This window comes from Heteronotia binoei, chromosome 7 (assembly GCF_032191835.1).
Source record: "Heteronotia binoei isolate CCM8104 ecotype False Entrance Well chromosome 7, APGP_CSIRO_Hbin_v1, whole genome shotgun sequence".
Lineage (NCBI taxonomy): Eukaryota > Metazoa > Chordata > Lepidosauria > Squamata > Gekkonidae > Heteronotia > Heteronotia binoei.
The window spans coordinates 43,168,316-43,240,404 of record NC_083229.1 but is presented as its reverse complement, the minus strand read 5'-3'; positions in this window follow the sequence as shown (position 1 = coordinate 43,240,404).

Genomic DNA, 72,089 nt, shown 5'->3' with positions numbered 1-72,089 from the left:
TGCTGTAAACAAAAGTGTTTAGGGAAGTCCTTCATTTTCACAGTTCTATGTCTTCCCCCTAACAATCTTTATCTAAAAGTATTAGTGTGCAGAAGTACTTGAAACAGTTCTACAACTGAGAAGAAAGCAGTTCAGGCCCTTCTCACATGTCTGGATGAAGACTGCTTGAGAACCAAATCTATGCTCTTTGGAGACTAATGAATACATGACTTTAATAATTTGATGTTGTTTTTCAGATGTTGATGGCCTGTTTGTTTAAACATTTTAATCTGATCATGCATATGGGATGCTTCATGGTGATGGTCCCACTTGAAGGCCTAAATTGAGGAAAGATGGCTTCAGGGCCAGGGATAGGCACAAACTGAATGACAAAGCAAAATTCATAATAAATTTTGCCCTGTTTGTGGTTTGCAAACTAAAGTTCTTCCACAACCTTTTAAAGCAGTTCATGAGGTTTGTGGATAGAGCAGAAAACAGCAATTTAAAGGGACCCCAAGTCCCTTTAAAACCTTCTTTTTATTTCCCATAAAAGCCACAAAAACAGCTGAGTGGTAGGGAGTAGCCTGTTTCTCACCACTCGACTATTTTCCAGGCTTTCTGCAAAACCCATTTAAAGGGACTGTTGTCCCTTTTAACAGAGTTTGTGGGACCATTTTGATTCATGGTTTGGTTCACAGTTCAGACATGAACTGCATTTTTCCAGTTCATGACCATTTCTATCCAGGACAGCTTCAGATTCCCCCAAATAGTTCAGTTCTATGAAAATATTCAGCACTAACATTCAAGGGCTGTTGCCTTTGCAGTGTAAGCGGTGCCAGCACAACTCAGCTTAGCTTCATGGTTCTCGCACCTCCACCACTCATGAGACAACACTTTTATTTCACCAGATGTAACCCAGATGGTACATATTAATTTATAGATGGAGACTGGAAAATACATATATATTTTCCATTTGAAGTCTTTTAAGTATGATTTTTATGTTCATTTGAAAATTGTTCATTTGCTTTACTTCAGCCATAAGGCTGCCACAATATGGCTCCCAGGTGAATGCACATTTATTCTGAATGGTGCCAAATGTCTGGAAGTCCATTTTGCAAGGTGTGTGCTTGTTTCATGCTGGAGAGGATCATGACTGAGACTGGTGCATCAACAATGTGTTATTGACAAGTGTCTATTATCATGCTGAATGGAAATGTTGATGAGATAAATTTAGAACATCTTTCATCTCATTCTCAGTATTAGCAACTGTTCGATAGACTTGCCATCAGATACAAATGAATTGCACAGTTGAGTGCCTTGAATCAAGAATTTCAAGGTTGTTGCTTTCTTGTTTCAAGCTGTAATCAATATTGGAGTTGCACTAAAAAAGCATATTTTTCTTTTAATTTCCAACATCTGAGCTTGATTATATTAGGTTATATGTAAAAATAAAATATTTTGGTTTGGAATCACAGAAGCTTTTCACAGAATCTCCCCCACATTTCTCTGTGAAGGGAAAAATGTTGTTCAAAGAAATTATAAAGATGAACTGACTGCAATGGTAATAAGAAAAAATAATTTACAAAAACAGAAGCACATCATACATGACATACTGATTTAGGTATATTTAACTTATTGTGAACAAATTAACTTTTGAAACGCTTAAGTTGCTACAGCTCCAAGCCCAGGTAATAGAGGTCCTATATAAGAATGAAACAGGAGGCAATTAACAGCCAAAACGGCTCAACATTTAACCAATGAGAGGGTGGGGCCAACTGTCAAGTGTACTTAAGTGAGAGAATTCTGTTGACCCTTTCCCTCCCAGATCCTCTAGCACAGGGGTCTCCAACCTCTGGGTCGCTGACCGGTACTGGTCCACGGCCTACTAGCAACCAGGCCATGGAGCCCCACTGTCCTGCCCGCTGTGGTGCCATGCAGCCTTGCCGCCGCCCCCCATGGTGCCTCCTCCCTCCGTTTTCACAAGTTTAAGGAGAGGGAAGAGGTGGTGAAGCACCTCCCCAGCTCTTTAACGGCTGACCCCCACCCCCACCAATCAGCAGGGGAAACCACAGCAGCAGCGGGAGTGACCCACTGAAAAAGCCACACTGCCCTTGCCTCCTTCCCACTTCCTCCTTGGTGTGGGAAGAAAATGGGGAGGAGACAAGGGCAGCGTGGCTTTTTCAGTGGGTTGCTGCCGCTGCTGCTGTGGTTTTCCCCATCGATCAGCTGATCGGTGGAGGGGGGTCGGCCTTTAAAGAGCCGGGGAGGCACTTCACTGCCCCTTCCCCGGCCTTAAACTTGTGAAAATGAAGGGGGGAAGATGCATCTTGGGGGGAGGCGGGGAGGTGGAAGTGCCATGGGGGGTGAGGGGAGGCCAAATTCAGTGCCCCTACCCTGCCGGCCCTGGGGCCACGGTGGGCAGGCCAGCCCTGGGACTGGTTCCCAGGGCCAAAAAGGTTGGTGACCACTGCTATAGCATGTCAAATTACAATATCCAACAGATTATTTACTGGATCTGGCAGTTCTGTTCCACTAATGGCAGCACATTTCTCTGGCACAAAAACCACCTTCTAATCCACAGCACTGTCAGTGGCATCCAACCCCATATATGTAGAAATGCGCTGAACACTTTTTTTCTTGTGCAGCTGACCTGATTTAAGCTAAATTCACATAAAAGAGACTGTTGCCATCAATTCTCTGTTCTGTCCATCTGTCTGTCTATCTTGGTGAATGAAATTAACTCTTCTCTGCCAGTCACATGAGGCCCAGATAATAAGTTGGGGGCCACATGCAATATAAAGGCTGACAACCAGTAGAGAAAGAATAAGGTTGGGTATATTTCTGTATACTCTCATCATACTGGAAACAATGGCAACCTAAGAGAAAAACAAGGTTCTCCTTTTACCATTAATCAGGATCTTACAGTAATGCATCAAGAGTACTTAAGTACAAAGAATATGGCTACCTGACCACTCAGACCTTAGAAAGCCCAGTCTCTAGTCCAGAGTAATCTACAGTGCAATCCTAAACAGAATTACATCCTTTTGAATACTTTTATCCAATCATGGAGCACACATGTCAGCTCACTTAGATTTCTCTCTCTTTTCTCTATGTCCAGGGAGGGGGGGGGAGCAATGTTTTGCTTTCATTCAAACTTCTAGCCCTATATCTAAACCAGAATCTGGCTCAAAATCTAGCATTTTCCTTTCCAAGACTGCCACTCCCTTGTGAAAGGGGAAGTTCTATTTTTGGCATTTTTGACTGTCTGCTTGCTTCTCTTTCCCTCTGGATCCTTTGTTAGATCACTGCTTGAGTCACCATCATGGACTATGACAGCATGTGTTTCTGATCTTCTTCAAACTATTTATGTTTGTGGAGTGTCCTCTACAATCTGCTGTGACATCATATGGAACTTAATCTATATGGGATTAAGTTGGATATGCTCTTTTGCATTACTGGCTGCCCAAACACAAACTTGAAATTGTCTGTCCAGGATGGACTGATGTTTAGAAAATACATCTATAGGTAGCTCTAAGTCCCCATAGCATCTTCTGATTCTGCCATTTTAGCTTCTTACCTTCACTTCTTGAATAGAACATATAGAACAGACAGAATGAGACTTTTTGCACAAATATATTGTGCACACAGGTATAACATTTGTCTCTTAACATCAATATTCTTGTCAATTTATGCTACATGCTTCATATTCTCTTGACTGCTTGACTGTTATTGGTTTTCCTCAATAAAGTCATTTCTGATTTCAGCATCCCACTTCTCCTTCCAAGCTCATACATGGAGCCTTGCCATCTTCTGAAAAATTACTTAGTTGCCATTTGTGTGGACTCTGCTCACTTTGGGTACATTCTTGTAGCTCAGTTTAAAACCTAACCCAGCTCAAGTGTGAGGCAGAAGTAGCAAGGTGTTCACCCTTCTGCTAAAGTTAACATTGTGAGAAATTGGGTCCCTATGAATGCTCACAATGATAAGATTCATACCATATTTCTGCCTACAGCCAGATCAGTGATTTCAATTGACTAATCATCTCTCATTAGTGCTGAATAGGGATGCTCAATTCAAAGAATGCATTGGAACAGTAGACACACAGCAATCCACAATACAATTCTTAGCAGAGTTACATCCATCTAAATCTCAAGGGTCTTAGTTAGAACTATGTATATCTGCTTTGGGCATTCCTGTTCATAATGTAGATCTATGCTGGGTACATTACCAATGAAAACAGTAGCCTGAAAGGCATTATCACAGATTCACTCTCCCATATTTTATTTAATATACACAAACACTGTAACAATTGCACTGTTATTTATTTGTTTGCTCGATAAATGCCTTGGCATTTATCTAGCAGCAGAGACTACCTGCCTGTGCCAAAGTTTTGTTCCATTGACAATGTCTCTTAATTATCTTGTTCCTTAACTGAACAAGAAAAGACAATTAAGTGATAGCATCAATGAAAAAGAATGGTTGTGGAACATATGGCTGATTCTGTTACCATCTTGACCTCACTTTCCTTGGATTTATAAACTGGGCTTAACTAGAATTCATCTCACAACTGAAATTGTGAGCAAAATCCCCTACTGTTGGAGTGAAGAATTTGGCTTTACTGTTTTATTCTTAATAATATCCAATGGTGTTCTTAAACATAGATTTTATTAAATGAAATAATCCATTAACTCTCTTTGTTTTTTAATGTGTATGAACCTCAGAGCAATAGCTCAGGACTGGAACACTGAAGACTACAAGTGGTAAATGGACTCTGGTATGCAAAAGAAAAGTGATCATTTCAAATATTATATTTTCCAAAGTCTGCATACACTGCAATGAGAGATTTCTTACATACTGGGCTTTGCAAAGGAATGAGCTAAACCTACCATCACTTCCTTTTATTTCATGTCCCTTTGAGCCCTCTGTAAAGAATTATGGTTCTCTACAAGTTTTGCTCAATGAGAAAATCCTAGTTCAGCCTTATGGCCTACAAAATACTTTTTCAATAGGTACCATAGAGTTTTTCCCTCCCAAAGTGCTAGAGCATCCGGGAAAACCATAGAGTTTTCCCAGAAATGCTTAGAGCAGCTAGCGTGCGATGTCACCAGTGTGATGACATCATATCCAGATGACATCATCGCAAAGCGCACATGAAGCAAGTCCCCCCCCCCGGAGCCCGCAGGGGTCTTGGCTTCAGCAGGAGCTCACAGGAGCACAACTCCTGAACCTTTCTGACGCCCCCCTCCTTCTCCCCACCTACCTTGTTTAGTTAATAGTAGGTGCAGCTGCATAACAATCCCTGGATTAGGAGAGCAGCCAGCCAGCCAGCCACCAGGAGCTTTGACACACCCCCAGCAGCCCTCATTAACCCCTGGAGAAGCCCATACCACCCTTTCTCCACTTCTTATGTGATTTTGGATAGTGGGTGGCTTGCTGGCCTTTTGACTGTGGGTGGGGGGCAGCCACAGAGAGCCCCAGGTGAGCAAGGCCTGCTTGGGCTGGCTGGATCTCTCTAGCCAGCCCAAGCAGGCCTTGCTCGCCCAGGACACTCCTTTCTTGTGTCGGTTTGCTTTTGGCAGGGGGGTGGGGCATATGCTAACAAGTTATGCCAATGAGCTCCACCACCTATTTTCCCACAAAACAACCCCTGTTTATACCCCACCATTCACTCGGAGTCTCAGAGTGGCTTACAAATCTCTTTTCCTTTCCTCTCCCCACAACACACACCCAGTGGGGTAGGTGGCGCTGACAAAGTTCTTTTAAGAAATGCTTTTTGAGTAAGCAGTTCTTTCAAGAACTGTGACTGACTCAAGGTCACTCAGCAGGTACAGATTAGTGTCCATGCTGTTAACCATTACACCATACTGGTTCTCACTATGCCTCCAAGAACTGCTGCAATAGTTAATCTCTATAGTGAGAAAGAAATTCAAAATCCCTGTTCAGTTGAGGGAAGGGGAGAGTGCAAAGCTTCAAAGAACAACTACATCTTAAAAGTGTCCAGCAGAGCACCTCTCCCCCACAGAAATCTTAACAATGTACCAGAAAGCTCTGGAGTCACTCCATTGCCATTCTATGCATTCACTGGTAATAATGGCTGTAAATCCATTGTCATGGCCTCATTCTTATCTAATTTCAGAGGATAGCCATGTTAGTCTGCAGTAGAAATGCTAGATTTGAGTCCAGTGGCATCTTAGAGATCAACAAGTTTTTACAAGCATGACCTTTTGAGAGTCAAAGCTGGCAGATCTGCTCATTCTTATCTACTGTGTCTGAAGAAGTGGTGTCTACTAGTCCAGGAAAGTTTATGCTAATTAAAAATTTGTTTAGGGTGCAACAAAATTCATTATGGCCGGCTCTCACCAGTCAGCAGTCTTTATATCCCTTGGTGGACTAGGAGCAGTATATTTCCCCTCATTCTCTTTATTACTAGCTTTATATATACTCTCTCTTTTCCTTTTCCCTTGTCTTGTTTCCTTTTGTCAAACTGTAACATCTCTGAAGGATTTGCTAATGTGACATGTACAGGTTGTAGGGTACAAGTTCTGCTACTGCTGAAAATGCTTCCCAAATGTTTGAAAACACTAAATGTGTAGATAAATTCTGCCACATGCTAACTTGTACAGGATGCAAATAATGTCGAGCTTGTACCTGTACAACTGAGAAAGTAGTCCTAAGCAGGTCAACTCAGAATCCTACTCAGGTCTGTTCATTGGGGCTTAGTCTCAGGAAAGTGTTTTTAGAATTTTACTCTGAGCCACCTTGCTACCATGGAGAAGATACTTCTAGACAAATCAGTGGACACCCTAATCATTTCTTGATTCTTACTTTGCAGTTTTCAGTCTTTCACACTGAAAGAAATAGGATTGTTTTGTTCTCATGAACTTGCCATTCTTTTCTCTCACAGGAAATCACCTTGAATAATGGAAAAACTGAGCTTTAAAAGGTAGTATGGTATACATGATCAATTACTTCTGCTGCTATTAGAAACAAAGAACAGACAAATAAGGAGGAGTCCATTTGCATCTGATTTGCATTCTCCTTGTGAATGCCGACTCCATTGCTATTTAATTCTTTCTGAAGACTATTCACATGGCAAACTGCAACCTTGCTGAATACTTACAGCTGTGTTTCTTTGTCTAATTATTATCTCAGGTGCTGACATGATTTAATGGATAGTGCTGCTCTTTCTGAATGGCAAGAGTAAGTGACTCCAGAAAAGTAAAACCTGTTCTCTGCATCAGCGATATGCAGTATAGGGAATAATTCCCATCAGTAAAACATTCTCACAAAAACATCCATAGCTAATCCTTGCATTTATTTATTTATTATTATTTTGCAATAATCATACTCGACTTATGGCAACCCCATAAGATTTTCAAGATGACATTCAGAAGTGGTTTGCTAATTCCTACCTCTGTATAGCATTGCCTCCCCAGTCGGAATAATGAGACAGACACAAGAATGGATTAAAGGGCCACTTTATTAACTTAACTCAACGGCAAGGGCAAACCATGGGGACAGGTCAAGCCAGGGGTCAAGATCAGACCACCTCCTTAACCTGAAAAATGGGTGAGCCCCCAAAGCCCCGGGTGTGAGTCAACCTGACGGCTCAGACCATGCCGGCCCAGCAACTTGATCGCTGCTCACCTGAGCTCCACCATCCCCAAAGCCATACAGCCTGGGATGTGGACACTCTCCATGTGATGGGATCCCCAGGCTCCATGGAGCTGATCTTGGGCCGTACAGCTTAACTGTCACCCCAGGAAGGCCATTCACCACAAATGGTGCAGTGCCACGGGAGCTCACCAATACCCCACAGACATATTCCCAACAGTAAACAGCCAGTGACCAACCTATTTAACGGCACCACCAAATCCAATTGCCAGCACCCATTACCAACAGTACAGGGTAGGCAAAAACACTCCCTAACCAGCCAATTTGTCAGGGGCGAAAAATTCCTACCCGGCCCCTAACTAGGCGACCAGCCTTTGCCTGTACTGCATGACGGGCGGGCTGAGAGCTGCTTCAAACTGCGTAGTTGAGGGCGGGGCTGGCCTTTTAAGGCCGCGCCTCACCCTCCCCTGGATGTAGTTGAGTCCACTGCCTCTGATCCTTTCAGGGAGGCAATGGACGGCCCCCAGCCTTAGCGACTGTACGACCGCTCGGCTGGGTGGGGGACGAATTGCCTCCCCAGTTGGAATAATGAAACAGACACAAGTATGAATTAAAGGCCACTTTATTAACTTAACTCAAGAGCAAGGGCAAAACCGTGGGGACAAGTCAAGCCAGGGGTAAAGACCAGATCACCTCCTTAACCTGAAAAATGGGCGAGTCCCCAAAGCCCCGGGTGTGAGCCAACCCAACGGCTCAGACCCGGCCGGCCCAGCAACATGATTGCTGTTCACCTGAGCTCCACCATCCCCAAAGCCGTACAGCCTGGGATGTGGACACTCTCCATGTAATGGGATCCCCAGGCTCCTTGGAGCCAACCTTGGGTCATACAGCTTAACGGCCACCCCAGGGAGGCCATTCACCACAAATGGTGCGGTGCCACCAGAGCTCACCAATATCCCACAAACATATTCCCAACAGTAAACAGCCACTGACAGTGCCAAGCCTCAGCTTAGGCCACTGTACCCAAACCAACCCCTAAAGCCTGCACCAGCCCTTGCTGCAAGTTGGCCAAAAAGGCCTCATTGCCCTTTACAGAAAGATGGACCCCATTCTGCCTATACAAGTCCATAAGACTAGCCCGAATGGAAGGATGCGGCACATAAACTCCTAACCCCCTACCAAGGGCTTTTTGCAAGGCCCTGTTGGCCTTTATCTGAGCATGCTCCAAACCTGCTGGATCCCAAGCTGCCCACCATTCCCAGCGCGGCAGCATGGCCAACTACAGGATGAGGACGCCCGACCACCTTTTGCCAATCAAGGTGTTGTCAGCCTGGGCCTGAATCGAAAGAGCCTTCCCCTTCATCAGGCCGAAATCATTCTCTCCCAGATGTATCACCAAAATCTGCAGAGGAGGGCCCCTCACACCCCCAAACAGAAGTGGCAGGAGCCCCGACCACCTCATGCCCCGGCGTCCCTGCCATTCAATGACGGCTCTGTCGCTCAGGCCCAGCTGCGAACCAACCAGCGTCCGTCGGGCCTGATGTGTTGCCCAAAACACGATACTGTGGCCACATATAAGGATCCTTTTCCTTTCAATGCCAGTCACAGCACCTAAAAGAGAAAAGCCGTTAGAACTATTGAACAACAACACCAAACATTAACCTAACAACTGGGCGGTAAGGGCATCTAAACAAGGAGGGGCCTAAGCCTCAAGGCGGCAACGGCCGAACATATGCTCAATAGGCCCCAGACTTCCAACGTCCCACATGACGAATGTCCTCGCCCTCATAACCCATTGCGGCAGCTGTAGATGCGGCTCCAATCCTAAAGGAATGGGTGCCGAATTTCACCCCCCTAGACCTAACTTTTCCAATGCCCGGCTCATGACAGTCCAAAATTGATACTTAGTCAAGGGTGACGTGTCCACATGGCGAAAAAGAGGACCTTCAGACCCTCCTCGCAATTCCACATAATGCGCCAGGGCAGCAACTGGGCATAACTCTCTCGCCGAGCAAGGCCCTAGTGTGACCGTGCAACCTTGCTGCTTCTGCTCCATCTTTGACTGACTACGCGTAATGCCACCTGGTCACCAGATAATTTAAAGTCCCCCACCTGCAGAGCCCTTGCTGAAGCATCATTGCGGGAAAGCACCACCAGCTCAGACACCCTAAAAGCCCCCCCAAAAGCTGTCAATGCGGCTGCATGGAACAGCGCCTCCTCGTAAGCGGAGACACAAACAAGCACCCATGTGGCATGTAACCCCTAAAGGATCAATGGGGAAATAGGTTGCCTGCAATCAGCCCGATGACCCGTCTCCCGAGACCAACCCTCCAACATTTTCAAAATACGAAAATCCTTAGTCACATCCTGATACCCCCACGCCTTACTAAGGAAGAACAATGCAGCCATCTGCCCCCTGATGGATTTCACTGCGAGGCCCCGCCCCCTCTGCCAAACACAAAATTGCAACAGCTGGTCAACAGGAACAGGCCAGGCCTCCGGTAACCCAGCCCCTTCCCTAAAGGCTAAAAACTGGCTAGCCGCCCGGTCATACAACCTTTTAGTGCTGGGCGCTATGCCGAGGTGGATTGCCCAGCTAACTTCATCCCTCCAATCTGCCGCAATTTCGCTGGGGTGCACACGGGAAACAGGTCGGCCTCCAGAGCTAACTGACAAAAGTGCTCCATCTGTTGGCGAGACAGGGCATCCACCACACCATTACAAATGCCAGGGACATGCTTTGCCAAGAACAAAATATTTAACTTCAGGCAGTGCAAAATGAATGTCCTAACTAGCCTCATCACCGTGGGGGACTTAGATGTCAAACTGTTAACCATATGTACCACTGTCATATTGTCACATCAGAAATGCACCGTGTGATTGGCAAGAGTATCTCCCCAAAGGAAAATAGCAACCGCAATGGGAAAAAAACTCCAAAAAAGTCAAGTTACGGCATAACTCGGAGTCCAGCCTCTCCCTTGGCCACTGCTAGATCTATCTCCCGTATTTGGCTTCGCGGACGCCATAAGCTGCAGCCAAAGCTGCTGGTTGATCTGGTCCCAGGGGAAGCCAGGATTAACCGCCGCCCGTATGCAGAATTCCACGTCATACTGAAGCCATGCCCCTCCAGTAAAGTCATTATACGCCCTATATATAATATCACAGCACTGGAAGAGGGGGGCAGCCCGCCATGGCTGGGCCCTGGCTATGGCCCCCGCGTATATAAGGAATCAAGGCAGCCAATTCGACCACGTCCTATCCACCTTCCTTTGCTTCAGCTTCTTTTTATCCTTCTCGTCCAGCTCATCCTTGGACTTCTTTTCCAATTCCCTATACAAAAGGCTGAATACATCCACATATTCACCTTTTAAGATCTTATTCCTGGTAGCAACAGTAAGATGATCACCAAGAAGCATGGCCGGTCTCCAAACAGCAATGCGTGAAAAGCCACCATGCTATAAGGGACTGGTGGATGTGATGGAAATCCCCAACTCCCACTCTGCTGTGGAGACCAGGTTGGCGGCAGAGTGGCGGCCTGCTGCCAGCCCCACGGTAACCCCCCCACCGTCGCGTGCCCACCTGGCCCCATACTTCCAACTTGACCTCCTCTCACTGGAGCAGAGTACCACAGCACCCAAACCCCCTCCATAGTAGAAACCATAGCTGAACTGCCCGCCTGAGGGGTCGGCGTACCCGAAATTGCTTGCCGAATTATGGGCGGCCCCGCCCCCACATAAGTTGACCCCATAGCCTGGGACGCCACTGCCGGCCCCGGACAGGACACCACATTGGGACCCCATGGCCATACCACCCCCTGCTGCTGGGCAAGTAACTTACCATTGACCTTGGGCAACACTATCACCACTGCATCACGCTCCTCCCTCTACTCCTCCTCCAGCGGCACCACCACACTCGCGCTGCTGCCGCCTTCCTTGGCACCTTGCAAAACAGAAAGCCAAGCGAGCACCTCCTTTTGAAAGATATGGTGTCCGCTCTCCCGGAACCCTTGAGCTCCGCAAATCTCCGCGAAGTGCCACCCACCCCTCTTGCCTCCTCCATAGCAGCCAGCTGCTCCATGATGGTGTGCCTGGTCCAGACATCGTCCCTATCATCAAGCGGGGGCTGGTCAGGAAGAGACCTCTTGAGGGGCCTCTTAGCAGGCTGCTTCCCCTTGGATGTGCCCTGGCCCTTTTTAGGCCCCATGCTAAAGGATGCTATGGGCCCACCGACCAACACCTGCCTTAGTGAAAAGCCCTGGATCTTGTGAGGAGGGTTCCCTCTCACCCTCCTAAGCCAGCCGGCCTCGCTTATTTGCTGTGATATGAAGTGGCCAGACCCAGCCGGGCTCCCAACAACACCCCTAATGCAGCCAGAAGTGCCAACTGTCCCCCTGGCCTGAGCCTGCACGCTTCCAGCCCACGCCCCCAAAACCAGACGTCCGTGGAGCTCTCCGTTTGAGGCTTGTCCCTGCAAGAAGACCCCGCCGCCGGCAAGACCCGCAGGCTCCCAACGCGCCCAGGCCGCTCTTCTGCACCGCTCCGGACTGCAGCAGACCGCTCCTCTGCTTCCTGTCTGAGAGCGGCTTCAAACTGCGTAGCTGAGGGTGGGGCCAGCCTTTTAAGGCCGCGCCTTGCCCTCCCCCGGATGTAGGCAAGTCCACTGCCTCCGATCCTTCCAGGGAGGCAATGGTCGGCCCCCAGTCTTAGCAGCCTTTCGACCGCTCGGCTGGGTGGGGGCCGAAATCCTAATATTCTTTGGTGGTCTGCCATTCAAATAGTTATCAGGGCCAACCCTGCTTAGCTTCTGAGATCTGATGAGGTCAGAGCATTTCTATTATTAGCTGAAATAAATCTTATTTTGTGTCATCTTGTCCTATAAACATTCGATAAGTACATATAGGTAGGTCACTGCTAATCTTTCAAATTATAATGCTTCCATAACTATATTTCTGGCAAGACTAAAGGTTAGTGATCTTTGAAAATTGCCTCTTGAATGTTACTCCATCACACACAAAGACCCTTAGTCTTTCTGAGTAAGACATCATCTCCCTGTACTTAGTTGAAGAAAAGAAAGGCATTTAAATGGAAAGGGCTCTATCTATTAATCTTTCAATATATTTTTATCCTGCCTTTCCTCCAAGGAACTTAGGTTGGCCTACATAGTTCTCCCAGATTCTCCTTACAGTAACCTTGAGAAGTAGGTTAGGCTGAAAGCAAGAATAGATTGGATCTGAGCTCTTCTGTTGATGGAGGAGAAAGTCACTTCTTTGATCACCCAAATGGACAAAAGGCTCAGGCAAGAAGGGCTGAGGTAAGTAAGGGTGGGAGACTGAGTGAAAAAGTTGGCTGGATCCAACATAGTGACTGGCCAGATTACATATTAAGCTTCTTGCCTGAGGAGATATTTGGACCAATGCACCCTTATTTTGACCAATTATTATATGTTATAATGGTATAGATTAATCATTATACCACACTGACTTCCTGTGTTAGAAACTGTTTCTAATGCTGCATTCAGAAAACACATGACCAATATGTTTTGTACCAGATTGTAGCAGGGAAAGTCCTGTATTGCCAATTAATAGTAAATCACACTTACAAACGAGGTCTGAGGCAAGATCAGGAAAACAGCTTCTTTATTTAACGTGCACCTAGACCATTGTACACGGGCTTCAGAGAAAATCTGAGCAATCGTTGCAGTTGACCGCTGTCTTTTATAGTCTTTTTCAACCCATATGCCCACTAGTACATTTATACTCTTCAGGTTCCCAGTCCGCTAACCAGCTTCCCAGGTCCCTGGGCCACTGACACAAAACCCATAAAACATGAATCGCAATACACATTTTTGCACCTGACCTGCCTGTGGTCAGGTCCAGGCCTGTTTGTCTATCACTCCTTTACCTTATATGGGCTTCTCCTTGCCGCTTGCTGCAACTTCTGCTTCTCTAAATAGCATCATGCTTGTCACTGATACACACTCTATTTCTCATACATTTCTTATGCTTAAAACACTCTAAAATCTACCTAAAGCTTTTCTAATCATGTTATTTCTCTCATAACTACTGTTTCTTCAGATTATATATTCTGCCAGCCTGCATACATTTGTTTCTACTGTCTTATAGAAAAAGAGGAAGTTTCTTGGCCGCACGCCGGCTGCCTGCATCTCCTAGCAACCTTTCCTTCTGCGGTTTGCTGAGGAAGTTACAAATTTTACTTTGTGTCTTCTCCGCTTGTCAACTAGTTGATTCCCCTTGCGCCCAGGTAGAGCCACACAAAGATTCCTGAAAGCATTGCTATTTTGCCCTATTCATTCCAAGCATTGCTGAGCCATATATATTGATTAGATATTGATATAAATTTGTTCTTTTTGATCTACTGCTATAAGATCACATGAACATTACTCTCCAGAAAAGATGATGTTGCTGTGCTTTACAGATTTTTCTTCTTTAAGAAAGCAAATTGTTCAAAGTGTCTCACCCACATGCCTAGCTGCTTGTACATGAAGAGAGAGAGAGAGAGAATGAGGCTTGAGTTCAGGGCCTCTGCACTCCACGCATGTCCTGAGAGCCTTTTACTAGTGCCCCAATCCACTAGTAAATGTGGAAGGCTAAAGATCGGGGGGGAGGGGGAAGGGTTAGGGGTACATCTGAAGACTGTTTGGGCCAGGGGAAAGAAGTGGGACTATGCCTTGTCAGATGCATATGTGCACATGCAAGTCTTGCCCTATCATGACAGAGCATACTTCATCTCATCTTTCACAGGCCACCAGCTTTCTTTTTGTTGTTGTTCAGTTGAGTTGCCAGTAGGATTTTTTTATTGTCCTATGTAATTTCCACTAATAGGGTTCTTCTATCTTCAGAGGCGTACTGTAATTGTGGGTTAAATTTATCCTTAATATATATTGCCACTCCCCTTTTCTTTTTATTCATATCTGTTGCTGTAAATAAACTACCAAGTTTCTTATTTTTCAAAAGGTGTTGGCCTTTAGTTAAAATATGGGTTTCTTATAAGCAAATTATATCCATTTCCAATTTTGTCAGATATCTGAAAGTCTTCCTCCTTTTAACAGGAGAATTGAGTCCATTCACATTAATAGAAATTATTGATGCCATTATGGATTTTTTTATCACTATCTTTTTACTTTTTTTAGTCTACTGTCTTGTTGAGTATTTCCATGGTTCATTTGGATTCTCTTCACCAGAGCTTTTTTCTTCCTCTTCATTGTCCTTCTTTTCCTTCCCCTCTTTTTCCTTCACTCTATCCAGAAAGTTCTGGGCTTTGAAAATTGAGTTTATCCTATACCTATTCTCTTGGTAAGGAAAAAGGAGGCCTTCCGGCATTAGCCATGTATAGGGTATTTCTCTTTCTCTCAGGAAGCCTGTTAAAGCTTGGTATTCTCTCATCTTTTGTCTCACTGGCCATGGTACCTCTCTCAAAATTTTCACCATATTTCCAGCTATCATCATAGGTTTGTCTCTTGCTTGCTTCAAAATATCATCTCTGGTTCTCTTTCTTGTAAGTTTCAAATGAACTTCACTGGGTAGTTTATTCCATCGCATAAAGCTTGATGGCACTTGTCTGACTTGATCAAACTCTTCTTCCATCCTTTGATGAGTCACCTGTAGAATTTCAGCCAAGGCTTCACTTAATATTTTCTGTAAATCTTCAGTTTTCTCTTCGGGTATGTTTTGGAACTTCAGCATATATGGTCGTAAATTTCCCTTGCCCAGATGAGGAGCTGGGTGAAGATATTGGTGGTTTACCTTCTTGGTTTTCTTTTTCTTTTTAATTGATTCTTTAAAGCCAATCGCAGCTTTATTTTCCATCCTTATTAAAGTAAATGCACTCACAGCCACAAGGTCCATATGCTTCCTCTTTGGGGTTTGTTTCGGAACTCAATATTCCTGTTTATAATAGATAAACTAATCTCTGCCAGGCAGTGTCAGTATTGTGGAATGATTTTAAAAGAAAAACAATCTTCTAGTTTCTGTCAACAATTTGCCATACCAAAAACAATGATAAGACTAATAATAAACAGAGTCTTTTTAGTACAACACCCTTAGTACCACTTAGCCAAAACAGTTCAACTCACTAAAGCAGAAATAATTCACTATAACAGGTCTTCTACCAATGATAGTTCAATTAAAATCCAAGTCACAACAGGAACATCCAACTGCTTCAAGGCATAAATTTGTAATCCAGGGCTGAATGCTCTATTTATAATCCACAAGTGAGATCAAAAATTAAACAAACAACCCAAGAGAAAAGTAAAAACACAAATTAGACTAGACACTCCCCCCCCCCAAAGTAGCAAAAATAAGAAAGACTCCAAATATAGTAAATGAAAAAGAGGAAAAGTGGAAAAATGAATCAAAAGCCAAAAATATTCAAACCATATAAAAAATAAAAACAAAATTAAAAGGTTATATCCATAACATCCACCATCAGAGAATTGTAATCCACTTTATGGCACAGGCATTCTACCTTCAACCAACAATCAGGTTATGTTTTATAATCCAGTATACAATGCCCACCAGGATTTAAGAGTCTAGTTGGAGCTCACATAAATTTGTTCAGAGCACTTCAGCCTAAGCTTCAAAATACTTCTTAAGCCAGCTGTCCTTCTCATCCATATATGCTTGCAAACAACTTTCCCAAAGTCAAATCTTTCTCCAGAAAGAAGTTTCAAACAAATCAGTTAAATTCAGCCATCAAGTCTCTTATACGTTTAGAAATTAGTGTGATTCTTCTCATACAGGGATTATAAGCATCACCAGGTTAGTCAGAAACTTTTAGAAGCCTTGAAAGAGAAGGAAAGAGAGTCCCCTCCCCGCTCTACCTTTGCCTCTGTCTGAATTCTGCTTCAGCCCCAGTTCTCCATTTTTCCTGCTTGTCAAAGACAATGCCTCAGGAATCAGTAGTAAGAAGAAAGAAAACTTACAGTCTTAATAGTAGAGATGCAGCTTGTCCCGCTAGTGCAGAGTCACTTAGAAGAAGAAAAGGAAAAATCCGGCAGTCGACCCTCAAACCATTTAAAAACGGCGATTGAGACAGCGAGGCTTGAAGCGAGCTGGGATCGGGGGGCAGGCGCCTCCGCTGTCACCCCTGCTCAACCGCTAGAGATCCCTGCCTTCCAGGACCCTTCCTGCATCCCAGAGTTGAGTCGCCCCTTGGGGGGGACCCCTTGCAGTCCGATTTAGAAGTGGCTCTGGACCCGCCGGCCCGAGCCGCTCCTAACAGCACGTGGCCAAAATCAGAAATTGTAAACTGACCATTTCTAATCCTATGGCCACTGTTGCATTTTCCAAATTTGTTGACATAACGTGTGCATCACTTTAACAGCATCGTCTTTTAGGACTTTGAATAGCTCAGCTGGGATACCATCATCTCTGCTCGCTTTGTTGTTAGTAAGCTTTCTAAAGTCAATTTGACTTCACACTCCTGGATGTCTGGCTCAGCAATTTCACCATCATGGTTGTCAAGGACATTGAGATCCTTCATGTATAATTCTTCTGTGTATTCTTGCCACCTTTTCCTAATCTCTTCTGCTTCGGTTAGGTCCCTACCATTTTTGTCCTTTATCTTGGCTATCTTTGCACGAAACGTTCTTTTGATTTCTCCAATTTTCTTGAATAGATCTCTTGTCTTTCCCATTCTATTATTTTCCTCTATTGCTTTGCATCATTCCTTCAGGAAGGCCTCCTTATCTCTCCTTGCTGTTCTCTGGTAATCTGCATTCATTTGGGTGAATCTTTCCTTTTCACCTTTGCCTTTCACTTTCCTTCTTTCCTCAGCTATTTGCAAAGCCTCATCAGACAGCCACTTTGCTTTCTTGCATTTCTTTTTCTTTGGGATGATGCTGATTGCTGCCTTCTGTACAATACCATGAGCCTCTATCCATAGTTCTTCAGGCACTCTATCAACTCTAGTTACTTAAACCTATTCTTCACCTCCACTGTATATTCATAAGGGATGTGACCAAGGACAAACCTGAATGGCCTAATGGCTTCCCCATTTTTTTTCAATTTAAGCCTGAATTTTGCAATGAGTAGCTCATGATCTGAGCCGCAGTCAGCCACAGGTCTTGTTTTTGCTGACTGTAAAGAGCTTCTCCATCTTTGACTGCAGAGTATATAACCACTTTGATTTCTGTGTTGTCCATCAGGTGATGTCCATGTGTAGAGTCACCTTTTAGGCTGTTGGAAGAGGGTGTTCACTATAACCATCTTGTTCTCTTGACAAAACTCTATTAGCCTTTGCCTGGTTTCATTTTGTTCTCCAAGACCAAACTTGTCAGTTGTTCCAGTTACCTTTTGACTTCCAACTTTGGCATTCCAGTCCCCTATGTTGAGGACATTTTTTTTTTGTGTTAGTTCTAGAAAGTGTTGTAGATTTTCATAGAAATGGTCCACTTCAGCTTCTTCTGTGTCAGTGGATGGAGCATAGACTTGGATTACTGTGATATTGAATGGTTTGCCTTGGATACAGACCGAAATCATTCTGCCATTTTTGAGATTGTATCCCATTACTGCCTTCCTCACTCTCTTGTTAACTATAAAGACCACACCATTTCTCCTACGGGACTCTTGCCCACAGTAATAGATGTAGTTATCCTCTGAGTTAAATTCGCCCATTTCCATCCATTTTAGTTCACTGATTCCCAAGATGTCAATGTTCAGCCTTGCCATCTCTTGTTTGACTACATCCAGCTTACCTCGATTCATAGTTCTCACATTCCATGTTCTAATGCAGTATTGTTTTTTGCAGCATCGGACTTTCCTTCACCATCAGACACATTCACAGCTGAGAGTCCTTTTGGCTTTGGCCTAGCCGTTTCACTCTTTCTGTGGCTACTTGTACTTGCCCTCTGCTCTTCCCCAGTAGCATATTGAGCACCTTCTGACTCTGCTCATCTTCCAGCACCATATTTTTCATGGGGTTTACTTGGCAAGGATACTGGAGTGGGTTGCCATTTCCTTCTCCACTGGATCACATTTTGTCTGGGTTCTCAGCTACTGCCTGTCCATCTTGAGTGGCCCTGCATGGCATAGCACACAGCTTCACTGAACCGTGCAAGCCTTCTCACCATGTCAAGGCAGCAATCCATGAGAGAGAGCAGCAATCCATGAGAGAGCTTTCTAACAGCTTGCTAAACAGCTTTCTAACAGGCAGCAATTTGATTAATAGCAGGATCAAAAGACAGTATCCCGGGAAGCTCCCTTCACCCTTGAGGTGTCCCTTCCTGTTTAAAGCTATCAGAGAGTGCAAGCCAACATGTAAAACCTTCTAATCAGGAAGTTCACTCATTCCAATAATTTTATTTACACACACACACTGTGTGTGTGAATCTGCTCACCTTTCTTGAGATATATCGTGTAGCAAAGTAATGCATTAAATATTTCTGTGTCTTATGTGCTTTTTTTCCTGTCAAGTCACAGCTGACTTATGGCAACCCTGCAGAGTTTCAAGGAAAGAGACATATGGGGGTGGTTTGCCATTGCATGCCTCCACATCACTACCCTTGGAAGCTTCCCATCCAAGTACTAGCCAGGGCCAACCCTGCTTAGATTCTAAGACCTGATGAGATCCAATCTAGGTCAGAGCCCATTTCTTATACAGAATTACAAAATGCTGCTGAAATTGGCTTGGATCCTGTAGATTCATTTCCAGAGTGTGGAGCTTTGCTGTAGTGTAAAGAGTCTTCCCTTGAACTGCAAGAAGATCAAATCAGTCAATCTTAAGGGAAATCAACCCAGACTGTACCCTGGAAGGTCAGATGCTGAAGCTCAAATACTTTGGTCAACAAATGAGAAGGGAGCACTCCCTGGAGAAGACCCTGATGCTGGGAAAGACAGAAGGCAAAAGAAGAAGGAGAAGGCAAAAGATGAGATGGCTGGACAGCGTGACTGAGGTAACAAACATGAATCTGAGCAGACTTCAGAGGATGATGGAAGAAGGAAGGCCTGGTGTAAGCTTGTCCATGGTGTTGCAAAGAGTCGGACTCAACTGTGCGACTGAACAACAACAACAAAAAAGAGCCTTTTCTTCATATGAGAAGCCTTATTTCAAGCAAATGCTCTTTACACCATAGGAAAGAGTCAATTCTAGTGGAATGGGTCTGCAGGATCCAACCTATTATGTTCTTCAGAAAAAATACTGGCAATGCACAGGTTTAATAAAACACATATGAATAGCTATGAGAGAATAACAATGGACAGATTGTTCATAGTCACTCTGCTATAGAAAGATTCACAATACTTATAGTAAATCCGTCACATGCTTCTTCCCTTCCCTAGTCTTCATGATAAGGACTGGTATCTAGGGACACATGTTGGGGGGATGAAATCAATTACCTTAATGACATCAACAACACGGAGACACATATTATATTTCTCTTTCCTGATTAGAGTAAGTCTAAAGCCAGACACAGAGTGAATGCTCAGGTTTAAGACCTGAAATTTGTTTTTAAAAGGGTTGTAAGCATTAAACAAATAACCCATATGCCTAATCAGTTAATGGATTAATCTTTGTAGATTATAAATCTGACTTTAATCAGTGTTTTCCATTGAGAAAGGGTAACCAGAGGTAATGGGATGGTTGTAAACAGGCTATAGACATCTTGTGTTTCAGTCAACATATTTGAGATGTTATTCATTAGGAAGGAATGATGATCTATGTTCTGTGTCACCACAATACCACATGGATTACTGTAACAACTATTTTAATCATCCAATAAGCTTTTGTTGCATCTTGTTTTTGGAGAAGAACCAAAGTGTCCCAGACAATCATACTCCTTAAGTAAATTTGGAGGGGCCATTTCACCCATTTACTAACCTCTTACCGTACATTGCCTCTCCCAATGGAGGTAATTACCTGTAGCTCTAGTTTCTGTAGTTGCTACTTGCCATCAGCCTGCTTAATATTGCACTGCACATGCCAGATGTATATATGGATATCATTTTGACACCCATCCATGCAACCAAGCCCATGGTTCAATTTCCAAGATGGTAGTAGTACAAAATGACAACAGCCCTGAAACCACAGATTGATCTATAAGGACAATTGAGGATAGTGAAAAGGGGCTGGACAGTGAGGGGAGATTCAGTATACAGAGATGAGAGCCAGCATGGCATAGTGATTAGAGGGTAGCACCAAAATCTGAGACAACCAGGTTCAAATCCCCACTCTGCCATGGAAGCTTTCTGGGTGACCCTGAGCTCATCACAATCTCTCAGTCTAACCTGCATCATAAGGTTGTTGATGTGGGGATAACATGGAGGAGAGAGAAATGATGTGATGAACCACTTAGGGTCCTGATCAGAGAGAAAAGTGGAAGAGAAATTTTTAAAAAGTAAGGTGATATGGGATTGAATGCCTGAACATTCTAATATACAAATCCGCCCAGTGCTACATGCAAAGTGGAACCATGTTTTCATAAGATATCTTGAAAATTGCCAGAAATTGCCTAGAAACTCTACCTCAAATCCTAGGTATGTAGAGAATGGCTGTGATGACTTCATGGTTGTGGTGGTGTGTGTGTGTGTGGGGAAGGCACAGACTGAATGCACAGAATATTTACTTTCCCTGCATGGGTTTAAGGAAATTCCCAATTTTACCATATCCTATGAGAGCTGGATGTGCTGAAAAAGGGTCGGGTGGCCGAGCCCTGGATAAGATTCCAAGGGACTTATCAATTAAACAGAAAGAACACCCCTCCAGCTGTGAATGGCACAGAAAAACCATAATTACGGGAAAGAATCCCCCACACTGATATTTGATGTTTGGAGTGCTTTTTAAACAGTGAGAGTGAGACCCAAATTCAATCTGGGGACTGCAGTGGCTGTACCTAGCAAAGAGAACATCTCATTTTGATCAACAGCAAAATATTTGCTTTGGAATCTGGAGACTTTGGTCCCAGCTGGAACAGCAACCTTTCCCCTATAATTAATTTTTGTGTGCTGCAGTCCATTAGAAAAGAGAGTGACAGCCTCTGGATGCAGATTACCAGCTTCCGTATGGCCCAGAGGAATGTTACGGTCTTAATTAAAGGTGGAGCAATGTGTCAGCATTGCTGATGATTTCGGCATCTTTCACAAAGTTAGCATCTTACCACCTTAAAAGAATTCCAGGAGCAGAGAAACTGAGCAATTGAAAGGCAGCTCATGTTCTCTGTAAGTTTTTCAGGCCTGCTATTGGGAATACTCGATAATTTATGAAGGCTTACACTACCAAATTAATTACATTTTCCTGATGCCACATATCTTTTTTTTTTTTTTTACACAGGCTGGCTTTGAATTATAAGTAACAATATTGTCCTTTTTTGTGCTTTCAGATCAGGCAATGGATTGCTAATAACACCAGAGGAATTCCCTTGCTGTGTTTTAAAGGCATCATTTATCATTGCATCACTATGCCTCAGATTGTGGCTAATAGAAAACTTACTCAAGTTTCCAAAGTTTGATATTCAAAACCAGTTGTGTGAACATGCTAAATCTTATTTTCTCTGAGTTGCCAGAACTCATGGGGTCTTTATTTCTCCCCTTCTGCAGTCCAGGTGACTTAATCTCCTACTGGCAGACAAAAATAACAGTTACTGCTCCAAACTCCCAACTGTCAACACTGAGCTGTCTGCTTCTTTATATATTTCTTGATAGACTAAAGCAAATGAGCAAAAAATGGCCAAAGGCATGAGTGTCCACACCATTGGAATAGTTAGACACAGTGATGAGTGAAACCAACCTGACAAACTTTGTCAGGAAGAACACACATTGTTGTGCACAGTTGCTATAACTATAGATTCACAGCATGAAGCTCCTCCAAGACACACTGAGCAGGCTAGATGCATCTTTTGATGCAGACTGGAGTGCACATAGCTAGAACTCGTCATCAGTTATGTTGTTATGACTGTTGACCCCCATGCAAAGGTTCCAGTGCTGGAAATGATGTTGCATGTTGGTGAGTCATCACTGAAATTGCAGCGCTGTTCAAGTGTTCCAAAGTACCAAACCCAGTTAAGGCCCATCCAGCCCTTCAAAATTTATTGTCTTTTCAAAGAGCTTGCAAGGCATTTGGTTGAAGACAGCAATGGTCTGTCACTCTCATACCCCTACCTCTCCCCCTTCTTTTCTCTATATCCCCTCCACTCAGGGGGCTTGCAAATACTGAAATGACCATCATCTTGAATACAGGATTTAATACTGTTTGTTTGGAGGAGTTATTGTAATGTATTTTAATATTATCTTAATTTTATTTGTATGTATTTGGTTTTGATGTAAGCCACCCTGAGCCCTTCTTGCAGGGAAAGGCAGCCAAGCAAATTGAAATAAATAAATAATAAGTCCATAACACATACAAATCTTGCTGCTGTGGGAGCCAGGTTTTCTGGCCTGCCCCTCCCTTCATTCTCTGCTGCCACCAGACAGGCCAGCAGGGAAAGGGCAGGGCTCTTAGACATCATGCCAACATCACTTCTGGTTTAGCACATTATCCCAAACGGTATGGTATGAGCCCTATAGCATCACCACGTTGTGACAATGTCGCTTCCGGTTTTGTGCTGGAAGTGATGTCGCATGTCAATGTGACATTGCAGAAACTGCAGCACCGTCCAAGTGTTCCAGACTGCCAAACCCAGCTAAGGCCTCTCCAGCCCTTCAGAATCAGGCCTATTTGTATAAGCCACCCCTGCAGCAGCACTTGTGGATCAGAACAACAAAAAAAGTCCATTATTCTGGTCAATTAGGCAGGGGCCTTAAAAGGTTCTGCTGAGCTCAAATTTTTTTTTTTTTTTATTTATTTAAGATTTATACCCCGCCCTTCCCACAAGTGGCTCAGGGCGGCTTCCAATAGTAGATCCATCAAAATTACACATATAAAGGGATCCATATTTAAAACAGATAAAACAGATAAAACCCTAGTTATTAATACACATAAATGACCAACTTATTCAAGATGGTTACCACAAGGAGGCGCAGAACTCTTCTTGAGGTTTTCAAGGTCCAAACGTGGCTACCCACTTGGAACTATTTCCTATCCCTGTTTTCCACTGCTACCCCTATGGCCAGTTGGGCAAAAATACCTTGGTGACGGCATGATGTCACTTCTGGGGAAAACCAGGATTGACATTAGTCTACTATAGAAATTGCCAGAAACCCTCTAGTTTTTTTCATAGAATTAATGGCAATTCTTAAAGAGATGTGGCATCATCTGGATTTTCCCCCAAAGTAACATCACACCGTCTCTGATTATGTGCCTTATGTCCACCAGCCCTGGATTCCTGCCAATTGCCAGGTTCTATTTGGTAGCCTTAATCTCATATGAATGATCTTGAGAGTTTCATGCAAAAAATCCTAATGGATGATGGCCAGCATTTGGAGGCTTCTTTACATGGTTTACTATGGAGCTTATATCTATTCAATAGACCAGGGTTCCCAAACTTGTTCAGCCTTAGAGAATGTTTAGAATTTTTATAAATTGTAGTGGGTACCATCACAAAATGGTGATCATGGCCTGGGGAAGCAGGAGCAATTGCAATATTTGTAAGCAATGTTCCCTGTAAGCTGAGTCAGCATGAGCTAGCACACAGATTTTTAGCCACCAGCTCACACATTTTTGTCTTAGCTCAGGAAGGATGACCCAGAGCACACTAATTTATGCAGTAGCTGACCACTTTAATTCCAGTTGCTGACCACTTTAATGCCAGTAGCTCACCAAGTAGAATTGCTCACAAGACTCTGAAGCTTAGAGGGAACATTGTTTGTAAGTGCAACGTTTTAAGAACTTAAGAACATAAGAGAAGCCATGTTAGATCAGGCCAATGGCCCATCCAGTCCAACATTCTGTGTCACACAGCGGCCAAATATATATATACACACACACATACACACTGTGGCTAATAGCCACTGATGGACCTCTGCTCCATATTTTTATCTAACCCCCTCTTGAAGGTGGCCATGCTTGTGGCCGCCACCACCTCCTGTGGCAGTGAATTCCACATGTTAATCACCCTTTGGGTGAAGAAGTACTTCCTTTTATCCGTTTTAACCTGTCTGCTCAGCAATTTCATCGAATGCCCACGAGTTCTCGTATTGTGAGAAAGGGAGAAAAGTACTTCTTTCTCTACTTTCTCCATCCTATGCATTATCTTGTAAACCTCTATCATGTCACCCATCAGTCGACGTTTCTCCAAGCTAAAGAGCCCTACGCGTTTCAAGCTTTCTTCATAAGGAAGGTGTTCCAGCCCTTTAATCATTCTAGTTGCCCTTTTCTGAACTTTCTCCAATGCTATAATATCATTTTTGAGGTGCGGCGACCAGAATTGCACACAGTACTCCAAATGAGACCGCACCATCGATTTATACAGGGGCATTATGATACTGGCTGATTTGTTTTCAATTCCCTTCCTAATAATTCCCAGCATGGCGTTGGCCTTTTTTATTGCAAACGCACACTGCCTTGACATTTTCAGTGAATTATCTACCACGACCCCAAGATCTCTCTCTTGGTCAGTCTCTGCCAGTTCACACCCCATCAACTTGTATTTGTAGCTGGGATTCTTGGCCCCAATGTGCATTACTTTGCACTTGGCCACATTGAACTGCATCTGCCACGTTGACGCCCACTCACCCAGCCTCAACAGATCCCTTTGGAGTTCCTCACAATCCTCTCTGGTTCTCACCACCCTGAACAATTTAGTGTCATCCGCAAATTTGGCCACTTCACTGCTCACTCCCAACTCTAAATCATTTATGAACAAGTTAAAGAGCATGGGACCCAGTACCGAGCCCTGCGGCACCCCACTGCTTACCGTCCTCCACTGCGAAGACTGCCCATTTATACTCACTCTCTGCTTCCTATTACTCAGCCAGTTTTTGATCCACAAGAGGACCTGTCCTTTTACTCCATGACTCTCAAGCTTTCTAAGGAGCCTTTGATGAGGAACTTTATCAAAAGCTTTCTGGAAGTTTAAACTCTGACTGGCAGCAGCTCTTCTAGGATTTAAACAGACTTTGTGCCAAGCTCCTTATCTGGAATTGGAAGGTGATTTAACTGCATTTAAAAATGCATGTGGGCATATTTTCTACCCCTTTGCTGGTGGTGAAAAGTGCCATTAAGTTGCAGCCAACTAATGGTTACTCCATACGGTTTTCAAGGCAAGAGATGAACAGAGGTGGTTTGTTATGACTTGCCTTTGTGTAGAGACTTCCTTGGAGGTCTCTCATCCAAGTATTAACCAGAGTTGATCCTGCCTAGTTTCTGAGAATTGATTAAATTTGGCTACTCAGGCCATTCAAGTCAGGCCACCTCCCTTCTAGCTTCCCTAAAACTGAACGAAGGACAAACATAAAAAAGACTGAGTGACTTCCTGTCCACCATCCTGTAAGAATAAGTATATACAAGACTATGCTTGCTACAGTAAAAAAAAATTAAAAATCCAAATTTTGCACTAAGAAGAGCAGAATTCTGATACTATGAATGTTGAACAAATTCTGCCATATAAATACATTGACCTTTTTTTATCATTTTATATGCAACTTATTCTGCTTCTTGCAAAGAAAGCCAAGGAACTATGCAAAACTCCTGGGAAATCTTGTTGAGTCACTTCATTGGCTTCTGATATTAACCATGCACAGTTTCAAGAATATCCATAAGTTTTAGGAACTTGCATTAAAAAAGAGAATCTCAGTTAGTCAAATATCCACTACTATATTCTACAGTCTTATTGCATACCCCTATGTGCAACGATGACCATGCTTTTAGATTCTTTGCTTGAAACTGTCTGGCAAGAATGCCACACAAATTAAAATGGTAGTAATAAGGGGTCATTTTGTAGAAAAATAGGTTCTGGAGCTCATTCAGGGATTGTTATGCAGCTCCACCTACTATTCAATGGACAAGGTAGATAGGTGGGGAGGAGGAGGGGGAACCCTCAGAAAGGTTTGGGAGCTGCATTCCTGTGAGCTCCTGCTGAATTCAAGGCCTGGTAGTAATCAGTAAGTTGTTGCACCAGTAAGCAGTTTTAAATGACATCTCTAAGTGGCCATGTGCCAGATGTCCAAGGTGAAATGCCAATCAAGGGCATTGGACTAGATTACCATTGAGATTCCCTCCAAAAGAAAGGTGGTTGGAATTATCCAATTCAATCCAAAATCCTTTTTTGGCATAACTGAATTATAAGAACTGTGTCATTGCTGGTGGCATAAGTAACTGTTCAGATTTCAGCTGTCTGCCGTAACAGTTCATAAAATCTAGGACCAGCTCAAATAATTCTTCTATGCTTAATTGTTTGTATATTACTAAACTGGAACTTCAGTACATAACAGTTTTCACATGTTGAAACACAGATTTAATACGGTACTGATGATGATAATTAAATCCACATCACAACACATAATGAAACAAATACCACATGCATGTTTAATTATGATTCCACTTTCCAGGCATGTAGTTAGGGAATGGAGTAACTCAGTCTCTCCCAAGAGGAATTCATAGTGCTCACAAATCTCAGGAGAAAGAAATAGTTTGTGGTAAATTAGATGGAATGAGCATAATTGTTCTAAGCAGAATTATTATTTTGGAATCTCTCATTTGTCCATCTGAAACAGTTAAAAAACCACCAATGAAATTAAGCAGTATTCTGAAAACGGATTTTAGGAAAAACTTGTTTTATGCTTAGATATCTGAAATACATTAACAATTTGGTTACTAGTATGATAGACCTCTGTATCTTCCCAACTCTGAGGCAGATTTTCCCCACCAAAACTTCAGTTCCTGTCAGTGACTGAGTCGCCCTACAGTAATATATATCTTCTTTAGTGAAATAAATTTAAACTATCCCACCCCTAGATATTGGTTTAATCTTTAATTTAGCAGAGGAACTCAAGGGAAAATATAGGACCTGTCTTGTCATATATTTAAACCCTTTTGAAAATGGCAATTGAGGCAGTTAAACTTTCCAAAACAGAATAAAGATTTTATTAAACAGGCAGGGAATATATATAACTTCCTGATATATACAGATCTGAATTCTTAGAACATTAAAGAGACTGTATTTGTTCTTTTTAGTTCTTTTCTTCAAGAGGTACTTTGTTTTGTATAGTTCAGCTCTAATACAGTTCTTAATAATGTTTCTTCTGGAGAACAGTGTGTACTTTTTGTTTCTAGATTTCTCCCTTTAGAAATCTGGGTTTCCCCCCCTTAGATATTACGGTTTTTTAGTAACTCCTGAGGTTGTTCAAAGTTTAATCTCTCTTTACAACAGACCTACTCCAAGTCTCTTCAAAGCAACCTCTATTCACTGGCAGGAATTCTTCTTTTCCCTACGAAGCAGTAATAATCCTTCCTATTAGGGAGCTTCCACCTATCTGGCCAGTCAACTCTTTCCAAATCGATTTCCAGTAATATTGTCTGAGTAAAGCAGTTTTGTAGCTTTCTTGACTGAGAAACTAAATTCTCCCTCTGAGTAGTTAAAATATAGTAAAGGCAAAGGAGTCCCTCCTCTCTCTACAGAATTCGGCCCCACCCTGGCCGGCGGCAAAGCAGCTACATGCCGCAGGGCCGTCCTTTGCCTCCACGGAAGTATCGGGAGGCTGTAACACTTCCCGGGCATCTGGGGAATGGTAGGGCAGAGCGTCGGGGCTATATATAGCCCCGACCCCACCCAAGAAGACGCAGTTTCTTGAAGCTCTCAGCCAGGTTGGAGCACAGCATGCGTCCAAGGCCAGGAGCTCTGGGCGTGGCGGTGGTTTTTTGCTTCTCCGTGAGACGAGGCATGGTGGCGTTTGTGTGGTGGCAAGGGCAGTAGACCGTGGAGCGTGGTGCTGAGCAGCTGACACAAGCAGTTTGGCCGTGGGAAGATGGGTGGCATTGGTGCAAGGGGCAGCTGGTAGCGGACAGTCGAGCAGCAGGCCCTCTGGAGAGGGCGGGCAGTACTTTAGGGTGTCGGCCTTTTCCCTGGTGCATGGGGGCAGTCAAGGGTAGGATTTGGAGCAGGGAGACGTGGTGGGTTGTTCAGGGAGGGGTGAGGGAGTTTGACCACCCTCCATTCATCCCAACCCACTTTTAATGGGGGCAGGTTGCCTGATTTAGAGGGTGATGGGACCTAAGAAGGGGCAAGGACCTTCTAAGGGCAAACAGTCTGCTAAAGGTCCCAAGAAGCGGGCCCGCCCAGTAGCTTCCAGGGACGAGATGGAGGACGAGGGCTGTATGCGGCAGGCTATAATCAATCGCTTGGGTGCCTTGGAACAGGAGAGGGGTGCGGCTGGGGCACCTTCAGTTTGGGCTGGGCGCCACAGAGCTTCAGGGTGGTCGAAAACCCTCACTTTTGAGAGGGAGGTACTGGCAAGACTCTCTGCATTACAGGAGGCCAGTGGATCAGGGGCTGTGCCTGACCAAAGCCTGGAGGCCGGGATGAGTAAGGACAGGATGCCGAGCGACGATAGCAAAGAGCAGGAAGTGGCTGGCGAACATCATCAACCAGTTCAGCCAGTGGCAGTGGCGGTTACACCATTGGCCGATGCAGGTAAAATGTCCATGTCACAACACTATCAGGAATGGCCATAAGGTCCATTGGGCCACGACGTATTGCCCGGGACCTCTGGAATTGCTCAGGTTATGACACCAGCAGATCAAGGGGGGCAATGGGTTTTCCTGGTCCAACCCAGTCAGGCGTGGGCTACGAGGTGTTCCACTATGAGGCGGGCCCAGGTAACCCAGTCAGCTGGGGGCAGTCACCCGCCATCCTGGGGGTTGCTGAGTCCTCCCAGGGGACTTCCGCACCTTCTGCATCGGTAGGGGTTCTCCCGTGGGGAGGGCACATGTGGACATCCCAGCCTGGTGGGTGGCCTAGTGTACAATGGAATGTGTGGGGCTACCCCCCGAATTCCTATGGTTCAGTTCCTTTTCAGGCCCTCCCTTTTGGGGACACTGCACTGCCTTTAGGGGACCATTTGACTCCCGCGACGAGGGACAAAATTTTGAGATGGGAATACGTTGATGTATTCAGCCTCCTATATAGAGAGGTAGAGAAGAAGAATAAGGAAGAAATGGATGAAAAAGAGAAGGAGAAGCTTAAGCTTAGAAGGGTGGATCAGACCTGGGCCAACTGGCTGCCTGGTTTCCTTATATATGCGGGTGTCAACACCAGGGCGCAGCCGTATAGGGCTGTGCCATTGTTCCAGTATTGTGACATTGTTTACAGGGCATATACTGACTTTGTAGGTGCTGCCTGGTTACAATACAATGAGGCCTTTTGGATGAGGGCAGCTATTAACCCTGTGCTGCCATGGGATCAGATCAACCAGCAGCTGTGGCTGCAGCTGATGTCACCAGCAAAACCCAATCCGAGAGATAGGGCCGACAGCGATCACTTAGTACATAAGCAGGCAGGTACCTCTGTAACCCGCTCGCTAGCAGCAAAGCCACTACACCAAACTGGATCTCAGTTTGGGGAGATCTTCAGGAAGGGCTGCATGATCAACCTGTTTGCCAGGGCTTTTGAGAGGGTTTGAACAACCGGCATCTTTTAGGGGGGAGAGAGGGTAGAGAGTTGGGATTTGCTGTTTCAGTTCTGGTTAACATAAAAACAAAATGTTTTTAAGCCACCTTGAACCATAAGTACAGATGGGTTATATTGTAAAGTGAGTTCAGCCAGCTCTGAATCAACTAAGAACACTTTATTGCAAGAAGAAACAGTCACTAACTCAGCCAATTCACTCATTATGTACACTCTGGCCTGATTAACCACACACCCCTAGCAGGCAATAGTTACTTCTATTGGCTTACTCCAGAACCCTTCATTTGCATTTCTTTGTTATAAGTGGTTACATGCCTAGTATCCTGATTGGCTTACTCCAGAATCCTTAATTTACATTGTTTGTTACAAGTTGTTACATGCATAGCCTCCTGACTGGTGTTAGAACTATTTCTGTTTGAAATTCAATTTATATGACTCAAACAGTTCGATGGATCTTTGGATCAAATAAGATTGCAAGAGCCTTTTGTGTGAAAACAAAATCATACAATTATTACTACAGGGAGGGGGAACTGCGCTAGAAAGCAATAACACCTAAGACCTACATCCTAGCAGATTGAGACACATGCTTAATGGAGAATACTTCCCCTCTCCACCTGGACAAAGGAAGTCACCTGACTAACTAGCCAATTAACACAGATAAACAGTCTTTTCCCGCATTTTATTTCAACTGGCAGAGAGCCAAGTTCTTCTTCCTGGATCAGGCAGACATTAGGGAAACAGGTCAACAGTATTAACCCTATAATGACTGGAACTTAGAACATTGCAAATTCCAGCAACTGGCCAGTTCTTCCAGGCTTCAGGATTCTGGTTCGCAAGGAGTGCCTGTCTCAAGCTCAGGCAACAAGACCACAGTACAACAAAATATGTAACACGTTATAAATGTTTTAGTTAGTAAACAAAATAAACAAGTAAGTAAATAAATCAATCAGAGAAATTAAACACCATTGCCCTACCCCAATGAACGTGTGAATGGGGAATTCTGGAGATTGTCAGGATAGACAATGAGGTGCTAAAATTGCACTGGCTATACTCAGTATACAGAACTGTAGAAGAAATTTAAAATGGTAATCAGTTAACATGACACTATACAAGTGGGGGGCCTACATGAATTTATGGGAGTAATCTCATCTACTCCTGTAGCCCCTTACTTCACTAATTCCTCTTCCCCTTCTCTGGCAGCTCTCATAATCTTTCCCCTATTCCTGCTTCCTTCTCTCCTTCCCACTGACAGGCCAGTCTCCCTCCTATCTTCAGCTTTCCTTCCTTCCCTTCCTCCTTCTGGCAGCCTCTATTTGGGGAAAGTCCAACTGAGTTGTGCTGTAGCTGCAGTAGTATAGTAGCCACGAGTGCCAGGACAAGTTGCATGGTAATCACTGATACCAGGCCAAGTTGCACAGTGGCCACACATCTGGATCAAGTTGCTCAGTGGCCAGCGGCGTCACTAGGGCGGGGCCAAGGGGGCCATCGGCCCTCCCCCAGAGCATTCTCATTGGCCCCAGGCACTGACCCATGCCCCCCCCCAACAGGAAGGGGCTGGTCCTGGGACTAGAACGCTGCTGCTGTGTGGACTGGCCGGGATTCTGAAACCGGGGCCGCGCTGCCGCCTCTACCACAAGGGGATCAGCATTCTGTTCAGCGGGGGTGAGTGGGTGGGCTGGCTGAGCTTCCCAGCTCACGCTGCCGCCGAGTTGCTTGCTTTCTGTGCATGGGGGGGGGGCTGGGCTTCCAAAACTCCAATGGTGCCTCTGCTGAGTGAGTCCTGCCTGTTTTCTGTGTGCCTGGGGGGTGGGGGGGCAGAAGGGCTTCCCAAACCGGTGCCGTGTTGCTGAGTTGCTTGCTTTCTGTGCATAGGGGGGGGGGTGGGCTTCCAAAACTCAAATGGGGTTGGATTACGGGGGCTGGTCACGTGACCAGAGGGGGCTGGTCATGTGACCAGAGGGGGCTGGTCATGTGACCAGAGGGTGGATGAGGGAGGGGCCATGTAAAGTGGGCGGGGTTGTGTGCGGAGGGGGTGATGCAGCCCTCCAAAAGGGGTGATGCCCAATGGGGGGGAGGTGACTTGAATCAGTTACACCCCAGGGTGAAACCCACCCTAGTGACGCCTCTGTCAGTGGCTGCTGGTGCCAGGCTGGCTTGGTTACGATGGTGATGCCATCTTTGGAAGGCTGTTTTTTACCTTACTGTCGCTTTAGATACCAAGCTAAAACAAAACGTCTGGCTTGCTTTTGTTGTATGTTTTAGTTTTGATCCTCCTACCTAGAGTATCCCTCTGGAGAGGCAACATATGTGTTTTCTAGGCATATGTGTGAAAAGGATCACAAACTGAACCAATGACTACAAAAAAAAAAAAAGCTAATGGACTGACCAGATTAAATGCATTCCACTCTAAAGTTCTACAGGGTACCTCTGCATGAGTACCTCTGCGTGAAAGACTCTGTTCCTGTGGAGTGAATACCCCCAACTCAATTTAACATATACAGTTTGACTGCTGTAAGGAATTATTTGGAAAGCTCTCTTTGTCTCCTGATTACTGGACAAATCTGCCCTTCCGTCAACATTTATTGAATGATACTAAATTGGAGATTACTAAAGCTGTAGCAAACGTTTTGGTGGATATTCTTAAATTTAAATCTGACCATGTATGACTGTATTTTATGTATATATTTTGGTTTTATATCAAATGTTTAAACCTTCTCTTTTTTTTACTCTGTGTGTGTCTTTATGCCATTAAAAGTTTGGATAGATGGTAGGTAACCTTGGACAGAATTAAGAGAAGCAGATAATGGGAAGTAATTGCTCCATTGTATTCTAAGCTAATCAGGCCTCATCTGGAGTATTGTATTTATTTCTAGACATCACACTTTAAAAATACTGGCCAACTAGAGTATGACCAGGATGGTGAGGGTTGAAAGAGCTGAGCATGTTTAGCCTGAAAAACAGAATGTTAGGAGAGCTGTTACATATCAGATCAAGCAGACTTGTTCTTCCTTGTTTCCAAGGGTGGGACTAGAATTAATGAATGGAAATTTAAAGGAAATTAGATATCAGTTAAATGTTAGAAGTAACTCTCTGTTCTGCAGCAGAACAGGCTGCCTTAGAAGAGTGGTGAACCTTTTGTAAGTGACATGTTTAGGCAGAAGCTGGATGGCCATCTTTTGGAAATACTCCAGAGGAATACTTTGGGGGTGGAGTTTGGGAAGGGAACTCAGCAGGGGTGTAATTCCAAGTCCATTCTCTGAAACTGCCATATTATACAGAGGAACTGATGTCTATAGACTGAGACCAGTCATAATTCCAGGAGAACTCCAGGACCCACCTGGAGATTGGAAACCCTGGGCCCACACTTCCAACTCTAGAACTCTATTAGTCTATAAAATCAAGGGAGAAACAGACAGAGACAGAAACCAGATGCTGGGAATTTGTAACCAGAGCTCCCAACAGTTTTTAAAAATGCAATTATTTGAAGGCAAAATTCTGGTCAAAACTGCATCATGAAGGGACAGAGAGTCAACCATTCCCAGCATCAGGGACTATACCAATCTAACAATTGCCATTTTTTTTTCAAAAAAAGGCTCCCCTCCAAAAGTCTACTGGTGTTGAAGGGAAATGGCAGCCATAGGATATGAGGCAGAGAATGGTGAGATGGAACCTTCAAAAATGCACACCTCATATACATGGGTGCAAAGGCACTTTGAACTGGGATCCAAGAAAGTCACAATAAACCAAGTTTAGGAAAACGTGATACAAAGAAAGGCAGAGAACTTGAAAAGTTCGTAATTAGAGGATGATCTCGAATGGATGCACCCTCCCACAACAACTGCTATAGTGCTGCCCTGACTTGGATAGCCCAGTCAAGCCGGATCTTGTCAGATCTTGGAAGCTAAGCCTGTGGTTAGTACTTGGATGGGAGACTTCCTTGAAATACCCAATTGAAAGGATAGAGGCCAGCCTCTGAATATCATCCAGGCCCCCAGTAGGGGTCAGTCACCAGAGGTCAACATCCAGGTGCAAAAACAAAGACACACACACTCCCACAATATACAAGGCACCTCAAAAATGCTACAGTGCTAAACTGAAGTGAATTTTTTATGTGGAAGCAGCCCGTGCAATAAGATGATGATGGTGGTGGTGATGATGAAGAAGATATTGGATTTATATCCTATCCTATACTCTGAATCTCAGGCTGTGACCAACAGACTAAATAATGCACTTTCTATCCACTTTCAATGCACTTTCTAACTGGATTTTATTTATTTTATTTATTTATTTATCTGGGATCTATATCCCGCCCTTCCCACCGAGTGGCTCAGGGCGGCTTACAACATATATAAAACTAACATAAAAGTATAAAATTACACTTTAAATTAACATTTCACAATATATAATTAAAATCAAACATTTGTTATAAGTATACATCATTAAAACAGCCAGCAGTCGTGGAGCTACACTCTATTCAGCTTCAGATAAAAATTCAGTATACAATATACAGCATTCAGTAGTCGGTATACAGGGCCGTTAGTTGTGGGCCAGCCGGAAGAGGACTGTCTTACAGGCCCTGCGGAATTGGGTGAGATCCCGCAGGGCCCTTACCTCCTCCGGCAGCTGGTTCCACCAAAATGGAGCCATTACAGAGAAGGCCCGGTCTCTTGTGATCTTCAAGCGGGCCTCCTTTGGCCCGGGGACAACCAAAAGATTTTGAGATCCCGATCTCAGTGCTCTCTGGGGAACATGCGGGGAGAGACGGTCCCTCAGGTAGGCAGGTCCTAGACCATATAGGGCTTTAAAGGTAATAACCAGCACCTTGTATCGAACTCGGTAGGATATTGGCAGCCAGTGCAGCCACAGTACAATGTGAACTGGCAAAATCCAGTTGGAAAGTGCATTGAAAGTGGATTGAAAGTGCAGTATTGTTAGTATTAAGTCTGCCTTTACACAGTTTGACAGCTATAACATGACAGCAAGTGATCTAGCTGGCAGGCTAGGTCACAGTGACCTTATCTAAAAGCCGGTTCTAGCCGGTAAAGGACAGGTGGAAAGTACCTGCTGAGTCAGCATGACTATGGACTGCCAGGATTGGCTGATGGAACTATATATGGACTGCACTACCAGAGCACAGGTCTCTCTTTGAGGAGTCACATGCTGGCAGAGCACTTTGATCCTAAGGTTGATGTATATTACTGCACTAGTGAACACGTTGTATATATTCTGTAAATACACTGTTTTAGCACTAGCTGCAGGTGTCTGGCTCACTTCTTTACTGGGGCTCACTGTTGTATATATCACACCGCTCACTCTGCACACACCCGCACTGACAGTATTTAGTGTGTGTGATTGCAGCCTCAGAGCGGTCACAATCTCCTTTTACCTTCCCCTGCCCTACAACAGACACCCTGTGAGGTAGGTGGGGCTGAGAGAGCTCTTACAGCAGCTGCCCTTTCAAGGACAACTCCTGCAAGAGCTATGGCTGACCCAAGGCCATTCCAGCAGCTGTAAGTGGAGAAGTGGGGAATCAAATCTGGTTCTCCCAGATAAGAGTCCATGCGCTTAACTATTACACCAAACATGGGGAAGAGGTCTTGCATTTGAAGAAAGATTATTTATCCTACTTCAGGCATTATGAAGAAAAAGGGAAGGTTGTGTACAAATCCAAGACCCACTTCCAATGTCACTGAAGGTGGAGGTTCAGTTTGGGGAGGGCAATATCACCTGAAAGTCTCTTTTAGGCATGCAGCAACCATTGACAGCAGTTCCTATTTGTTGTGCATATTGGTGATACCACCCAGAAGCTGCAGATGATCTCTTCTAAGGGATTCACATACAGACTAAAGGACACAGGGGGATAGAACCTCACAATTCTGTGCCAGATCCCACATTGGCAGGGCCGGTCATGCCACTAGGCAAAATAGGCAACCGTCCAGGGCACCAGCCTTTGGATGCCTCCCCCATGGCTCAATGATGTTATGCCATTGCTGCTGGCCCATTTCCTTCCCAGGCTTCCCCGTAAACTGGGCAGTGCAGCATGGGCTGTGCCTCTGCAACAGCAGCAGAGAGAGCTGATGGCAGCAGCACACATGGTCACCTGACTGCAGGAAAGTGTGTGCACAGACCAGCCACTATGGCAAGGAAGGGGTCTTGCAGGTTGGTGGCAGCACAGCAGATGCCAGCGGGGGAGGTGGGCAGGGAAGAAAAGCTGCCAAGGGACAGGAGAAAGCCAGACCTTGGGAACAGAGAGGTGAGGAAGGAGTTGCGCTGGCCACTGTGGGAGTGGCAGGTAAGTGATCCTGTCCTTGCTCTGCCACAGGCAGCATCATTTCCTGGCTTCACAGAGATCAAGGCATGAGGAAGAGGTGGCAGCTGCACTTCTTGACCCCTAAGGGCACAAGACACCCCTCAAAGAAGAGGGGAGGGGGGATGAAAGCATTTTATTTTTAAAAAAAATTCTGTGCCATCTTTCCATCTAAATAGGGCGCCCCAGGGATGTATGCTTAGTCTGGGCAATCAGAGGCTGACTAGTGGATGCTTTCTAGGCTGAATGCTGTGGCTGCACTTCCCCCAGTTGTGGGGCAGATGCACCCATGGGCACATTTGGGTGTGTGGAGTTCCTGATTGCTCGCGTTGCCATGGAGGCAACTTTGGGTCACCTTTTTGCAGGAGTTTTGATGACCACTTGTGTGTTTGGGTGGGTAGGTGTGCCAGGGGAAGCTTGGGGGCCATGCAGGTATGTTGAGAGAGACCCAGCATAAGCACAGTACATGGTTATCAGTGGGGGGCGGGCACCAGAAGTTAGCCTTGCCTAGGGTGTTGGACAGTCTAGGGTTGGCCCTGCACACTAGTGATTCCAAACCTTGAACTTCTGTACACAATCAGCATCAAAATATTTAAACCATTCTAATCCAATTGTTCTAACTCCAATTTTAACTTCCAAACATGTCAAGCCAATGGCAACGGCACTATTGTAGAAGGCTGCTGATTCATTAATTTCAGCAGTTACATACATAAACAGAGACCGTTCTGTTTCTGTCTCTGTTCCATAACGAGTTCTGAATTCCAGATAAAAAGGCTTGTGGGCTATCTTGTTGCTATAGTAAGCATCACTACATATATATGCACATTGTCATTTATTTAAAAAAAAACATTTCACCTTCTAATATCTATTCATTGGGGAGGGGTGTTTGGTAATAAAGCCATATCTGGATTACTGTATATACTTCCATCTTACAATGTGTATTTCTGCTGCTGGTTCCTGGACCTTTTCATTATGGAACAAGTTCCCAGAAGAGGCTCTTAGAAGTGGTACATAACATGGCAGCCCATGATTATTTTTTGAACATATAAAACTGGATTATTGCAACAGACCTTTGCTTTGGTGTTGTATGAGCAATTCATTCTTAGAATGGACTATTCTCTGAGTGTTTGAGAAGAAGAAGAAAACATTGGATTTATACCCTTCACTCTGAATCTCAGAGTGACTTACAATCTCCTTTACCTTCCTCCCCCCGCAACAGACACCCTGTGAGGTACGTGGGGCTAAGAAAACTCTCAGAGAAGCAACCTTTTCAAGGGTAGCTCTGTGAGAGCTATAGCTGACCTAAGGGCATTCCAGCAGCTGCAAGTGGAGGAGTGGGGAATCAAACCAGGTTCTTCCAGATAAGAGTCCGCGCACTTAACCACTACACCAAACTGGCATATAAACCCATGCTTTCTGCTCCCCACATTCAGCTGTTCAGTTTAAATGGCTCAGAGTCATTTCATTCCCTGTTTTCTGCTTACCACTGCTTTTGGAGGGGAGCAGAAAGCGAGAGGTAAAATGGCTCAAAATTAAAAGTGGTGGTGAACAAAAAGCAGGGGTCATAAACTGATACAAACCATTTCAGTTTGCAAACCAATGTACCCATCCATGGTTCAGCCATGAACAACAAACTGAACCAAACCACAAAAATGTGGTTCATACCCATCCTTATTAAGCACCACTGAATCAAGTATCAATGTTAGCTAAGGTGTAGGCAAGGAGACCTATTGCTGGCCATTCTTCTGATAGCTGGACCCCAAGGTTCATATGTCCCAATACAAAGCCAAAAAAGACCACAATGATTGAATGGTTATGGCACTTGGCATAGTTTATGTGGCTATCAAAGATTATGAGAAGAAATGTGCCATATTCCAGAAATCAACTAATAAAGACAGCAATAGTTTCTAGGCAAACATCCTCTATAGAAGTTTTACCACAAAATGATTCATGAACATACTCCCCAAAGAGAAAATATCACTTTATTTCCTAAAGATCTTATGTAGTAGCTTTATTTTATTTTTGTTTCTTTGCACGGGTTTAGTAAATTGCTGAATGCACGTGAATGGCATTTTATATGCAGCATGTGATTTATAGCACACTCTGTATCTCCTTAATGCTTACAAGGAGAACAACAGCAACACATAAAACCTTCTGCTATAGAGCATTTCTTCCAAATAAATTCCGCTCAGATGCCTGGTGCAGATAGGGAATTCCGTCTGAAAACTGACAATTTATAAATCACCCACTTTATTTAACAATGAGGGAGCACATCTGCAATCCATATTTATTTCACATTAATAATCGTAAGGGTGCTGCTGTATTAATTGCTGGTGGCACATGTACTTAATCTTCCTGAAATAACCCCACACTATGGTCCAAAGACAGTGTTTAATACAGATTCAGAATATAGTCCAAAAAGGCACTCATTTGTATGTTGGACAGTATTACAAACAAGTCCAGTAATTCAGTAATTCTGACACTGCTTACAAAGCTATACTGTCATTTTTTTTTTTTTAATTGCATTTTACATGATCTGGTAAAGCTGGCAGCAACTTCACCAATTTTGACAAAATTTATGTGCACCTTGGAGTACGTATGTGTGACAGAATAAACCTATTCATCAAATTGCAGAATACTGTAAGAAAAAGAAGAAAAGGAAATAGTTTGGTCATTTAAAAGGGGCTCCAGATGACAAATTCATTAATAGCAGCTCGCTCAGTAGTTCAGTAATGTGCAAGCCAATATAAAATAAATAATATGACTGAAATTTAAGATCTTGATTTTGAATTTATACTTCTGAGCAGGCTGATCATATTGCCCCACAACACTCGTTGCTGTGAGGTTAGAGTTATTGTCATAATAGACACTCTAGTCAGGATCTTACATTCCTTCTACAGCAAAACCTAAAACATGATAATTGCCATAGGGGGGAAAATCTAGCACAGTAAATCTATCAGCTACTCCAGTCAGGGACAACCATGATGTTCAAAAGCTTTCAACCAATTAGGGTGTTCAGGGGAATGGAAGGAAGAGGTTCAGGAGCCCTGTTCTGAGAGATTGTTGGGGGGCGGGGGGAGAATCTTGCACCAAACAGGCATGAAACTGCTTAAGAACATAAGCGAAGCCATGTTGGATCAGGCCAATGGCCCATCCAATCCAACACTCTGTGTCACACAGTGGCCAAAAAAATTATATATATGCACACACACATATATACACACTGTGGCTAACAGCCACTGATGGACCTCTGCTCCATATTTTTATCTAACCCCCTCTTGAAGCTGTCTATGCTTGTAGCCGCCACCACCTCCTGTGGCAGTGAATTCCACATGTTAATCACCCTTTGGGTGAAGAGGTACTTCTTTTTATCTGTTTTAACCTGACTGCTCAGCAATTTCATCGAACACCCACGAGTTCTTGTATTGTGAGAAAGGGAGAAAAGTACTTCTTTCTCTACTTTCTCCATCCCATGCATAATCTTGTAAACTTCTATCATGTCACCCCGCAGACGACATTTCTCCAAGCTAAAGAGCCCCAAGCGTTTTAACCTTTCTTCATAGGAAAAGTGTTCCAAACCTTTAATCATTCTAGTTGCCCTTTTCTGCCCTTTTTTCAATGCTATAATATCCTTTTTGAGGTGCGGTGACCAGAATTGCACACAGTATTCCAAATGAGACCACACCATCGATTTATACAGGGGCATTATAATACTGGCTGATTTGTTTTCAATTCCCTTCCTAATAATTTCCAGCATGGTGTTGGCCTTTTTTATTGCAATCGCACACTGTCTTGACATTTTCAGTGAGTTATCTACCACAACCCCAAGATCTCTCTCTTGGTCAGTCTCTGCCAGTTCACACCCCATCAACTTGTATTTGTAGCTGGGATTCTTGGCCCCAATGTGCATTACTTTGCACTTGGCTACACTGAATCTCATCTGCCGTGTTGACGCCCACACATCCAGATCCCTTAACAGATCCCTTTGGAGTGCCTCACAATACTCTCTGGTTCTCACCACCCTGAACAATTTAATGTCATCTGCCACTTGGCCACTTCATTGCTCACTCCCAACTCCAAATCATTTATGAACAAGTTAGAGCATGGGACCCAGTACTGAGCCCTATGGCACCCGACTGCTTACCATCCTCCACTGCGAAGACTGCCCATTTATACTCACTCTCTGCTTCCTATTAATTAGCCAGTTTTTGATCCACAAGAGGACCTGTCCTTTTACTCCATGACTCTCGAGCTTTCTAAGGAGACTTTGATGAGGAACTTTATCAAAAGCTTTCTGGAAGTCAAGGTAAACAACATCTATTGGGTCTCCTTTGTTCACATGTTTGTTCACCCCCTCAAAGAAATGCAACAGGTTAGTGAGGCAAGATCATCCCTTACAGAACCCATGCTGAGTCTTCCTCAATAACCCATGTTCATCAATGTGCCTACTCATTCTGTCCTTGATAATGGTTTCTACCAACTTTCCTGGTATTGAAGTCAGACTGACTGGCCTGTAATTTCCTGGATCTCCTCTGGAACCCTTTTTAAAGATGGGGGTGACATTTGCTACCTTCCAGTCCTCAGGAACGGAGACAGATTTCAATGAAAGATTACATATTTTTGTCAGAAGATCCACAAGTTCAACTTTGAGTTCTTTCAGAACTCTTGGATGTATGCCATCCAGACCTGGTGACTTATTAGTTTTTAATTCGTCTATCAGTTGTAGGACCTCCTCTCTTGTCACCTCAATCTGACTCAGGTCTTTCAACACCCTGTGACGGTAAGGTATGGGTTAAACAGCAAACCAAGGACGCATGGAGCCTGCGTCAGGTGACCTAAGGGTGGGGGCCAGAGTGCTCAGAACTCTCAGTGTGTGAGATTGTCAACTAACGGCTGAGGAGAGTCAGTTAGTGTCCGACAGAGGCTGAAGTCAGTTAGTGCCTGACAGAGCCGGAGAGAGTTGGTCTTTGAGAAGGAGCTGGGGCAGTAGCAGTGGAGAGCCTTCATGAGAAGCAAAGCTGACTGCTAGCTCTATAAAATCAGCCAGGGGCTGTGTGTGTGACCACAGAAGAGTCACCGTGAAGACGTGAAAGGTCACAGACATATATACATCTCTTAAGATCTAGGGAGGTGGTTGAGGGAACAGATGTGGGTCTAAGAGTCTGAAGGGCTGGAAGTAGAAGCTCCAGTCGACTGGAGAGACTTGGCACATCATACCCAAGAGGCCAGCCTATACTAGTAGTGGAGAGTGTATTATTTAGGAACTGTGAACCTAAGAGACCTAAGAAAGAAAAGATATTATAAAGCCTGAAGTGACTGAGCAACTTGTTAACTACATGAGATACTTTATAGCCCGTGTATATATCACTCATATCCCCAGTTGAAGACTTTGTGTTTAAATAAATATCTGTGGTTTATTTGAAGAAATTTTTATTGTTGGTCTTTATGTTTTTTGCAATATGCTCCTCATAGTCCCTTTTTGCCTGCCTGATCACAGTTTTGCATTTGATTTGCCACTACCTGTGTTCCCTTTTATTAATCTCACTTGGACCAACTTTCCACCGCTTAAAGGAGTCCTTCTTACCTTTTACAGCCTCCATTACTTTGTTTGTTAACCATGCAGGCCTTTTCTTATACCCCTTTGTGCCTTTCCTAACTTGTGGTATATATTTTATCTGAGCTTCTAGGATTGTAGTTTTAAATAGCCTCCAAGGTTCCCCAAGGGTTTTGACTGTATTGACCTTTCCTTTCAGTTTCCTCTTCACATGCCTCCTTGTCTCAGAGAATTTACCCCTTTTAAAGTTAAACGTGGTTGTGGCGGTCTTTTGGGGCAACTCTCTATTTATACAAATGTGGAAATTAATAATGTTATGGTCACTGCTCCCAAGTGGTGTGATCACTTTTACATCTCTCACCAAGTCTTGGGCATTACTTAGGACCAAATCCAGGATCGCCCCACCCCTGGTAGGTTCTGAGACCATCTGCTCCATAGCACAGTCATTGAGAGCATCAAGAAACTCCATCTCTTTCTCTTGACCAGAACACATATTGACCCAATCAATCTGCGGGTAGTTAAAATCACCTATTACGACACAGTTTTTACGTTTAGCCGCTATCTTTAATCCTTCCATCATATTATAATCATCCTCTATCTTTTGATTTGGTGGGCAATAACAAACTCCCATAGTTAAATTTCCTTTTGGGCCCTCTGTTTCAACCCAAAGCGTTTCTAGAAAGGAATCTAATTCTCTGACCTCAGTCTTACTGGACCTTATACCCTCTCTGACATACAGAGCCACCCCACCTCCAACCCTTCCCTCTCTATCCTTCTGATATAACTTATATCCAAGAATCACCGTGTCCCACTGATTCTTCTCATTCCACCAAGTTTCTGAAATCCCCACAATGTCTATGTTTTCTCCCAACACTAAACATTCCAACTCCCCAATTTTACTTTGAACACTTCTAGCATTTGTATACAAACATCTATAATTTCCCAGGCAAGCTAGGCCCACAACCTTCCTTTTGCCGCCTCGAGACTTTGGCAGACAGTCCATACTGTTTGTCACCATCTCAGTGGACAACTCTGATCCATTACCCGGTAGAAAAGTAACAGCTAACCCTTCATCGCTTTGAGATGAGTCCTCCCAAATCAGAGACATTTCATCTCCTGTCGGCTTTCCCCCAAGATTTAGTTTAAAAACTACTCTGCCACCTTTTTGATTTTAAGTGCCTGCAGCCTGGTTCCATCTGGGGACAAGTGGAGACCGTCTCTTTTGTACAGCTCCCGCTTGTTCCAGAAAGCACCCCAGTGCCTAACAAACTTAAACCCTTCCTCCCTACACCACCGTCTCATCCACACATTGAGACTTCTAATTTGTGCCTGTCTCTCCTGCCCTGCACGTGGAACAGGTAGTACTTCTGAGAAGGCTAACTTGGAGGTCCTGGCCTTAAGTCTCCCACCTAGCAGCCTAATTTTTTCCTCCAGGACTGAATTTCCCCACATCGTTGGTGCCAACATGCACCATGACCACTGGCTCCTCCCCAGCACTGTCTATCAGCCTATCTACTACACGCGTAATGTCCGCTACCTTCGCACCACGCAGGCAAGTCACCATATGGTCAGTATGTGGTTTTGCCACCCAGCTGTCTACTTGCCTAAGGATCGAATCACCAACTACAAAGACCCCGCCCCCCCTCTCCCTGTACAGGGATGGTTCCTTGGCACGAAAGGATTCCCGCTCACCAACTGAAGAAGAGGTCCCTTCTGAGGCCGCATTCCCCTTATCCTCAGCACGGTGCCCTGTTCCCTCTTGACCCTCATGCTCCCTGGCAGCAATGAGGCTGCCATGTTCAGAGTGGGGCTCATCTAATACATCCCCGAGAGTCTTCTCCGAGTGCCTAACTGACTGTCTCTGCTTCTCCAGGTAAGTCACCTCGGCCTCAAGGGTATGAACTCGTTCCCTGAGGACCAGGAGCTCCTTTCATCAAGCACACACCCAAGACTTCTGTCCTGTGGGCAGATAGTCATACTTGTGACACTCAGTGCAAAACACTGGAAAGCCCCCACCCCCTGCTGGCATTCTACCTTCATTATAGCTTTTTTTTTTAAAAAAAATATGCTGTCCCCTTTAAATCCTGTTTGTTTATGTGGCTCCCCTTCTGGAGGGTCAACTTACCTTATTAGGAACACAAGGAAAATAGGGATCTGGATTCCTGGTCCTTACACAGCCCCCAGGCGAAGAGCCACAGGCCAAGAGCCCTTTAGCTCTCTGGCAAGGTGCAGCTTAACAATGCAAAGAGGGTGGGGAACACAGCCACTCCTATTCAATCAGCAACAATCACCTTCACCTTTAGCCCACTCAACCAAACCAGCAGCAGTTCCCCAGCAAACCACAAACTCAGAATTTTCAGCAGTCACACAAACTCAGAAATTCTCAGCAACTTCCCCAGCTGCTCACCCTTATATCAGTTATTCTCTGCTCTATCTCAGAGCTTCTCTGCTCTCTCTCAGAGTTCTCTGAAATGTTCATACCAAGTCAGGCCACTTAAGGTCTCCATGGCTTATATTGTTCCACAGTGTCTGTAAAATGGAATCAGAAAAGATGTTTTAATAAAGGCAAGTAGTTTTAATGTCTAAAAATTTATGGCAGTTTTTATTGCACTGCTTATGGTAAGTTGTAATGGCATTGTTTGCTAATTTTGTATTCCACTTCCATAGCAGTGTTCATTGTATGTATTACATTGTTCATTATTGCCAATTTCACAAGCCTGAACTATTGCATTGTTCCTTGTATTAATTTTTGGCCCCTTTCAAACAGCCTTTCTAATCCATTTTAGTAGCCAGTTGCTAATGGTTTTTTTTGTGTCATTTCAGACACAATCATTTTTGTACCTGGTGGAGTTTTTTTTTTAACTTTTTAATACAATACCACTTGCGTCCAGTTGGCAAAGTGTGGTTGAACCATTTTTGAGGTAAACTGTTTTCTTCCATATTCACCTCTTCTTGAGCTTCAGAATTGCTGTAGTCTGCTGTTTAAAATGTTTGCAATGCTTCCAATAGTGCCACTTTCTTCCCAGTCCTTTTTTGTTGTACAGTCTATCTTGCATTTTTGTTTTGTTTTGATAGCTTTGAGTCAAGCACTATAGCACTAGTCCAAAATAGCATTTCAGTGCTGTAGTGGAACCACTGAGATGCCTTGTGGCTATTTTGATCTAGCGCTATAATGTTCAACTTAAAATAACACACACACACAAAAGAGAGGGGGAAACCCTGTAAGAAAGACCACACAATGAAAAAGTGCCGAGAGGGAGGAGAGGCACTGTTTGAAATGGCCAGAGCACATTAGAGATAGCTTATTAACAAAATGAAATTCCCTGTATGAAACCCCCATCCCTATACCACTTTACTCAGAATCAGGCCAACAGTAGATAACATCTGATTTAGAATGGTAATGTGAAAGGCACCATAGTATTTCTATTGTGTTTTTAAAACCACCTTCAGTCTCAGAAAGAGAAGTGGACCCAGGACAGTTGAATGACTATGGTCCAGTATCATTCTTGAGCAAGGCGACTGAGCAAGTAGTAGCTGGCCAAGGATTGCTGAATGAATTGAATTCTTTGGATCCAATCCAATCTGCTTCCATGCTTGGTTATGGAACTGAAATAGCCTTTGGTTGCCCTGGTGGATGACATGCACCAGGAAAATAGGGAGGGATAGTGGCAGTTGCATGTGCAAAAAGTGGTGGGATATTGCAAATATCACTCTTCAGTCATGAAGGAGTCAACCTGTTTGTTTATGCATGCTAATTCTTAGCTAGTTAGCTTAGGACCAATTAGGTGCTACGTATGTATTTCCAGTCAAGGAAGATGAGGTGGTATTCTTAATTAGATAAGTTTGGGAACTGCTATTGGTTGATTAGTTTCTTGAGGAAGCTACATGCAGTGAGGTGAGGACATTGTGGCAAACTTTATCTCCTTTATTCTCATCTCACAGTTCAATTCAGACACAAGGTAGAAACACCCAACAGACAAGATGTAGCTAAGACGATAAGGCTGTTTATTGTTTTATATTCCAGTGTAACCCTTCCTTATATATTTCTAATGGAGTTTTTTAAAGCTAGTACACACCTGCTTTGCTTTTACTCTGCTAAGTACATTTAACAAAAAGGATGTGGGGTCTTAGTGGACCCTACACTGAACATGAGTCAGCTGTGTGACACGGGAGTTAAAAAGCAAATGCAATTTTAAGCTACATCAACTGAAGTATAATGTCCAGATCATGTGAAGAGTTGGCAGCACGTTACTTTGCTCTGGCTAGACCTCACTTAGAGAGTATTATGTTAAGTTTGGGGCAACTTGTTCAGTGGAGGGCAACAAAGATGGTGAGGGGTCTGGAGACCAAGTCCTATGAGGAAAGGTTGAAGGAGTTTGGTATGTTTCGCTTGGAGAAGAGATAACTGAGAGGTGATATGACAGCCATCTTGAAGTATTGGAAGGGCTGTCATATAGAGAATGGAAAGGAGTTGTTTTCTGTTGCCTGAGAAGGTCAGACCAGAACCAATGGATGGAAATTAAATCAAAAGAGTTTTCAAATAAACATTAGAAAGAACTCCCTGACAGAACAATTCCTCTGTGAAACAGGCTTCCTCCGAAGGTGGTAAGTTCTCATTCTTTGGAGGTTTTTAAGCAGAGGCAAGATGGCCTTCAGTCAGCAATGCTGATTCTGTTAACAGGTAGTTCATTAGAATAAGGGCAGGAAGGGATGAGTCAGGGTTTGGCTTTCATTGCCTTTTTTTACATGTCCAGGGTAATGCCAGTTGCCACTTTGGGGTCCAGGTGAAACTGGCCAGAAGTCCTGGAAGTTTTTTTTTTGTCTTTTTTGGCACAGAGCAGGGGTCATTGGAAGAGTCTGGGGGAAGGTAGTTAAGAATTTCCTTGTTCAGGGTGTTGGACTACATGTCCCTTGAGGTACCTTCCAGCTCTATGTTTTTCTGTGTTTCTAAATCTGCTAATTCTCCTGGACTTCTCAACAGCTTCCAATACTATTGAAACTGGTATCCTGGATCGCCTTTTAGAAGTGCAACTAGGAGGCACCATTCTTCAGTGGTTCCATTCCTACCTTGGAGGTAGATCTCAGAGTGTATTGCTGGGGTACTGTTGTTCTCCCTATTGTTCTCCCCAAGGTTCCATCTTGTCCCCCAGCAATACACTTGAGTGTCAAATAGATCCTCCATGGAACTTAGAAAGTTTCTTTCAACCGAAAGATGTTGCTGTGGGCTCCATGACTAAGATATTTGCATAAGACTTTTTCTGATGAAGAAATTAAATGAAGAATTACCTTGGTTTTTCATCAGAAAATTCCATCATAAAAGAATTGTTCATTGCAAGCTAAAAAAGAATTATTTCATTTGACCATGGATGCTATGGCTATGAAATTGTGAATATGGATTAGTAATTAATGTTATTCCTTTTGTGGATGTGAGGTGTCCCATTGAGGATAAGGACTATTTTGTGGATTAGAATTTTAAAACTTTCTGTGATACAACATTTTTGCAAAGTGTTGACCTTCTTGCATATCAATGGTAATTTGTGAATGTACATCAAAGTGGTGGTGATAATTGTGAGAGGCTGTATAAAGTAATAAATAACATGCATTTTCTTAGATAACTTTATTAAGTTTTGGATGGGGTTGTACTCCTCCTAAAGGAGCAAGTTCATAGCTTGGGAATGCTCCTGGAGCCAGGGCTCCTGTTGGATAAACAGGTGGCATCAGTGGCCAGGAGTGCCTTTCATCAGTTTGGCTTGTTTGTTCAGCTTTTTCTTGGTGAATCTTGTGATGCATGCTGCAGTGTGCTTTTTGAGGAGCCGCCCTTGAAGACTGTCCAGAAGCTGCAGTTGGTACAGAATGCTGTAGCCAGAATATTGATTGGAGTGGATTGTAGGGACCATATCACTCCAATCTTGTTCCATTTCCTTTTGCTTATGAGGTCAATTTAAGGTGTTATCATTGAACTTTAAAGCCCTCTATGGCCTGCAACAAACCATCTTCTCCCATATAAACCTACTCTTCTACATGGATCAGCTTTAGAGGCCCTGCTTTGGTCCTCTGTCATCTAAGCCTAGATGAGTGGAGACCCAAGAATGGGATTATTCAGTTGTGTTACCAAAACTTTGGAACTTCCTCCTATGAGAGAGTCACCTATCTTTCACTATTGGTGTCTTCCACCAATGGGTGAAGAAGTTTTTTTGTTTGTTTGTTTGGCATATCCATGATAATGGTTATGGACCCTCCTCCCAGTTTTCTGGTGTTATGTATTTTAATTAATTATTTTATTTTATAATTGTAAATGTTTGTAATTGTTCATATGTTCTAATGTTTTTAAGTTTGCTACCTGGCAGATTCTGATGGGGGGAGGGGGAAAGAGGCATAAAATATTTTCAGAGAAATTAATAAGTTACTAAATTTGCTGACTGCCAAACCAGTAGCTGTTCAGGATCCCACAATTCCCCCTTGGAACAGTCAAATGTGTAGGATACACAAAGCTGGTAACAACACTTCCTTGGAGCCAGGCTGAGGTTGCCCAAAATGTTGGTAACCTTTGGACTGCCTTGTTATAATCCATTCTAAAGTCAGAGTGAAATTTTATTGCAAATCAGCCACTTAAAATCTATTTGAACCCAAACTTGATTGCCTTGTGTTGCCATTGGTGGGGGGAGGGATGTGCCGATACTTCCCTGGAAAGATGGAGGATTTCCTTCACAAATGAAAAGCACTCCACTTATAAGTCTGGATGGTTTGCTCTTAGGTCTTTAAACAATGACAACTCTGGTCTCTTCAGGGAAGAAACTCTATATGCATAAGCATATAGCTCAGATTCCAGATTTTTTGGAAAACAATCCAATTCTCTTCTGCTTACAGCTCAAAGCAGCTGGTTTTATTTCTTTTGTATTTACCTAGCCAGTTGCAAAGTACACTTGAGGTATTACTATGACTATTCTAAACAGAAATCAGTCCTTGACGCTTAAGCAAAAGAATTAGGTGAATTGTCTTTGATCTCTGAACCAAATCAAGATCTGAAATGCATCCAGCATACAGCTATCTTAGGGCAGAAACAAAATCTGCAATAAACATTATGTGTGTATTCATTTTGCTCATTACATTAATAATTAAAGCCAGTTATATTTTAACATTGTTTCATCTGTGGTGCATAGTTTGTGTCTGATCTTACAGTTTCTTTGTTCCTTCTGCTTCTGCCTAATATTTGTCATAAATCAAAAAGCGGTAGATGTAGCAGTCGACTCCATGATGCACTTAGCATACAGAATAATTATCCCAAGATGCTCTGGGTGACTGCAAGAGTCATTCTCGGTTCACTTCCCAATGGAGTGTAGGTCACAGGCTCATAGTCACACTGCATAATCGGACTCAAGTGGCAGACGCAGCAAATGAAAAGCTAAGGATAAAATAGCTAGAGTTACCTTATGTTTAAGGGAAATATTTCAACAGGGGCAGAGTTCAGGTGGCTGTTTTCTGACCTGTGAGCAAATGGAGGGCATAGCGTTTTCTGAAATGGAGCATGGAATAATTTTAATTGCCTTTAATCTGAATATTAAAAGTAAGTTGGTTTTTTAACTTTTTTTTCTGTTTGAAGAGGACTGTATATATAGTAATTTTAAACATTTTACTCAAATAATTATTGGCTTCAGATTATACAGGAACACAAAACCATGCTAACTAACTGAAAGGTTTATATTTGGATCTGAGGAGCAGGGGTAGGTTTGGGAGGCCAGATTTATTCTCCTGCTACATTTACCTGCATTGATTAAAGTTTTCATGCTAATATACAGGGCTTGTGTATCTGAGCCACAAAATGGCAGCTAAGAGGAAGAAGGCACATGGTGAGGGGAAAAAAAGGTAGTCCCCTGTGCAAGCACCAGTCATTTCTGATTTTGGGGTGATGTTGCATCACAACGTTTTCATGGCAGACTTTTTATGTAGTGGTTTTGCCATTCCTTCCCCAGTCATCTACACTTTACAGCCAGCAAGCTGGGTACTCATTTTACTGACTTTGGAAGGATGGAAGGCTGAGTCAACCTTGAGCCAGCTACCTGAACCCAGCTTCCACCAGGATCAAACTCAGGTCGTGAGCAGAGCTTGGAGTGCAGTACTACAGCTTACCACTCTGTGCCACGGGGCTCATATGCACATGGTATACTTACATACAAAGGCTTACCAGAAATGCTCAAAGTACACATCAAAACTCTGTCCCCACATGCACTCCAGGATTTCCATGTCAAGGGATGTTTTGTCTGTGCTTGAAATGAATGCAAACTTGGGCAATACCTCTTGGAGGGGCTAGGGCTGGCAAACAGTGAGGGAGGCAGTACATAAGTTTAATCTTTATTGAACATGGAAAAGAAGGAAAAGTAGGAAATACAGGTTAATTGAAGAACAATACAAAATATTACATTTGGGGAATTAGTGAAATGCAGATAACTAGGTGACATACAAAATCACACCAGAGTATATGAAACTAACAACCACAAGCAAGCCAGAAGATTTCTAGTTGAAACTGTCTCAGTTATGCAAGACATTCCTCCCTTGGAGTCCTCTGTGTTGTCATGATCATGTAATGACCCCAGAAACAGAACAGGGTAGAAGGGTAGAAGATCCAGGATCTCTTTGGGTGGCACCTCAGTGAAGGGATGAAACTTGGGGAGAAGGAAGAGTGAGGAGTTTAGAGAAGCAGAGCAGAATTTCATATGTAGTCTGCTCCATTAGTCTTAATGAGACTGAAGTTCCAAAGTAACAAGTGGTCCACTTTGAAGAAGGGAGTCTTAGTCAAGTAATTTCTGTGGTGGAGAAGCAATCCTTAAGGACCAGATTGAACCTAATTTCATACTTGCTGGGACAATATTTTTATTTTATATGCCCTTGGGCAGTTACCATTTGCATTTGGCACCAAATTCTGTCAGTGGCATTTTTGGAACCTTAGCATCGTTCTTGCTCTTATTTAGAAGTCAGAAACCTGGCTAGTTTTAGGGTAGCCATCTTGGTCTGTAGTAGAACAGCTAGACTTCAGTTCAGTGGTATCGTAGACACCAACAAGATTTTCAGAGTATATGCTTTCAGAAGTCAAAGCTCTCAAATGCTTATACCCATAAAATCTTATTAGTCAAGCTTGAATCTATAATCCTAGCTATTATTAAATAGTTTGGCTTTTTGTACAGGCAGAGCAGAATTTGGCAAAAAATGGTCATAAGGAAGGGGGATGAATGATGAGTGCTAGGCAAGGCAATGGGGAAGGTGTAATGATTGACTTATCTGTCATGTCTGTTTACAAAGGCTAGGAGATGGCTAATGACCCTGACTTCATGGTAACCAGTCTCCAAGGAAAGCTGTAAAGCAGATTTCAGGGTTCCTTCCAGGTGGATTATTGTTCTGCTGAACCTCCATCTTTGATTATGTCCTGAAGTTTGATGAGCCCTCAGGAAGCTAAAGAATGGAACCACTGACAGTGGAGTGTCCAGGCCTCTAGGAGAACCTGGCTACTTCCTCATGAATTTAGTGTTTCTGATAGCTTGTAGTGTGATCTTAATTTCTCAGTTTTAATATCAAACTTGGAATCTTTCCCACAATCTCAGGGAGCATACAGTCTGAGATGTCATGATGGTGACCAAAAAACATGGGCATTTGAAGTATTATGAAGGAGGGAAATGCAGTAGTAGGTGGGTTTGCAGTTAGATTCCAGAGCTCAGCTCAGAAGTTCTAGGATTGATCCAGGGCTCAAATTATATGATTCTTCCCATTCAAGAAACTCTCAAAGCATCATGGAAACAGTGTCACATGTCTGAAGAAAAAAATGTTTTAAAAGCTTCTTTGCTTGCAACCTTTGCATAAGTCCCCATTTGCTCCCTTGTCAGGGTGCCATAAAATGATTATTTCCACAGTACGCGACTCTCTTCTCTCAGGACAGTTACAATCTTTACAGTTCTTTTATCACAGAGTATTGACTTTCTGACAAGTTATTGAGCCTCTCTTCAGCCTCACCAATCCATAGCTCTGTGCTTGGAATTTCTTCATTATTTTTCCTGAGGTTTCCACTTGAAGAACAATTGTAAAGAAAGATTATCTGGTTTTTACCAGATCCAGTGTTTCCCTAGAGATTCCAATCAATTGACAGTGAAACACTGCATAAAACCAAACTTTTAACATTCTGGCACCTTCCATAGACTTCTTAATAGTCCAGAAAATCCAAAAATTGTTACAAGAATAACCAACCTATCTGCTGATTTGGACTCTGAAAGAACTTATCACTGAAAATAGCTGGCAGAGTAAAAAGGAAAGCTGAGTCTGCTAAATGGCTAGCAGCTGCTGAATACCATTTGGCTGAGTTTGCTTTTCCTTTGCTCACAGGTACTTAAGCCCTGGGCATGCCCAGAGCCATGTGGTGATGGGCAACAGCCAAAGAGTTCTTCTTCTTCAGTTCTAAAGTGGAGGGTCACAGACTAGGGGTGTATATGAACTGCTTCCCAGGCAAGCTATTGAGGGATGGAGCCAGACCACAAAAAGCCTATCACTGTTCACAGTTTGTCGGGTTTGATCTATCTGCTTCCTCTGTTGGTCCACCTTTTTCAGGCTTCTTTGGTGCTCTTCATAGCAGTGATATTCATATGGCTTCTTGCCAAAAGCATTCCAGGAGAATCCTAGCAGGATGTCTCCATTCATTCAGGGCGATGAGATGCAAGTATGCCTGTGATGGTCCAAGACTGATCAGCTGGGATGGGGCTCAAAGATCCTCCTACATACGGCTCCATAGGGTGGGCCCTGCCCAGGGCATTTTATGCTGGACTATCTCAAAATCAAACCCTTTTCACCCAATGCTCTTTTTGCACATGCTGACAGGTCTTATCTTTCTAAGTTAAAGTTCATTAGAGTCATGCATACTGCCACTTAAATGCTGAGGCTTCCTCTCTCAGACTTTGCACTCTTTTTTGCATTGGTGCCACTACAGTGGCCTCAGAATTGGTTTTCCCCATGGAATTGATTTTCTCCATTGGTGATCTTCAGCCTACTAGTCCTACATAGGTCCTTCTGGTCAGTCAGTTTTTGTCTCTCTTTACGTCTTTTAAGAATGGGCCTGAGCATCATCTACTGGGCAGAGAAATATGTCTCATTGTCTAGATGGGGAGATGCCATAAACCTCTACAAACAGCTGCAGATTGTGAGAAAAATACCCCTAATTCCAGAACATTGTAGTCACCTGCTTGGTTGCCAGGGTGCCTGGAGACTCAACTCACACACATCTGCCAGGAGAACGTGGGTTTTGTCTACCAAACTGGAAGGGACTTATGAGTACTAACAGCCACAATGTTGCAGCAGCACTCCGTGTCTCTGGATGAGTGCTAACCAGGAGAACAGATGGTTTCCAGTTGCTCAGTGCGATCCCCATCTTGGCCTTGTAACAGAAGAAGGTGCGCCGCCAAGAACTGTCCAGGCAAGCAGTTTCCAGCCTTGACCATAGAATCCATCTTGGGAGGCTAACGCCACTATCTTCCTGCAGTGCCAGACTCCATAACAGCGAAGCGGGAGGCTCATGTACTCAACAGATGTCACCTTTGCATAAAGCCATCAAGCTTATCTTAGGCGTGGATCCTGCCAGACCACCTAAGCCTTTGTCCAACGAAACTCAAGACAAAGACTGGTGCCAATAGAAGATCGAAGAGGAGGAAGAACATCTTCACCCAGAGCCAAGTTTCTTTGTATAGACTGGGTGTTACCTAGGTAGCAATTTGGCCAATTCTTGGCCAGTTGAGGGTCCCCTCCCCCTTGTCCTCATTCGTCGCCATTGGAGCCTTCCTTGAAGACTACAATCAGTAATTATCACCCTGTTTGTTCATCCTTGTGTTATCTCTGAATCTCTCTCTATTTTTCTTAGGACTGTATGTATGTTTTATGAGTTTATTATCTTGTATGTGTGTCTATATTTTTCTGGAATAAATTTAAATCGTTTTTACTTAATTAGTGTCCCTGGTAATTTTAAGCAATAATTTCTGGATGTGTATCCTGTATACGTAGATTAAAAGATCCTTTTTAAGCCAGGTGTCTACCTGTCAATCCCCCAACCTCGTTTTGAGAACATTTTGGCTTACAAGATCCTTTGGACTGGACATTGTGAGATGCATTGACCATCTCTTGTCGGATTCACATCAAGTCTGCCTTTCTTGTATGCCCCTCTCCCAGTGCTTTAGTTATCCAGCTATGGGAAAATGATTTTCCAGAACTGAAGGAAGTGATCTTGACTCACTCTATAGCAGCAGACTGGGAAACCCTCCACTCATGGCTTCCTAACTCTCACTTGATCTACTCTAGCCTCTTTGAGAGGCACAAGTGGTGTAGGGCTGTTTCACCAGTCAGGGTGGACTTGACCAGGTGAAAGGCTTGCAAGACAATGGTGAATGTGGGTGAATTTTAACTGAAATTCAGTTAAAGAGGCAAATTGTGAGCTTTAAAAAGGTTGGAAGAATCTGGGCTCTTTGAAAATAGGTGAACCTTATAAGAACTGAAGATGTGCAGTGGGGCAAAATTATTCTTCTTTTCTTTTCCATAAGCACAGTTCCACTTAGCAAATGGGTTGTTTTGCCCTTCAAACAGAGAGGAATGAAGGAAAAAGCTGCATTCCATGCATATAGTGGTAGGCAGGGGCGTAGCTAGGGCTTTGGGGGCCTGGGGCCCAAGATTTATGTGGGCCCCCCTATGTGTGTGCACGCCGCCAGAAACATGATATGATGTCACTTCCGGTGATGTCACTTCCGCAGGATGGCCACCACTTGCGAGGGAGCCCTGCTGGAAACAGGAAGTGATGGAAGTGGAGGTGGAAAGAAAGCAACTTCAACTTTAAATGTGTTCTCCGAGCTGGCCGATGGGGGGGGGGGGCTTTAAGAGCCACGCAATGTGTGCGAAAGAGCCAACATATCATATATATGTTTTAAACACCTGCAACAATGAAGGTTCCAGACCAAAATCCCGGCAGACTTGCGCAATGGCAGATCTACCGGCTGGCTGCGCCGGCGGGGCCAGAGAGACCGGCTCCGCAATCGGGAGGCACTGTCGCCATGGCCACCCCCGCCCCGGCTCCCACTCTATGACCTCGGCAGCCGGCAGCAGCGCAGGCCCCTTGCGCACCGCATGGAGCGCAGCAGCGCGCTCCCCGGGCTGCCTCGCTGGAGGCAAGGACCAGCTTGCCCTAGCAACTGGCGGCGCCTCCTCGTGGCGCGCAGGGCAAGGCAGGGAGGCCCTTGGGCTCGCAGGCAGGTGGAGAGAGCCCCCCTGTTGGAGCGGCGCAGCATGGCCCCGGCAGCCTCCGGCGCTAGGCGGCGGCGGCGCCCAGCTCCTCTCCTCACCTATGATCGCCAGCATGAACGTGGCGCTCCAGTGCATTACACAATGTCCCATTATCTATCTATCTGTCTCTCTCACTCTCTCTATCACTCACTCTCTCACTCACACGCACACATCTAAACTGAAAAGACCAAAATGGTGCAGTCTTTTCTAGTAGGAAAAACTCTTTGGCTTAGGTGGGAAAAATGGACCTAGTACTGGGTTCTTTTTGAAAGGGAAACAATCTTCCTTTTTTGCAATGGCCAGGACTTTCTTCCGTCCAGAACATTTGATGTGGCTAGGGAAAGCTGACCCTCCCTTCCCTCTAACTCCATTCCAGCCTCTCTTTGGCTTCCTCTTCCCCCATTTTTCCCGTCCGGGGTGAAGGGGGAATTGACCCTGTCACTGCCGGGTAGGCATGAATCAAAGAGATTCAAAGAGCCGGTGGGAAGGGTAGCCTGACCCTTCCTACTGGGCGGCGTGCCCTGCCCCCCACTCGGTTGCCCCTGCTAAAGCTCAGCCATGTAATAGGCTTCTAATGAAGCGGGCGAGAGGGGGGGGGAAGGAGGGCTAGAAGCGCGATCTGTTTGGTTTAAAGTCACACCTCCAGGAGGTTTCCTTCACTACCGGGTTGGGAGAGGGAAAGGGAGAATACGAGCATACGGTTTGTGTGTGTGTGTGCAGGGGACTAATGTTTAGATCGGTTCACAGGGAGAGAGGAGTCACAGATCATCTCGGTAGCAACGTGAGTGGCGGCGGTGAGGACGCCAGGCAGCCGGCTTCTGAGGGGCCCCCCAGACCCCCCAGACCTGGGGTGACCCGCCCCCCCACCCCCCCTCCCTACACCACTGGTGGTAGGATAAAGGGCTGTGTACACAGACTAGATGGCTCAAAGTCAGTGCATGTGACAAGTACACAGCAGATGTACATCATATAAGCAGGTTCCACATCACATACATAAACTCCAGTTTCCATTGCTTGAGAGATGATGTATTTGTCATGAAACAATATGTTTGGTATTGAGAACATTACCTATTTTTCTTTTAAGTAACCTTTCTTGAAAAATACAATTATAATTCTCAATTATATAGATCATCTATTTCCCCCCTCAACATAAACATAAGGAGAAATGTTTCCCTCTTCTTGCTGGAGCATAATGCCAGCAGACGTTATATATATAAAAAAAGAAAGTGTTGAAGTTGATTAACGTTAGCACATGGTTACACTGATGACATGTGTTAATGGTGCAGTTATCACAAGTTAATGTTAACCCCTTTTCTCATAGCTGGTTGTCCTTTCCTCTCCACAGTAGCAAAATGACACTACAGAGGAAAATCTGTACCAGAGCTGACAGGAAGTTCTACAATGCCTCATTTTGTTAAATACTTGATGTGGTGAACCAAGATGCCATTGACTGAACCAAGATGCCATTGACTGTAACAAACTTTCTGATGTCAGAAAAAGACATCAACAGACTATGTTCAAAGGAAAAATGGCATACAGCAGTATAAAAATATCCCTCCCCGCAAATTCAAGGAGTTCTAGGAAAGCAATTTTTTTAAAAAGCAGCCCAAATCCTTGCTGTTAACATTTCCAAACATGCTTTTCTTTCCTTTGCTAGAACATGTCCCCTTACCTCTGTATTGAAAACCATTTCCCTCCTTTTCTCCAAATTACAACACACTTCTTTTGGCAAGTTTCTCTTGAAACACCACAATCCCACCTTTTCCTGCCCACCTGCTAAATTCTTACTGTTTTTATTTCATTCTTAGACAAGGCTTTGCTCACATGCAGTATCACATTGATGTTGTTCTTTAAAGATTTGAAATGTCACTACTTTCTGTGAGGCTATGGAGCTAAGTCCCTTTTAAAGATCAATTTCAATTTGATTTCATAATTTAAGAAAATTAACACAAAATGTCTGACACAGCAATATATCATATTGCACAAACAGGTGCTATGTTAGTTTAAAATGATCAAGAAATACCCCAAAAGGTGTTTTGTGGCAATCTGCTCTAGCAAAAGCTGTCTGCTGTTTTTGATAATTCCAGACTTTTAGGGTTGGTTCCAGGTTTCTGTTTAGGGTTGGATTCAGTTTCTGTTAATGGAAGGCACTTTTCTCAGTGGAAGAGAGCTGCCTTTTCCGTCTTACTGAAGCCCATTTCCTCTAAAAGAAGCAACATTTTAGAAATCAATTGGGATGGACATGAGCCTGACAGAAATGCCTTCTGCTAATGGAAAATGTAGTCTGGATCCATGTCTTGTGGTGCAATCCTAACCAAAGTTACTTGAATCTAATCCATTGCAATAAATGGGTTTAGACTAGTGTAATTGTGCATAGAATTGTGCTGCTCAAGCTTACAGGTCTTCAATTGCTTGACATAATTAAGTAATCTGTGTTAGGACTAATAACTGGTGATAACAGTGCTTATCTAACAACTTTTCAGTTTTATTTTATAGAACTAGCTCCATGCCCAGAAGATGTCAAAAACTTGTTTCAGGTTTGGAAGATGAGCCCAACAAGACAAATTCATTTCCTGAGTTAAAATCCCTGTGATAGGATAGGATGAGGGAAAGCAGGCAGTCTAAAGGATTCTTGAGGAAGAAAGATAAAACTGGGCTCTGCTCCTTGGTCTCAGGTTTGCCACTTATTTCTCTTCACTAACTCCCCACCCTGGCTGACAGAAACCTGCATATTATTCACTAGTTGCTATGACTTTTCCCTGCAGCCCCTGTGGCCGGATCTGCCTGTCCTGCATTGGTCTTGTCAGCCACCAGCGAGCCTGCAGCAGACGTGGACTACTGCACCCTTCTTAAATCTTCATTCGCGAAGTCAAGCCGAGAGAGAGAGAGAGAGAGAGAGAGAGAGAGAGAGAGAGAGAGTTGCTATGGATTTCTGGGGGTTTTTTTGTTTTTTTTTTGCTAATGTGAAAAGGAAGATTGATTTTTCTCTATTATGGAGTTGGATAGCATGAAATCTTATGCATGTATGACTATCAACCCACACCATTTTGGCAGGGTAGTTTGGAAAAACTTGGTTCTCTTCTAAAGAAAGAGAATGTCTTGAGGTTTTCCCTCTCTAATATTCAGGAATCTACTCCTGTCTTCTACATGGCTCATTTTGATACCCAGAACATCAGTATGAGGATAACAACTTCACAAAGATGGATGATATACATGCCTTTCTTTGTGTTCTGTCTATTTACAACAAGCCACAGCTCCTGCCCAGAGTGAGGTGCTCTCCAAATGATCTTAGTATCTGTAATGAGAAAAAAAGCATCTTCAGACTTGCCAAAAATAGCACTGGGGTAATAGAAGCCCTCACTTCCCCCTCCACCTCCCCAATTAAGCATTCCAAAGATAGTGCATACACACTAATCTTAGGAAAGCAAGGAGAAAAGAGCACTAAGAAGGGGACACAAATAGTAAAACAAATGCTCAATCCTTCTGTTCTGTCTTGATGCAGAATAGCTTTCTCTCCTTTAGGAGGAATAAGATTTTGCACAGATACCAAGGATTACATTGGCTGCTCTTTCACTTCATATAATTTATTGTAGCACATTGCTTGACAAATTACTGGGCTAGGCATATTCTAAGATGCTTCTGTTGTGATGTCCAAGAAAACCAAGACGGTAAAGGCATTATCAAGGCATGCTAGAAACAGAAACATCCTGAAAAAATTACGTACAGAATTAGTCCCGAGAAACACAGTGGTGCAATATTTTAATGCTTCGATATCTGTGAAACTCAAAACAATGGCTATTCATCAAATAGCTTGTTTGCCTCTGTCATATATGGATTGCATCTGGATGATTGTATGCAATTATATCTTTTCTACATTGGGGGCACTGTCTGAATTCAGATTGGCAGGGCCCTTGAGACACCATAAACTTAGAAATTCATCATCCAAATATTTGCATAGTTTGATTTTATTTTCCCTGAGCTTTCTGTGTCTGCTTCCATTACCCATATGAAAAGCAGCAATAAGCAACTGACAGAGCAATCCTAAGCAAAGTCACACCATTCTAAGACCCATCAATTTCAATGGGCTTCAAAGAGCATTACTCTTTCCAGGATTGCCCTGTTTATCTCCCTTTGCTATCTGCAGGTAGAAAAAATACCTAAAGAAGTCTTCAATCAAAAGACAAACCAATCATTATTATTGTTTTAAGGTCTTCAAAATACATATTATTTAGGAGTTGATGCTGTATTCAGTAGGTATAAAAGATTATTTATAAATGATACTTTTTCCACCCCAGGTAATGTATGATTTCTATGCGTTTGACTTGTCAAATAATCTGAGTTCAAAGAATAGTCTTTTGTACATTTAACAAAACTTTTCTCTTTGCAATGGCCCAAACATAATAATTACTGTTTTCCTATTCAGTGTCAATTTGCCCTCCTGAGCCTTGTAAAAATCCTCTTTCTTCTAATCCAAACCCATTGAGACATCTTGGCAGTGAATATGTGCAACTGTGAGCCGTCTTGCTGTAATTGATACAATTACTGCAAATTTCAGTTTCCTGAGGTGTCAGGCTTTAGCCAGGGCATTCAGATTTCTACATTCAAAAGTCTCAGATTTAATGACCCCCAAATTCCATGTTGTGCTTTTGGAATAAAAAGAGTCAATTGAGTAAACATGGGGGCGGGCGAGAGATTTATTTGCATATTTATATTTATTCTCTTCCTTTATTTTAGAATTTTGATTTTTTTTTAATTTGTAGGATAACACGGTAGTCACTTGAAAACACACACGAATCTGTTTACATACTGAGTCAGACCCTTGATCTATGAAGATCAATATCATCTACTCTGACTTCCAGCCGCTCTCTGGAGTCTCAGTGGAGAGGTCTTTCATATCGCCTACTACCTGATGCTTTTTAAAATCTGGATATGACAGGGACTGAATCTGGGTCTTTCAGCATAGCAAGCAGATGCTGTACCACTGAGCCCAGCCCCTCTATCTGGAGTTTTGTCACTTTGGTAATGGGCTGTGTGGAGAAATGCCTTGCCTCCTGGAGAGGTGGCAAGCCAACTTTAAAAGGTTGTCTCTGAGCTCAGAAACAAGCAGGAAGAGTGGGGGAATTTAGCCTCTGGCATTACAGCAGCATCTGGGCTACCTCTTAAGAGATGCTAATAAGAGCTACTTGAAGAGCCAATGAGCATCCTTTTCCTCCAGGCAAGAAACAGAGTATTGGGCTAGACTAGCCCCAGAGACTATCTCCAAGCATGAGCTGGAGATTTCCAAGAATGCATGCGGGTTTCCCAGAATGCCTCCCAGAAAAGAGGCTTCCTGGGGATAACAGGAAAAGAAGCCTAGACCTGGGTGGAACAGGTAACAAGGGGTGGAGAGAGATGTAAAGTGGGTGGAGTCAGAGGATTAACACAAGTGCTTGCTCTGAAGAGAAGGGAGTCTCTTCTTTCTGGGAGCTGGGACTGGAAGACAACAGACTGCTACTCTTCAACCAGTTGCCAGCAGCCATATTTGACAATGTGGCTGGGCATGGCTGGATTTTGTAATTTATTAAGCTTAGAGGTACCTGCTCTGCTTAAACATCCGGTAGGGCAAGTTTTTAAACCAGGGACAGGAGGATGCGTTTCAAATCAACTTTTATTTGATCTTCTGGTTGCTTCCACATACCATACCAAACCTTTAATGGCATAATAGATTCAGATAAAAATACACAGAATATAAAAATTTAAACATTGGAGATAAAATCAAAATAAAACCGAGCTTACAGATGCATTCAAACATGGTCAGAATTAAATTTAAGGATGTCAGCCAGAAATTTTGCCACAGCCTCACTAACCACCCCCTCAGTATCACTCAATAAATAATAACAGGGTGGCAGAATAGACAAATCTGGAGAAAAAGAAAGCTTGCCAAATAAATCTTTACGGAGGTTATGGTATAAAGAACAATCAAGCAATATATGCTGGATTGAGTCAGGGGTATTTGCTCCACAGGAGCAAAGTCTGTCGGCTAAAGGGACTTGCTGATATCTCCCTTGTAAAACTTTGGAGGGAAACGCGTTTAGTCTAGCCAACATAAATGCCCTGCGATGACTTGGAGTGGTTAGGTCTGATAGATAATTGGGCATTTTGCCACAAAAAGCATAAAGACCTAAGGAAGCTGGAGAGCAAATATAAGGGTCAGTTGGCCGTAATTTCGTTTCCTCCGATTCCCATAGTCTCAGTTTAATACATCTGAAGATATATGACTCATCAGCGGTAGAAAAATCATCTACCTCTAACCCCAATTGATTGAGTTTAGACAGAAGCACTGCTGTCCAGGATGAAATATATGGGTCTCTTTTCATACAATCAAGAAGGCTGTTGGGATCTGTTCTAAAATGAATTTTGAGCCAGAATTTAAACACTGCAATCCAGGCTTTTGTCTCCACCAAAGACTGACCCACTCCAGAGCAGAGAGCAAAGTAGGACACACATTTTGGCAAACCAAGAATTTGTCTAAAGAATGAGGCTTGAATGCCCTCCACTTTCCTGGTAAAAGCTGAGATCCAAATAGGGATACCATAGAGGATTTGGGCAAGCGTTTTGGCTTTGAACACTTTAATAGCTGCTGGAACTAATTGGTTGCCCCTTGCAAAGAAAAACTGTTTAATTTGAGCAGCTGAACATTTAGCCAAGTTGACGGTGTTGTCACGATGTGAAACCCAGCTTAACTTGTGGTTAAAAGTGATCCCCAAGTATTTAAAATTTTTTGTTTGCTCGATTGTTGAATTGCCAATAAACCATCTCTGTGGGCGCCAGCAGTTTGAAAAGACAACTACTTTAGATTTGGTGTAATTGATAGTAAGTGAATTACAATTACAGTAGTCATAAAAGGCATTCAAATACCTTTGCAGGCCCACTCTTGTACAAGAGAGGATGGTAGTGTCATCGGCATAAAGTAATAAGGGGACTGCTCGGCCTGCAAGTTTAGGCGGATGACCGTTGACAGGGTTCAAAAATTGTGCCAGGTCAGTTAAAAATAGATTTAAAAGATGCGGGGCCAGCACGCAACCTTGTTTAACCTCCTTTAACACTGGGATTTTACTAGTCAAGTCACCGCTAGAAGAAAATTTCACTTGGCAAAAGGTATTAGAATGAAGTTTCCTCAAGAGAAACAGCAGACGAGGGTCCATTCCCAGGTGACCTAGCTTGATCCATAGTTGGGCTCTATCTATTGAATCAAAAGCACCCTTCAAATCGATGAAGGCAGTGTATAATTTTTTTTGACCCGGTATGCATATATTTTTCAGCAAGGAAGGCCAGAGTGCAGCAGTGATCCATAGCAGATTTGCCTTTGGAGAAACCAATCTGTTCAGGACCTATGATGTTGCCTAGGCGCATCCAGTCAGTTAATCGGAGTTCTAAATGTTTTGCATACAGTTTGCCCACTATAGATAATAAACTAATGGGGCGGAAATTTTCTGGTAACTCCAACCCCCCCTTTTTGTATATTGGAATAATTATAGAGTCAAGCCAAGAGTCAGGGATGGAGCCATGCAGATCGATAAAAGAGAACAATTTTGCAAGGGGCAAGAGCCACCAATCGGCAAACTTTGTGAATACCTCAGCGGGAAGGCCATCAGGGCCAGGTGCTTTACCCGCTTTTAAATCCTTCAATAACTCACTGATTTCCTCTAGAGTTACTGGAGGCCAGACCGGCATATCAGTAACTGAGAGGTTTGCTAAGATAGGAGGGGATACACATGGAGCAGCAAAAATGTTAGAGAAGTAATCAACCCATGTTTGCTCAGAGATATTTGGGTCAGTAACAGAATTGTTTTTTAGATTACCTTCTGGTTGCTGATCATGTGCTGTGCTAAGATTATGCTTGTAGCTTTTCATTTCTTTTTTAAATAAACCTTTTACTATTTTGAAAGCTGGCAGTAAAGCTCTGTACCACATAGTTCCCCAACTGCCTTAGACCATGCTACTGCAAGAGGGGAGTCCCAGGAAGAGAGAAGGCATGCAATTGTCAAGGATGCCAATCCTCCAGGAGTCTCCCAAAGAAGGACTTTGGTTTCTGTGATAACCAAGTGTTGGGTAGCAGAGAACCTTGAGGCCAGGCCTCAAAACTGGAAAGGGGGATTGGGAGTCCTGTTCCTCTCAGTCAGGAACCCCTAAATTGAGCAGGTGGTGGCAGCGCTCCCTAGTGGTAGGAGTAAGAATAGCTCCCTCCAGGAGTTGGCAACCCCAGAGGGAGCTGACGGGACAGGGTCTGAAGGTTGAATCGGGCTGGTTCTGTCACAGGCTGTGGTAATGGATCTGGAATTAATGGGTGGGGATGAATGGAACTATGGGGGAATCGCACAAAGATGTTGGGGGATATAGTTCAGAAACAGTGATAGTGAAGGGGACTGATCTAGGTTGGGTATGAATTTGCCCAATAGATTTGGGGGGAGACTAGTCTTGGAGTGGTCTGTGTTTCAGAGTTTGTATGAAGGCTGCACACTCTTAAATCTTCCCCCCTCCTGCCCAAGCCTGAAAGCTCTCTGATATATTTCCAGTTATACCATCTTTAGGGCATAGAAGTCTAGAGGCCTCAGACTTTTGTTGCACACAGATCTTGCTCTCTTTAGCATAGATATATGTCATGGGAAGAAGAAGGCAACTAGTGGGCAAGGAAGTATTTTCCCTCTGAGCCCTCAATCACATGATAGGTGGGTTTCTTTTTTTGATTCTAGACCTACAGGAGAATTTATTTTTTATTTAGTAGGCTTACATTCCACCTTTTCCCATAAACGGGAAATTCTGAGACAGTTCAGAGATTTACCATCTTTCACCAACTTAAAACATCAAGCAATACCACACTGACTTTCATAACGTTGGCTATATACCAAACTGGGTGCAAACAAGTTTTCATCATTTTTTTCAGAGTAACATAGGAGCATCTTCAGTGCTATAAAAGTATAATGCGTAGGTGGGAACAGCTCAAATTCTGATCTCTTTCATGAAAAAACTTAACTTTCCTTAGCAAGTCTACCAAAAAGCTAAACTTGACAATATTCTTGGAACATCTGGCTGCTATTATTGAGCATCATTTTATAAAGCCATCCTCCAGTTTCAAGAGATGTCTTCATTCACTGAAGTGTTTGTCTCTAATCAGTTTGTATGTGCCTTGTGGCAACAGGATATTTTATAGACATTAGTTCCTAATCGTCCAGGGTGTTTGTCTACAAATTGGTGTTGCTTTCTGGAATTCTACTTTATTTATATAGTTTGGTTTCTATTTATAGCATTCTTTTGGGTTGCAACATCACTAGAAACATTATGGGATGCTAGAGTCACAGCTGTCACTGCTAGGTTTCAAAGAAGGCATCAAACAACAAACAAGGAATCCTTTCATGCACTATTATCTATTTGTTTTTGCATGTGGGAGGAAAATCACCAATTCTTAATGGAACACTAAAGGAAAGCATCATTAGGAATCCACAATCTCTCACTTTAATATACTCTTTGATTTATCTGAAAATGTACCAACAGCTCTCTTGGTGTGGGAGTCAATCAAAGGGTTAAAATAAGTGATTATTGGTTTCTACAGAGGATGTTAGATAGAAAATTAGACTTGAAGCCCTTCAGTCCTTATACTCTAGGGGAGATCAGACCCTACAGCAGAGCTTTGGGCCCATGGGCATTGTATCCAGCAGGGCTGGGGAGATGTGGAAATATCACCTATACACACACACGTTTCCCACACACACTGGTAAGCATTCTCTGTCTTAAAATATAGCTCAGGAAACTAACATAGTTAAAGTTGCTGAAAATATAAAATTACTTAGAGCAGTTGCAGTTTGCAAAGTTAGCTGTTTTCTAGCTCCTATGGACTTAGAAGCAGACATACAAAGATTTAACAATACATTTCATAAAGCAGAACCTATTAGCAACCAGAGTTAAATACAGGCTCTATATACCATATACAGCTGGATTCTAACTGTTGTTGAAGACTGGGTGGGGGGGCTTCTCACATACCCTCCCACCAGCACCTCCAGGGTATTTGGTACTCCTGCACTCTTGGAAGCTGTGTGTGGATAGGATAGGAGAGAAATAGAGAAGGATTTGTCCTCAGAAAGAACCAACAATAGCTGAATGCAGTTTGAGTGCATTTTTTTTGTTAGTTTGTGTTTCTTAATGTTTGTGAAGGAGGCTGCGATGGGTGGTATCACTCAACAAATGGGATTTCTGCATTCAGACCTCACAACAAGCCACAGTCAGTACAAGCCATGGACAAAAAACAGTTACCAGCCATGGTTTAGAATCTCAGAGGAGCACCCACCAGCACACCAATTCATTTGGGTTGAATGCATTCAGCCATCCGCAGTGTCTTTCGGTATATATTAGGGGTGTTCCCTCAATGGTTTATGGAAAACTGGAGAGAATATTTTCCAGGAATAAGAGAGGGAACTGGCCTTTGCTCTCCAGAAACCCTTGTTCTTCAGTGTGACTTCCAGCTCTTCCCTCTGTGATTAACAGAACTGATTTGTATTATACTTTACACTGTGCCTGTGGAACTTGGCTGTCTGTTCTCCCCACAGAACCTGCTCTGTGGAATTTTTTTTTTTTTGCAGCTTTTTGCAAAAGTTACAGAGTGTCTTATTTTATATATATATATAGAAGAAATTGGAAATCTTAACACCTCCTGAAGTGTTACAATTGTCTGTATCAAAGCCACATTTCTAATTGGTATGTGTGGGTTGTAGCATACTGTAATTCCTCCCCCTTCCTGCTTCAGACCTTCTCATTAGTTTTACAGCATTACTTGTCTTGATTCATTAAGCAGTCTAAATATGGACAAGGCAAGGTAAGGGTAAATAAAGAACACAAGAGTAAAATTAGAAATGGAATGGTATATACTTCAGAGGGGAAGGGTGCTCATTATACTTTAAGTAATCTCAGATCTTTAAGCCTTTGATGGTTTTATGGGAGGCTCCATCCACACAGTTTCTCCAACCTGAAATCTGAAGTGTCATAGGCACAAGACATAGGGTTGCCAGCCTCCAGGTGGTAGCTGGAGATCTCCTGGGATTACAACTGATCTCCAGGCAACAGAGATCACTTCTGCTGGAGAAAATGGCCATTTTGGAAGGTGGACTGTATGGTATTATACCCCATTGAAGTCCCTCCCATCCTCAAACCTCACCCTCTTCAGGCTCCACCTCCAAATCTCCAGGTATTTCCCAACCCAGAGCTGGCAACCCTAACAGGAGAGGATTTTAGTTTCTGCAATTCTGAACAAATCCTTACTATAGAATGAGCAATATTCATAAAGAGCTTCATTCACATGGTCCAGTCTGTGTTTGTAAGCATAAGGGAATGTGGTACCTAAATAATTCATCTAGACCAGGGATGGCCAATGGTAGCTCTCCAGATGTTTTTTGCCTACAACTCCCATCAGCCCCAGGCAGCATGGCCAATGGCTGGGACTGATGGGAGTTGTAGGCAAAAAAACATCTGGAGAGCTACTGTTGGCCACCCCTGATCTAGACAATGTCCACAAAATTTATTTATTTATTTATTTATTTATTTATTACTTTACATTTATATCCCGCCCTCTCCGCAAGCGGACTCAGGGCGGCTTACAGTATCATAAAAACAATCAATTCCATAAAACATATAAAACCATAATACATTTATCAGTTTAAAACTATTACGCTGGAACCACATTGAACTGATCAAAAGTTTGTGCAAAAGCACTGATGAACCTAAATCCTAAGTCTTAAATGGTCTTGCCCATTTTTGTCCTCCTCACATCCTTGTGGGTATTGTAGTTTTAGCAATGGGTAGTGGCTATTGTACTTTTAACAATGGCTGATGCAAATCCTTTAGGTGTGAGTCCTTTTCCAAGAAACTAGAATAAAAGCAGCTGCAACTTAAGCTTTGGCTGTAGACAATGAACTGTGGGAAGCTAGTGTGACATAGCTAACATAGTGGCTATTAGCCATAGTGTATTGTTGGAACTCTCTGTCTAGGGCAAGTGATGCTCTGTATTCTTGGTGCTTGGGAGGCGTAACAGTGTGAGGGCTTCTAGTGTCCTGCCCCCACTGATGGACCTACTGATGGCACCTGGGGGGGTTGCCACTGTATGACACAGATTATTGGACTGGATGGGCCATTGGCCTGATCCAGCATGACTTCTCTTATGTTCTTATTAGGTACATTGATAGCTAGAATGTTACTGGGGAGAAATGGGTTCAGATCTCCAATTACCATTGGACCTATGATTTATTTATTAAACAAAAACTTCCAAACAAAAGATATAGACATTTGTTTTACCTAAAAAACAAATAACCACAATCAGCCTACCTTCTGCAAAAGCTAAAGTGATCAAACATGAACTCTCAGCCTAACATACTTACAGAGTTGCTGTCAAGACAGATAACCTGAGACAATTTTACTGTTTATTGTTTTGACAGAAAAATAGTATATAAATATATTGAATCAATCATTTTATTCAAATGAGGAAAGCATACATTTCTGTGTCTGAATGAGCCTAGTGTCTTTCATTTAAATAAAAATTACATGTGCAAGAGATTACATCACATGCTTCTGTAGATGGGATGAGATGGGATAGGGCAGTAAGTGCCCTAAATCTCCCTAGTAAGGAAAAGTATGGAACAGTACACTTTTATTCAGGGATTCAGTGGAAAAGGGCTTCTGCATATTAGGCCATTCACCCCTGATGAAGCCAATCCTCCAAGAGCTTACAGTAGGCCTTGTAATAAGAGCCCTGTAAGCTCTTGGAGGATTGGCTACATAAGAGAGATGTGGCCCAATATGCAAAGGAGTTTCTGCTACAAAAAAAGCCCTGCCCCCGTATTTTTTTCCCTTAGTCTTGTCCAATTAGGAATATTAAATCATGCTTTTGAGTGATTTGTTGTTTTTTTAAAAACTAAAAAACAATCCCTGTCCTCTAGCCACTGAGTTTTTGTCTGACAATGAAACACAAGCAAGTGAAACATTTAGGATTACAGGTTTCGTAAAAGCAGGTCTGTTGCACCTTGCAGAAGAAATTAGTACTCTGCAGGTGGATACTTAGACTTCTGTTACTAGTTTTTTCATCACCTGCCATGGCGATCCCATAAGCAACAAGTCCAAGAAAGATAAATGGAAGGAGGAGATTTCTTTGTTCCATTTCCAGGTGCAGAACAGCTGGCAAAGGCCAAGGGATGCTGAAGCTGTGAGCTATCAATTCTGCCAGTAAGAACTTTGGACACTTCTTCACATCCTGACTCTTTCACATTAATAATCACCACTCTGAGGGCAATGGAACCTCAGGTGTGTTCTCACACTTTGCATTCTATCATATCCCCATATTCACCTGGATTGAATTCATTACAGAGCCTTTATAAATGACAGGCAGGAAGCCTCAGTTTATAAAACTGGAGTAAATAGAGCATAACATGGAAGTGCTGATGCAGTTGTGATAATGCCATTGTTTTCTTTTCCAAATCCTTGTAGTCAAGGGGGCATAGTTTGTCCGCATTGTTATTTCCAGCTAGCTCTGGATTTTGGCACAGTTAGATGCCAGCGTCAAAGGAGCTCTTGGTTTACTAAAGAACAGGCAACTACATTTCTATAAAGTGATTCTGAGTGCACACAATGCAGCTACAAATGGAGAACAAGTGAGTGATTAAACATATTTGCCATGATCCAGCTAAGGACTTTAGGCACATATAAACAGGCTTCAATATGTACCCTATATACTCGAGTATAAGCCTAGTTTTTCTGCCCAAATTTTGGGCAGAAAAAACCCCTCCTCGGCTTATACTCGAGTCACTATTCCGCCCGCATCCCCGGAATTCCAAGGACAGCTAAAGCTGCCCCCTGCTCTCCTCTCCTCAGTGAAGGGGGAGGGGTCGTGCTGGGACTGGTGTTTTCAGTCTGACCAGAAATGACTTCTGCCTTGGTATTGTTGATTTGTGTTCTGCACCACCATTCTCCTCATCTTTCATTGCAAGCAGCATTGTGGCCTTACCTGCCACAGGAATAGTAACTGCTGCGTTTCCCACCCTCGGCTTATACTCGAGTCAATAAGTTTTCCCAGATTTTTGGGGTAAAATTAGAAGCCTCGGCTTATATTCGGGTCGACTTATACTCGAGTATATACGGTATATTCTTTCAGGATAAGGAAGTAAATTACAAAATCCTCCCCAGCTGGAGGTGCATGTGTGGAGTTTTTTTTTTTTTTTAAAAGCTAAAATTCCACCCAACTAATTCAGTCTGTCTGGCTTCCCCAAACTACTGATTATTAGGATTTTCATTATTAAAATGGATCTGTGTGTATAATTTTGGCTGCTGTGCTGGAACAGAGTCACTGCATCATCACCTTGGTAGTTGTGGAATTAGAAACTGTTATGTATAAAATAGTTATTAATAAATATAGTGTACTGAAACCTAATAAAGAAGAGAACAAAGATGATCAGTACAAATGAATTGTTATTTGATAATGTACTAAAACTATTCAAGATACTTTTAGCCTGTCTTTCTCCAATAATGGACTCAAGGTAGATTACATTGACAGTATTTTATTGTGCTTCAGGGCTGCCAACTCTGGGTTGGGAGTAGTTCATATCTTCAGGTGACTTTGCACGTTCACAGATACTATATGGTACTATTTTTAGTGTTTGTGCGGAAATACTACTATGCAGGGTGTTTCTTTGTTTTTTTTTGTTTTTTTTTCAGGACCTCCTTTGCATATTAGGCTACACCCCCCTGATGTATCCTGTCCTCCAAGAGTTTACAGCAGGCCCCATAAGAAGAGCCCTGTAAGCTCCTGGAGGATTGGCTACTTCAGGGAGGTGTAACCTAATATACAAAGGAGTTCCTGCTACAAAAAGCCCTGCTACCATGAGTGCTGATAATCAATGAGAAAACAAAAGACAAGAGAAGGAGGGGATGAAATATCAACAGACCCACCTCATAATATCACTCCATGAGTTTCAGGGCTTGAGATGATGGGACCTACCTCTATCATCTCACCAACTGGCAAATAGAATTTAGTCACGCATCATCTGCCACCATGTGGTAAAAAGACTGACACTACTATTCTAACCAGACTTACTTTGACTTTAATAAACTTAGAAGGGTATAACTCTGCTTAGGATTTAGGGTTGCCAGGTCCCCTCATAACACTGGCAGGGGGATTTGGGGGGAGTTCCGGGATGTTCCTGATGCAATGCTGTCACCAGGAAGTATCATCATGTTTGGGATGTTCTGCAGTGACACTCTGGTTTTTAGACAAAACTCTATGGTAAAACTGGCTTCAAACCATAGAGTTTTGCCCTCTAACCAGAGTGTCACCATGTGAAATCCTTGACATGATGATGTCACTTCTGGGAGATGTCATTGTGTTGGTGATGTTGCCGTTTGGGGACTGGGTTTTCCCTGCTGGCCAGCTGGCCGGTAGCAGGGAGAAGTCCCAAAAACCAGGGGAATCCCCACCAGGACCTGAGGACTGGCAACCCTATTAGGATGGCACTGTGAAGTGGTTACATACAAACTGTAGAACTACCAAAACAAACAAAAACAACAACAGATTCCCATATAATTACATACATATGACTGTGATCCTTGGTTTTCTACTGAGCCTCAGTTTTCATATTTGTGAGGTAAAAATGGAAATTATAAGAAGTTATTCATTATGGTATCTTCCAATATAAATAAATAACAAAAATACATCTACATGTATATTTTTAATGACAGATGACAAAAATTATGGTGAAATGTTACTTTTATGAGAAAGCCTGATGAGTGTCAAAGTAAACATTTGATACAGTTGACCACCAGCTACTGTTTCGCTGCCTTGCCAAGGTGGGGATTTGGGGGTCTGCCCTTCAATGGCTTATCTCCTTTCTCCAAGGTCAGGGACAAAGGGTGGCCATAGGGGAGCAGCTAAACCAGAGACACCCACTGGTATGTGGTGTGCATCGGGACGGCTCTCTCCCCGATGTTATTTAACATCTGCATGCACCCCCTTGCCCAGATAGTCCGGAGATATGGGCTGGGTTGCCACCAGTATGTGCAATTGATGGGGGTGGCCTGTCCAGCTGTGCCCTGGGAGATCTGGACCTAGCTTTACAAGCCGTAGTGAAATGGCTCAGGCAGAGTAGACTGAAGTTGAATCTAGTGAAGACAGAGGTCCTGTGTCTAAGTTGTGGAGCCCTGGGTAGAGAGATCCCTCTGCCAGTCTTTGATGGGACACCGTTGGTGCCAGCCTCGAAGGTCAAGAGTTTAGGGGTGCTCCTGGAGCCATCACTGGTAATAGAGACCCAGGTAGCAGCCACTGCCAAATCCACATTTTATCACCTTAGACGGATAAGGCAGTTGGCCCCATACCTGAAGTGCAGCAACTTGGCAGCAGTGATCCATGCGATGATCACCTTGAGAATTGACTACTGTAACGCCCTCTACATAGGGCTGCCCTTGACCCAAATTTGGAGGCTGCAGCTGATGCAAAATGCAACAGCCAGGTTGTTAATGGAGCTACCTGTACAGTTGCACATTCAACCTGTGCTGGAAGCATTGCACTGGCTGCCCATGACGTTCCGGATTCACTTCAAGGTGCTGGTTACAACCTTTAAAGCCCTATATGGCTTGGGACCTGCCTGCCTTCGGGACCGCCTCTCCCCATATGTGCCCCAGAGAGCACTTCATTCGGGGTCCCAACATCTCCTTAAGATCCCCAGGCCGAAAGACGCTCAACTGACTACCACCAGAGCCAGAGCATTCTTAGTAATAGCTCCAGCTCTGTGGAATGCCTTGCCTGAAAACATCAGGGCCCTGCGGGAC